This window comes from Neomonachus schauinslandi, chromosome 16, assembly GCF_002201575.2.
Source record: "Neomonachus schauinslandi chromosome 16, ASM220157v2, whole genome shotgun sequence".
Lineage (NCBI taxonomy): Eukaryota > Metazoa > Chordata > Mammalia > Carnivora > Phocidae > Neomonachus > Neomonachus schauinslandi.
The window spans coordinates 8,823,614-8,892,132 of record NC_058418.1 but is presented as its reverse complement, the minus strand read 5'-3'; the positions used below and the strand labels follow the sequence as shown (position 1 = coordinate 8,892,132).

Here is a 68,519-nt window from a genome sequence, read left to right as displayed (position 1 = left end):
GCAGGTCATCTGGAACACCAGGGGCACTGAAGACTCGAGATTTCCATATAAGCGTGACTGCCACGAAGCTGGAGGTCCTTGGATGATGGAACATCCAAGAATATGCTTCTAATGGAGGTGCAGTCTTCACAGAATGGATGATCTTCATCTGCTGTGTGTATTGGCAAGGCGGCTGTGTGGCCTTCATCTGCAGGTGGGGCAAGATCTCAAGTTCTCGCTCAGAATCGTGGAAGATGGGAAGAGTGGACCTGCGGAACCTAACACTTGGGCTTAACCTTGAGACACACTGGTGTGTTCCTTTATTTTTTTAAGTATGATTGAAGGACATGTGCATGGGTGCTTGTTGTAGACTGAACAAGTGTCCATCCCCCCAGAGTCATAGCTGATGCCCTAACCCACAATGTGACTGCATTTGAAGAATGGGCCTTTAAGGAGGTAATTAAGGTTAAATGAGGCCATAAAGGTGGGGCGCTGATCCGATGTGACCCAGGTCTTTATAAAAGGGAAACGGTGTCTCTCTGCACACCACGTGAGCTACAGGGCGAGAGAGCAGCCCTGTGCAAGCCAGAAAGAGGGTTCTCACCAGGAACCACGCCCTGTCCAAAGTGTGATCTTAAACTTTCCAGCCTCTGGAACCGTGAGTTATAAATATGTGTTGTTTAAACCACTTGGCCTGTGGGTATTTTGTTATGGCAGGCCCTGGCACACTGAGGGGCCAAGTCAATAAGGAGTGGACTCTAATGGTCAGCTTATGTGTCAACCCCAGTAATTCAGATGCTAGTGCAGGGTTTGCTGTAAGGGTATTTTGTAGGTGTGATTCAAGTCCACAGTCAGATGACGTGAAGTGAGGGAGAGTATTCTAGTTAATCTGGGTGAGCCCGTTTCAATCAGTTGAAAGGTTAAAAAGCAGAGTTGAGATTTCCCAGATGAAGAAACTGCCCGGAAGTCCAGCCGGCCCTTCCTCATGGGCTGCCCTATGGATTTGAGAGTTGCTTGGCCAGCCCCCACAATCCTGTAAGCTAATTCCTTCCAAATATCCCTTAATATCTACCTCCTACTGGCCGTTTCTCTGGTGATTCCTGTTATAGGCTCCACCTTCCTCCCTGTGCACATTCCCCTTCTCCTCCCCCAAGCTCTGCCCCCTTACCTCTCCCTCGAAGCTCCAAATCAGGCTCCACCTCCGGGGCTGAGCACCGCCCCGGGCCCCACCCACCACTCAAGCCCCTCCCCAGCCCCTCCCCCAAGCTGTGCCTCTGGGCCCTTACCTCTCCCTCCGAGCCACGCCTCCTACCTCTGAGCTCCACCCCCGCCCTACCTTCCTGTCCCCTCCCCACACACTTCTGGGCCCCGCCTCCAGCCCCTCTCCCCTCACCATCACACTTGAGGCCTTGGCGCACTAAGCCGAAGAGCATCTCCCCGCAGTGATCACAGAAGGCCGGCGCTCGGTAGGAGTGCACCGTGAGGGCGTGCGGGCGGATCTGGAAGTCCTCGAAGGTGGCCGAAGCTGCAGGCAGCAGGGAGGGGCGGATGGTTGAGCCGGGGCAGCGAGGGCTGTTGCTGGGTTTCTCACAGTCCTCCCCGCTGCAAGGTTTGATCTTGCCTTCCTTCATTTACTCGCATACTACACTCTACCTGGGTTCAAATCCCAGCGTCACCACTGGGCAAGACACCTATGCCGGGGACTGGGGAGTTTAGTGGGTACAGAGTTTCAGTTCTGCAAGATGAAAATATTCCTGGAGACTGTGGCAGGACAGCGTGAATGTCATTAACCCTACTGAAGAGGAGACTTAAAAATGGTTAAGATGGGGGCGCCTGGGTGGCTCAGTTGGTTAAGCGACTGCCTTCGGCTCAGGTCATGATCCTGGAGTCCCTGGATCGAGTCCCGCATCGGGCTCCCTGCTCGGCAGGGAGTCTGCTTCTCCCTCTGACCCTATCCCTTCTCATGTGTTCTCTCTCATTCTCTCTCTCTCAAAATAAATAAATAAAATCTTTAAAAAAAAAAAATGGTTAAGATGGTAAATTTTATGTTATGTATATTTCACAATTAAACACTTTAAAATAAAATTTAAAAATACAGATACAGATGCCTGGGTCCCACCCTCAGAGTTGCTGATCTAGGATGGAGCTTGAGTATCAAGAGAAAAAACCAAATACCTATGTATCTCCGTTTTCTCATCTTTAAAATGGAAATCCAAAAAACATTTACTGAGCATTGTTCTAGGTGCCAGGGACACCACACAGAACAAACAGACAAATTCCCTGCCTGGCCTCTAGTAAGGGAGGCTGACAACCAAAGAAAATAAATATTCTTTTTTTTTTTTAGAATACTCTGGTCCAAGCCAAGTCCCACTTGGTTTAGTGCCATAGCCTCTTTTTTTTTTTTTTTTTAAAGATTTTATTTATTTATTTGAGAGAGAGAGAATGAGAGACAGAGAGCAGGAGAGGGAGGAGGGTCAGAGGGAGAAGCAGACTCCCTGCTGAGCAGGGAGCCCGATGCGGGACTCAATCCCGGGACTCCAGGATCATGACCTGAGCCGAAGGCAGTCGCTTAACCAACTGAGCCATCCAGGCGCCCGAAAATAAATATTCTTATTTAACAATCACCCAGGGCTGCCTGGGTGGTTCAGTTGGTTGGGCACCTGGTTTCGGCTCAGGTCATGATCCCTGGGGCCTGGGATCCAGCCCCACGTTAGGCTCCCTGCTGGGCAGGGAATTTGCTTCTCCCTCTCCCTCTGTCCCCTCCCCAAGGCTTGTGTGCTCTCTCTCTCTTTCTCTCTCAAATAAATAAAATGTTTTTAAAAAATGGGGCACCTGGGTGGCTCAGTTGGTTAAGAGTCTGCCTTTGGCTCAGGTCATGATCCTCGGGGCCTAGGATCTAGCCCAGGTAGGTCTCCCTGCTCAGTGGGGAGCCTGCTTCTCCCTCTCCCTCTGCCACTCCCCCTGCTGTGCTCTCTTGCTTGCTCTCTCGATCTCTCTCTCAAATAAATAAATAAATCTTTAAAATATATATATATATATATAAAATCTTAAAAAAAAAAAATCACCCAACCTAGCAATTACCTAGTGCCATGCACTGCTCCACGTACTTTAAAATACTGAATAATATTTTCAGTGAAATATTATTAATATTATTAATATTATGAAAATAATAATATTTTCACTGAAAAATAGTGAATTCAGTTCTCTCAAAAGCCCCGGAGGTACACTGTTATTATCCCCATTTTCCAGATGAGAAGATTGTAGCACAGAGAGGTGAAGCAACTTGCCCAAGGTCACACAGCTAGCAAGCCGTAGAACTTGAAATCGAACCTGGGCCAGTGTGGCCAAAGTTCATGCTTTTAGTACCGTATTTATTGCCTCTTGGAAATGTTTACGTAGTAAAGTATACAGCATGTGTCTACTATACTCAAATAATTAAAAAAAAAAAAAAAACCTGTCAAGCAAATCTTTCCTTTCTCAATAACAGGACGAATATTGAGAACCAACATAAACTGGGTACTCTGGAAGACACAGCTCAGCCGAAACATACACTTGCATGCTCTCATTTGATGTTCTTAGTCTGTCTCTATAGGTGTAACTTTGCACTTTTCCCTAGGGTAAAAAAATATATATATATATTTGCACATTATGTATATTTATATATAATGTAAATTATACATATTATTTATTTTAGAGTATATCTTATATATTTATAATACAACATATATCATTATATATTATATAACATGTTATGTTATAGCATGTTATATTATATAATATGTTATATATAATACATTAAATATGTATTATGTATATGTATTGTGTATATTTACATATATAATATACATAAAATATAAAAACATTATGTAAATTATATATATTTGCACATTATGTATATAAGTATATGCAGTATATATATATTCAAGAAATAAATTACAACTCCAAAAAAAACATATATACAGCAGGCTAGAAGTCAATAAGTGCTAAGGAGAAAAATTAAGCAGAGAAGGGAGAGTGGGAAGGTACAAGATGTACAATTTTAAATAGGTGGTTGAGGAAGACCCCCTTCAGATGTCATTAGGGCAAAAACCTGAAGGAAGCAAGGGTATGAGCCATGCAGGTGTCTAGGAAAGAACATGCCCAGTATCACAATAGTATTCTTTATAGCTTTTTTTTTTAAAGATTTTATTTATTTATTTGAGACAGACGGAGAGAGACAGAGCACAAGTGGAGGAGGATCACAGAGAGAGGGAGAAGCAGGCTTCCCGCTGAGCAGAGGGCCCGATGCAGGGCTCGATCCCAGGACCCTGAGATCATGACCTGAGCTGAAGGCAGACGCTTAACGACTGAGCCACCCAGGCACCCTTATAGATTCTTTTTTAAGGGCTAAATGAATTAATATATGGAAAGCTTTTAAAACAGAGTTCTTTATTTTATTGGTTTTTTTAAGATTTTATTTTATTTTATTTTTTTTAAGATTTTATTTATTTGACAGAGAGAGACACAGCGAGAGAGGGAACACAAGCAGGGAGAGGGGGAGAGGGAGAAGCAGGCTTCTTGCCGAGCAGGGAGCCTGATGCGGGGCTCGATCCCAGGACCCTGGAATCATGACCTGAGCCGAAGGCAGATGCTTAACGACTGAGCCACCCAGGTGCCCCTATTTTATTGGGGTTTTTTTTAGATTTTATTTTTAAGTCATCTCTACACCCAACGAAGGGCTGGAACCCACAACCCTGAGATCCAGAGTTGCACACTCTACCGACTGAGCTAGTGAGGTGCCCCTCGCTTTTTTTTTTAAGTTTAAAATTTTATTTATTTATTTATTTATTTATTTTTAAGATTTTTTACCTACTTATTTGTCAAAGAGAGAGAGGGCACAAGCAGGGGGAGCAGCAGAGGCAGAGGGAGAAGCAGACTCCCCGCCGAGCAGGGAGCCTGATGCAGGACTCGATCCCAGGACCCTTGGATCATGACCCGAGCCGAAGGCAGATGCTTAACTGACTGAGCCACCCAGGCGTCCCTAAAAATTAAAAATTTTAAACAGTGCTCTTTAAACAGAGCACACAGAAAGTCCTCAATAAATCTTGACTTTTATTTTTAAAGTTTCATTTTTGCACTAAGTCTCATCCTCTTTCCTACCCTCCCCACCTCACCCCCGAATTTCGGTCTAATCGGGCTATTTTCCTTGTTATGGTGCAACAGAAAGGGGACTCTCTTCTATGTGCCAAGCACAGCTTACACACTCAGGGTAAAGCTATGAACACCCCACTCTCAGGGAGCTGACATTCTTTTGGGGAGACAGGGAACACAAACACACAGAAGGAAATTTCAGACACTGGAGGAAATGGCATTTAAGCTCAGATCCAAACAACACGAAGGAGCTAGCTATGAGAAGATGTGGCAGGAAGACTAGTGCACACACCTGGAGATGGGCGGCAGCTCAGTTTATTCAAGGGACAGAGAACAGACAACCATGGCAGGAACAAAGAAAGTAAGGGGGACAAGTGTAAGAGGTGAATCCAGGGAATTGGCAGGGGCCAGATCAGGACAGCCATAATAAGGCCATATTGAGGAGTTTGCATTTTATTCCAAGGGTAATGGGGAGCCATGGGAGGATTCTGAGCAGTGAAGTGTCAGGATCTGACTTGTGAGCTACGGTAACAGTCTAGGCAGGAGGTGATTGCTGCTTGAACCAGAGGAGGCTGTAAGAAATACATTCAGAATGTATGTTAAAGGTAAGACCAATTGGTTTGATGACGGATAAAGTGAAGGGGTGAGAGAAAAAGAAGGAGTCAAGGATGCCCCCAGGATTTGGGGCATGAGCACCTGAGTGAATGGTGATGCCCTTCACCAAGGTGGAGAACACTGCTGGAAGAAAGGAGGACAAAATGAAGATTTCTGTCTTGGAGAGGCCATCTCTGAGATGCCTAGAGCTGCCAAATAAAAGTATCAGGGGGACAAGCTACATGACAGATTTGGATTTAGCAGAGGGAGATCGGGATGAATAAAAATCCAAGAGTTGCCAGCCTACATGAGGATATTTAAAACCTGAATAAGGTCACCAGGGCCATAACTTCTGCTAATTGTCATCCACTCATTCAACCCATTTTACTGAGCATTGCACTATGCAAGGTTGGGGGAGGAAAGGTTTAAAACTCTGTATCAAAGTACAACATACATCTAGAAAAAGACACATCTCCAGTGCATGGCTCAGGGAACTGTCACACTGTACACACCGTGTCACCAACACCCTGATAGATAAATGGAAGTTTAAATCAGTCCCCAGAAATCTCCCTCACGCCCCCCAGGTGATGGTGGTGCCCTTCACCCACCGGGAGAACACTGGCCCTTTGGCGAAGTCACCCACCTTCCTCGCTCCTAACTGTATCCGTCTCTGCGCTTCATAAAAGTAATTATACAATATGTAGTCTGATGTCTAGCAAATGCCTTTCGGCGTTACGTTTGTGAGATTCATCCATGCTGCTGGACATCGCCTACGTTCGGTGCTGTGCGAATTTCACGGTGTGCACACGCAACATATTTACCCATTCCAGGGCGGCAGTTTGTCAAATCTCCAGGGGTGATTCTAATTTGCGACCAAGGCTTTGAACCGCTGGCCCTGACTTTAAGAAGCATGTTTCTGGGCCCACCCCAGCAGTCCCGCCCCCGCTAGAGGCGACGCCCCCAGGCGGGCCTCCGCCGCTCACCCGACAGGACCACCTCCACCAGGTCGCCCTCCTGGATGTCTCCCACCGAGCGCACCAGCTGCAAGAGGTTGGCCGACGTGGGGTCATGTTTGAAGAGAAGGATCTTGTCGTAAAGACCGTAGAAGCCACACTCGGGGAACTGAGGGGCGGGAGAGAGAGGTGGTGACGGCACGGCTCGGAGCTGCCTTCGGCGGCAGCGGTCTGGAACACTCCCAGGGCAGGGCCTACAGTTTCCCCCGGAAACAGAGACCCCGCAGCCCTGCACTTCCTGCCTGCGCCCTCCCCAGCGCAGCTCGAGCGAGTGGGCAGGGTGCCAGGGCCCCAGGTGTGCTGGGAGAGAGCGCCAATGGAGTTCCCGACTGGGTGGCTGGACTGGGAAACTGGGGTGGGAGGGAGAGTGGCTCTGGGCGCGTGAGCACCTAGAATTTTCCAGGGGGTGAGGGGGTTAAGTGAACACCCCCTCCTTTAAGCCCCCACCCCACCCCAGCTTCCTTCCTGGATCTATTGTCCCTGTTACCTGGCTCCAGGCCCAGCACTGGGGTGGGGCCAGCTGGAAGAAGGGGACTTAGGACTCCTGGGGGGGAGGGGGAGAGGTGGGAAGGCTAAGGCTCAATAGAGCTGGAGGTAGGGAGGGTGCCCCCTACCCAATGTCCAAAGGACCCAGGTGTCCCTAGCTGGGGCTGGGGCAGGGGGCAGGAAATGAAACGAGGTAGAACAGAAAGTGAAACCTCCCAGGTGGAGCGGCTGGAAGGAAGGAAAGGGGCCCTGCCACACCTGGACAGAAGACAGAAAACAAAACTGGGGTGAGGCCTGAGGGAGGAGGCCAAAGATTTGGGCACCGGACAAATTACACCCAGGGGACAGTCTGCCTTCTACCCCATCCCCATCTGTCTTCCCAAAGAGCAGGCTGAGTTGGGTATGACAACCGGACCTGTGGGTTTGGGGTTTTGGTGGAAGGCCAAGGAAGCCCCATATTGTTCTTGTCTGCTGGGAGAGGGTCCACAGCTCACAGGGACTGCCTGGGCCTTGACTGCTTGGGGTGGGGGGAGTCTGTTTCTAAGCTTCAGTTTCTTTGTCTGTAAAATGGGGGAGTTGGCCCAGTTCCCGATGTTTCTCTGAAGCCCAAAGAATTCATTTCTGGGGGTCTGAGAAGATTCTGGAATTTGGACATTTAGGGATTCCAACATGCTCACATGATATATGATATATATATCATGATATATATATATCTTAGGTTCCAACATATTATCATGACACGTTTTGGGATTTCAACAATCTAGATCAGCAGCAGTCTGATATTTTCATGTTCTAGGAATCTAATAAACTAGGATTTATTTGAGTACCTTACCATTAAAGGATTTCAACAACCCAGCATTCCAAAATTCTAACATTTTAACATTCTATGATTCCAACAACCCAGGAATCTAATATTCTACCATTTTCATGTTTTAATATTCCAACAACCTAGGATTCTAATGTTTGTACACTTTTTTTTTTTTTTTTAAAGTAAGCTTTACCCCTAATGTGGGGCTGGAATTCATGACCCTGAGATCAAGAGTCGCATGTTCTACTGACTGAGCCAGCCAGGTGCCCCTGGACACTTTAATATCAAGAGTTCAATTTCCTAGAAGTTGCATATTTGAACAATCTAGAATTCTAATATTCTAACATTTTTACAGTCTAGAATTCCAACAACAGAGAAACCCACTATCCTAACTTTTAACATTCTAGAATTCAGGCATTGAGTTCCACCTGATTTCCTCTTGCCATGATCCCCAGCTTCCCACCATGGTGACCCTGGTGTCCAAAACTAAGAGTAAGGTGGGGTTGGGGAAGGCCCATTTTAATAGGCCAGCATCAGACCTGGGGGGTGGTAACACTGTGATTAGGAGAGGGGACAGAGTCCCCAGAGTCTCTGGGGGTTCCAAAGAGGTGCCTGCCCCTCCACACACATCTCAGGCCTGGGGGAGGGCAGAGATTGGGCTCGGGAGACCTCACTTGCCCCTGGCAGCTGGGGCAGGCACTCACACCCACACATGTCATCCGATAGTCATGGCCAGCACGGCTTCAATTTCTACTGTTTCCACCAAATGGGAGATGGAAGGGGATGGGCTTGAATGGAGAGGTCCCCCATCTGAGGCCCCCACCTACCCCTTCCTCCCCACTTCGACACCTGGCTGGCCCCTCCCTTCCTCCCTGCTGGCTGCAGAAAACAACACCACGCAGGGACACGCAATTTGGGGAGGCCTTTGGAGCACCCCGCCCCTGCCCAGGCCTCCCTCGAATGGGTAGTGAGATGAGGAAGCAACTGGGGGCTAAATGCCCCATCCCCATTCCCCCCAGTCGCCCAAGGCTTAATCCTCCTTTTTCCCCTTCCCCTATGCCAGGCTCCTGGCCACCTCTGCCGGCGCCCCCACCCCCTCCGGACCTCTCCCCAAGCTGGTTGGGAGGAACCCTGCGCTCTTACCTTCTGGTCCACGATGGAGCAAGCCAGCTGCTTCACATGGGCCAGCTCAGAGGCGGTGGGCAGCAGCACAAACTCGCGGGTCAGCCCGATCTGGATGTGGAAGGAGACCCCGGAGCTCGGAGCTGGGACCTGGGCCAGTTGCGGTGGTGGCGACTGCAACTCCAAGCCGCCGGGGGGCGGAGGAGACCCCGGCCCGGGAGAGCCTGGGAGCCCGGCGAGATGGGAAGGGGAGGCGGCCATGGGGGGGGGGGGGGGGGGGGAGTCCCGGGACCCGCCGCCCGGCGCCGGCCGCCCGGCGCCCACCCGGGATGAGGCTGAAGGAGCCCGGGGAACCCGGGTCACTGGATCCGAGGGAGCCCGTAAGATGGTGGTGGTAGCGCGGGAATCCCGGGGATAAGAGAAAAGAAATCTAGCAGGTTGAGGGCACTCGAGGATGGCGGGACCCTGGGAAATTAAAGAAAGGCAATCTAGTGGGTCAAACGCTCGGGAGTCATAAAGGAGAAATCTAATGGTTTGAGGGACCCAGGGCTTGAGAGATTCCAAGAAATCAAGAAAATCTAGTAGGTCGGAATCTCAGGGATCAGGAGAGCCCAGGATCCAAAGCCCCTTGAGGAGAGAAAGGCTTGAGAAGGCAGCAGCGGGGAATCCCAGAATACAGTGGCTCTACGACGAGGATCCAATTAAGGCGGTCCGCGGGATTCATCAGACCTTGGGGGTGGAGGACAGGAGTCTCTGAGTCGGGGATCGAGGGGATCCCAAGGATCTGACGGGCCCGGGGATGGGCAAAGGGATCCCGAGGGCCGGGGTGCTAAGGGGGAATCTCACGGGTCTCAGAAGTTGGAGAAAAGTTCGGTCGGGGGCCGCGGAGAAGGGGGCGTTACCGGCGGCAGTTTGGTGGGGGGAAGGGAGGGTCACCCGGCGCTCGGCGCCGGTGGCTCTTTTTCCCCCTCCAAAGTTTTAACTCTGCGGCTGCGGCCCAGGAGGAAGTGTCCCGAGCGATGGCGCAGTCGGCCAATCCGCGCGGGCCTCGGTGACGTCGCAGAGGGGCGGAGCCTGCTGGGGGCCGGGGGCGGAAGCGGAGGGCGGGCCCGGCACCTCGGGGTTGGGGGCGTCGCCTGCCCCGCCCGGGTCCGGGTGTCTGGGGTGCGAGATGCAGGGCAGGGATCCGGGACTGATTCCTTCCCCCAACACACCCAAGTCTGGAAAGTTAACTATTCCCTGAGCTGGAGAGGAGGGGCGAGCCACCGTCGTGGGGCCGGGGCTGAGGAGGCGCCTGGCCCTTTAAGGAAGGGGGCCGTCTAGTCTAGCCTGGCCTGCATCCGGCGCCCACCGCAGGGGAAAGGGTGGGAAACTGGTGTCAGGTCCAGCCCGCTCTCGGACCTCTGGGCTTGGCCCACCTCTTCTCAAGAGCGTCGTCCTCCCCATCCCCCACCCCTGCCCAGGGGAGGCGGTGCTGTAGAGATCCCCAGCCCATTACACAGGTGGGAAGACAGAGGCCTCCGGATCTGCCAAAGGTCCTTGCCTCCTGTCTGTCTCTGGCAGCCTTGACGAGGTGCATGGAGGCAACTGGAGGGGCCGGGGCTGGGTTATCTGTGCAGGGCCGGTCAGGCACAGGGCGGGTGGAGAAGGGGTGTAGTTTCCCTCCATCAGCTCCCCACTCTGCCCCAGCCCTCAGGAGAGTGAAGAGCCACAGACCTGGGGGTGCCTTAAGGGGCCATAGTAACTAGGGAAGACAGCACACCCACCCCACGTCCTCGATGAACTGATTGTTTTCCGGGGGCAGCGTGCATGTGTCTGTCTCTCTCTGTGACTTTAGGTAGGTGGCTTCCCCCAAGCCTGTTTCTTAGATGGAACAGTAATCGGACTGAGCCCAGAGGGTCTTTGGGGGTATTACTGAGATCGTGGCACAGGGCTGAAGTTCAGTAGGTGGTGGCCGGCACTGAACTTTGCAGAGATAAAGGGGTGGGCACCTCAAGCTCTCAGGTGTTTAGGAGTCCGTTCATTCTGTCAGTCATCCAGCAAGCATTGAATGCCGGCCTACTGTGTGCCAGGCTTGTGCTAAAACAGCTCTTCTAGCCCTTTCAGGAGCAACTCAGACTGGATTTCTCCTCCCCAGCTAATAATAAAGAGTGGCCGCCATTTAGTTTACATTCAGGAAACTGAACCCCCTAGGGGCAAAATGACTTGTCCAAGATCACCACTAGACTTGCTGCCACCCCACCCCCTCCACTGAGGGCTCAAGGCCTGACTTTGAGCTTCAAAGGCATCCCAGTAGATGGGCCACCCGCCCACCTGGGTTCCAGACCAGCAGGGCTGGTTGGGGATGGGGGCCTCAAGAGGAGCCCCCCCTCCCGCTAAAGGGCTGCTGGGGGCAGCTGAGGTCGGTACAGCAGTGACTGCCACCACATCCGGGGGCTGGCTGGGGCTGGGGAAGGAAGTCTGAGGCTGGAGTGAAAACCCAAACCACCACCTGGGGAAGCTGCTCAGAGCCCTGAGGGATGAGGGCAGAGCAAGGCCACGTGGAGCTCGCAGCTAGGCTCCTGTCAGTGTCACCTGATGGCCATCTGGCCACCTGCATCCTTCTTCAAGTGTTCCCGGGGCCCCAAGAGGGGCCAGGTCCTATTCTGCGCACTGGGGCACAGCCCCTGGCAACCCAGGGGGTGGGCATTAGCATCAGGCCCGTTGTACAGAGGATGCCGAGGCCCCGAAAAGTGCAGAGGGAGCCCCATGGGACTGGCTACGAATTATGACCCGCTGGGGGTCCTGAGCGCCTCCCCACCTCATTTTCTGTAACTTGTGCTCACGATCCCCACTTCCTGAGCCTGTTGTGAGGCTCCAGTGAACCAGCATGTGAGGAACTTTGCACGGGGTCTGGCTCCTGCTAAGTACGTAACTGACCTGGTGCAGGGACGGGACTCCTCAGGGCACCTGCAGTGAGGGACCAGGCGCCCCCATCACCTGCACCCTTGCGGCAGCTCCCAGCAGGGCGCAGGCTCTCCCGTCCCCACTCCATGTGGGCTGATGGGCGGCGGCAGCGGCGGTGGCGGCGGGGAGGGGGGGGGGGAGCGCAAGAGGAGGGAGCAGGAGAAGGGGAAGGTAGTGATCTGTCACCTCACATCATCTGCTTGGCAGGGCTCTGCCCCCAGGCTACTGCTGAGGACCCTGGGGAGGGAGTACTTAGGAACAGAAAGGAGGGGCACGGGGAGATTCGGTCCTGTGCCCCCATTTCCGGGCCTCCACCCACACCCTGCCCAAACTCTGGGCCCCTCTCTTCCCGCCCCCCACCCTACCACAAAACCCAACCCATCATATCCCCTCCCTGAGCTCCACCCAGCCCAGGCAGAGCCCAAGACTCATCTCCCGAGGTCCCTGGCTCCCTCAGGCCCCTGACAGTCAGCACCACCACCCATCTTACTCCAAAGGGTTTATTGAGACAAGTTTCACATCCAAGTCCAGGGCAGAGGGGACGGGGGCTTATAAACAGGAACCTGGAAGGGGGCCCGAGGGCTCAGGGTGGAACCCAAAAAAGAGAGTGAAATAAATAGAGGAAGAGAGTGGAGGACCAGGAGAGGAGACACAGACTATCACACAGTGATAACAACATGGGGGGTGGGGGGCGGGGCTCCATTAACATCCCATTTATTTATACAGATATACAGAGAGTTGTGGGGGACCCCCTCAGCCTCCATGCCCTAGGGAGGGGCAAGAGAAGGCCATCTCTCCCCATGGGTGACCCCATGGGGGTTGGGGGGCTGCCCCTGGAGGAGGGCTGGGAGCAGTGGGGGAGGTAGGGGTGGGCGCCTCCCCCGAGGGCATCACCTGCTCCCCAGGCAGTTACTGGCCCTGGAGACGCTGGGTAGTGTCTGGAAAGCTGTGTTGAGGGAACTGGAGGGGAGGGTGGGGGACTGGGCGTGCTTGTGGGGTGGGCCAGGCCGGGCACTCCCCCTGAGGGCAGCCCAGGGTCCAGCTGGTTCCATGGTTTCCCAGGGGACCCAGAGCAGGGGCGCCTGGGGCTCCTCCCAGCACAGCTCCCACTCAGGTCTGGGAAGATGGGGAAGGGGGGGTCAGGGGTTCAAGGAGAGAACCTGGCACCTTCTGGCGTCTTGGAAAAGCTGATCCCCAAGGACACCCAGCCCCGGCTGTGCTGCACCCGAGAAGGTGGCTCCGATACCAGGACTGGGTGGCAGGGCACAGAGAGGAAACTCCCCGAGGCCATCCCAGAGGGTGATTCCTGAAGGAGGCTGTTCCCCAGGCTGGATGCTTGGGGAAGGACAGGCCGTGGGGTCGGCCTCCTGGGGAAAGGGCCGTTAGCACCACCAGGCTCCCAGGCAGGCGGGAAGAGGCCAGGCCTCCAGGCCTCCAGACTGAGGCTGGGAGTCACCTGAGGTAGACAGAAGGGAAGGGAGACCGGAGCATGACACCCCAGGTCCAAGAGCTCAGGCCGCCTCAGCCCCCTCTCTCAATGCCCAGGGGCTGCTACCTCGATGATTCTCACGAGGTGCCTCGACTACCACCTTGGGACATGGCACCCTCTAGAAGGGCCGAGCAAAGGGACGCGTTTGAAGTCCCGTTCGGGGTGAGGAGGCAGGGGGTTTCTGCCCTCCCAGACCAAGCCTCCCTCCAGTCCAGCCTCTCACCTCAGTGCCACCTGCCCGGCCCCGCTCCCCAGCCGGCACGGCAGCCAGGGCGGGGCCAGGTGGGCATCATACGAAGACCTTGGCCAGGGCGTCGGCGCCAGCGCTGGCAATGAGGGCCTTGCTGGGGTGGCACGCGACAGCGTGGATAGCCTCCTCGTGCTTCTTGCGGTGGGCTGTGATCTCCTGCACGCACGTTTTGTTGTCCAGGCTCCACAGACGCAGGGAACAGTCGTGGCCTGCGCAGGTGTGGGAGCAGAAAGGGCTGTCCCCCAGCACGCACCCCGGCCCCTCTGAACCTCAGCCTCTGGAGGAGCTGGACTCGGCACTGGGTGAGGGCTCCGGCCTGTTCACCCACCTCGGCCCAGCCTGCCATCCGTCCACCGAGCTGCCGAGTGTGTACTGGGCCCTGGGGGCACAGTGAACACGCTAGGCCAGCCCCCCCGCCCCGGGGCCGTTGACATTCCAGTGTGGTAGAGAGTAAACAAGAAAGCAGAATGAATCATGCCAGGGGGGTCAGCAGCACTGTGAGCACTGGTCAGTGTGAGGACAGAACGGCCAAGGGGGTATCAGGAGGAAGAGTCCGGCAGGCAGCAGGGTGGGCCAAGGGAAGGTTCTGAGGACTGGCAGGAGGTGGGTGTGGCTGAGCAGCCTGAGCAGGGACATGGGGGCGGGGAGAGATCAGAGAGAGGGGAGCAGACAGGGCGGGGGCTTGAGGCACGAGCCACCCATGGAGGCGGCCTGACTTAAGCGTTAGAAGGATCAGGCTGGCTGTGGTGGAGGCCGGCTCTGTAGGTCCCTCACAGGGGGGACCTGGGCCCTGTCCCAAAGCCTCTCTGCCCCAGGCTCGATCTCACTGACCAGCCCCTCTACCACCATCCCTGGAGACAGCTGCTACTGTCACAGGGCAGATGGAGAACAGGCCACAATGGGTCCCCATCCCGTGTGCTCGCTCGCTCGTCACCTCCCACAAGCTCTGACGGCGAGCAGAGGGGAGTGGAAGGAGGCCCCTTGCCCGTGGCCTCCCTGAGGAGCCGTGCACCGCCCTCACCTCCCTGGGCAGCTACCGCCCTTCTCCATCGGCCCACACCCCACCCCATCCTTTGGAGGCACAGCTGCGCAGGAGCTGGGCTTCAGTGCCCTCATCCACAGAGAGCACGTGCTCCCGAATGCTAAGATCCCGTGGGGACGGAGACTCAAGATGGACCCCAACTTCTTTCCTGCAACCAGCCCACTTCGCTGAGACAAAGTACGTCGCTTCTCTGAGCCTGTTTCCACATGTGCACGGTGAGTACAACACGCCCACCCGAGAGGTTTATCTGGATGAACTGAGATGTAGGCAAATGTCCCCAGGGGGCTCTGCTCCCCCACCTCAGGGAGCCCGGGAGGAGTCCCTCGTGACCAGTGCCCACGTCTCCTCCTCTTCCGCTCCCACACACCCTTGCTCCTTAGAAGCCTGGGAGGGTCCCGACTTACTTCCCGACATCAGGAACACGCCGTTGGGGTCCACGGCGAGGCAGGTGACCGCGTCCAGGTGGGCTACCATGGAGTGCACAGATTTCCCTGAGGGAAGAGAGGGTGAGTGGCAGGTTACTTTCCCTCGCTGCCTTGCCTGGGGAGGCGAAGGCCCAGACGGGACGCCGAGAGCCCGCAACGTGGGCACCAGGAGCTCTGTCATCTGGGCAGCCCCCCACGAGCACAAGTGAGCGGGCGCCGGGAAGGTGGGGCCTCACCTGTCCGGCTGTCCAGGAAGCGGATGCCTCTGTCGTCGTGGGCGGTGATGGTGAGGGGCTGGTTCGGGTGACTCACCACCTGGTTGATCTGGGTTGGGCCTGGAAGGCAAGGAGGAGAGAAGGACATGGGGGAAATCAGGGAGACCAGGACAAAGACAAGAGGAGAACCACGGTCCCACAGCCCTGCCCCCTGCCTGGCTCTCTCCTGCTTGGGTCCACTGTTCATCTGTAAGACAAGCACCGTGCCCTGCCGGGGGTGGCCCAAGACGGGGTACAGCCACCCACAGGGGCCGTCCACTCTGCCAAGAGGCCTGACGGGCGAGTCCCTATGATCTCTCTTCCCTCAGCCTTCCCAGGAGCCCCGTGCTAGCCACAGGGGTGGCAGCTGGGACTCTTATCTCCTTCCCACCCAGAGCCCCTGGTGGGGGAGGGTAGGGAAGCCGTCTTCTGCTCACTGGATGTCGGGTCACCAAAGCCACAGGAGGGACTGGGGCCTTGGAGGCACTCAGATACCGGCCCGGGGCCCCAGGGCCCCCTCTTACCGCTGCTCCCCCGGGATTCCAGCGAGAGGAGAGCGCTGCCAGCCTCCAGGTCATACAAGACAGTGTCGCCGGAGCAGAAGGAGGCCACAATGTGGGCAGGCTCGGTGCTGGTGAAGGCCACTGAGGTGGGGATCCCATGATCTGAGGACAGAGGGGAGGGAAGGCTGCTTAACAGGCCTGGTCCTGCCTGGGGGCTGCGGGAGGGGACTTGGGAAGCCTGGGTCCTCATCAGGAGTCATGCTCCTGTTGGGGCCTCCAGCTCTACCCAAGTCCTCTGTGAGGTGTCGGCGTCCCTCCCAGGCCTGATCCCTCCACTCACCGCTGGCTGTGAGGAAGGTACAGAGGCAGGCTGGGCTGCTGCTGGGATCCCAGATACGGATGGTGCCGTCGGCAGAGCAGGAGGCCAGGCGCTGGGAGGCGGGACTGAAGGCCAGGCCCCATACAGCGTCCCCATGGCCCTCCAGGACATGGCTCAGCACGCTCGGGTCTGGACACACCAACGGGAAGAAACGGGCTACGTCAGGGCCACCAGCCCCAACCTGGCCAGCTCGAGAGCACCAACTCTGCTGGGAGCCAGGCAGCCGGGCTGGGGCCACCCATTCACCCAGCTTCCTCAGGGCCTCAGAGCTGTCACCACTGGAACGTGCCCCAGCTAGCTGCTCACACTCTGACCACTGGCGCTTCTGGGAAGATTTTAGGACTCCGAAGGCAACCCAGAATGGAAGCTCAGAGGGCAGGGAGTCCCACCGGTTCACTGCCAACCCCACAGCACCCACAATAGTACCTGGCACAAAGCAGGCAGTTGGTACACGATTTTTAGGACTTAGTTAGGGGGAGAAGGAACAGTGGTGGCCCTGTGGCCCCAAGACCCTTTGCAGCCTGGGCCCTGTGGGTCGGCCCGGCCCGGCCCGTGCTCCTTGCAGCCCTTTCTGCCCCGGGGCACAAGCCCTGCTTCCCTGGTCACTCAAGTCCACAGAGGCCACTCGGTCAGGCTCTGCTGACCCCAGTGTGGGGCAGCCTGCATGGCCCAGAGCACATACTACCTGGGACTGACCCTTGCCCTTTCACAGGGTCGGACTGTTCTTGGGGAAACAGCGTGTGTTCGAGGGAAGACAGACCTCTAAACTCCGCCATGACAAAATGCTGCACAGGACCGTGCAGGTCATCAAGAGAGTTACTGAAAGAGGCGTCACGAGGCAGGGGACAGACACTGGACAGAAGTCACAGTGTGATCACTTCTCCACTTAACTATTAAAGGTGCGCCAAGACCAAGCGCAGACTCCCTACAACCTGGCCCAACGAACGTCTCCCCTCTTCCCTGCTTGACTTCTGCTCACCGCCTCCCTGCGCTCAGCGCTGGAAGGCACTGCCAGGGCCCGCCACGCCTCTGCATGGGCTGATCCCTGGCCCCAGTGGTGATTTTGAGTCAGCTCACCCACCAGCTCCTCTGGGGGGCAGTCCCCCCACACCACCTCTTTCCTGCCTCAGCCTGTCCGACCCCTGTTCACATGCTGAACACGCTGCTCCATGCTCCCCCCCACGAGGGGGGGTGAGCTGTCCTCACCATAACCGTCGTAGGGGTCCATGTTGAGGTCTGGAATCTTCCAGCTGTGGATGCGGGCGTCAGCCCCGCCGCTGTAACAGCATTCACTGTTGCTGCCCACGGCTACTGCCAACACGGGGCCCCTGCAGGGCACACAGGTGGTGAGGGGGAGATGAAAACCTCAGTCTCACCCCTCCCCAGGCCCCCCCTGAAGTCCCTGCTAGATTTTTCAAGGATGGCCAAAAGGAATTCAGCATCTGGGGCTCTGGTTGGGCCACCCAGACCTGCCTTCCCCCAACTCCCCACACCCGTTTCCTCCTCCGAAGGCTGGGCTGAGAACCAGCTACGGAGGCACATGGCCTGGGGAGCACCGGCAGGAAGGGTGTGCGTGTGCAGAGGGCCGTCGGCCCCCTGGTGCAGCAGTAAGCAGGCCAGCGACCACACTCCCCTCGGGAGCACTTCCCTACCTGTGAGCCCGGAAGGCGTGGATAGGTTCCACATCTAGCGCAGCATTCCTGGGGGGAGGCAAAGGAGCCGCATGTCACCGGGAGCCCCTCATCACCCTGAACCCACATGCCCCCTCCTCCTCCCCTCCCCCCTGGGGTGTCCGCCCTCACTTCTTGGCTGTGACAGCCTTCTGCAGGTTCCAGAGCTTGAGCGTGCCGTCCTCAGAGGCGGTGAGCAAGGCAGACTGGCTGTGGTGGAAAGCCAGGGAGCGCACGCCGTCGTAGTGTGAGCGGAGGGTGAATTTGGGGTTCCACGTCTTCTTAAAGGCATCTTTGCTGTCAGAGAGCTGGGGTGGGGGGAGCTGCCTCAGTGTCCCCGCAGTCCCATGGACGCTGACCGGCATCCAGGATGTCAAGTCACCCAGACCCACGTGGAGCCCCCCCCCCCGCCACTGGCCTCCAGCCCCAGGCACCCTACCCACAGCACGCCTCGCTCACTCAGTGAGTCCTACAGTGTGCGGGGACTAGCTGCAATCTGGGCACATAGTCAGGTCAGAGGGGGCCTGGGGGAGACCGTCAGATCACCCCACAGTGCACAGGCCTGTGAACTCTGAGCAGCGCTAGGAATTAAAAATGGACCGGGGAGAGGTACCCAAGCAGCCTGGCCACCTCTGTGGCGGTCAGTCAGGCTTTCCTGAGGAGCCGCCAGAGGAGCAGGACTTAACCAGGTCAGGGGAGGGGACTGAAGAAGGACACTGCATGTGCGAAGTCCCTGCAGCTGCCGGAGCAGATCCGGAGCCTGACAGGAGGCCCAGGTTACAGAAAGCAAGGGACAGAATGGCAGGAGCCGAGGGTGGAGCCACATTCGGGAACCTGCATCTCACCCTGAGTGAAACAGGGAACCCTGGAAGGGTTTAGAGCAGGGAACTGACATGGACCGGGGAAGATGGGCGTGGCTGCAGAGAGGCTAAGGGGTCAGGAGAGAAGCCTCTCAGGGAAAGAGGAGGGCACAGAGAGCACATGCTGGGGAGCGAAAATGGGGACAGGTACACACAGTAGGGAGAGACTGGGGAGCAGAATCAGCAGGTCGCTGCGGGGGGGGTTCCCAGAGACACTGCCCATGCCTTGGTAGACGTTGGTGGTGCTCTCTGTGGGGGACCCAGAGGCAGCCAGCTGTCAAAGATGAGCAGACCATCAGGCAAAACTCAGTGTCCTGCCCCAACATGGGGTTCACACCTGACCAGCCCCTTCATGTGGGCTGCATCCCCCACGGTCCCCACGTCTGCCATCACCACTGCCCTAGCTCTTTAGGGCCAGAGGCTCTGCCACTGTGTGGTGGCACCCTCACGGGCACGCACCCCTGCTCAAAGCCTCCACCCTGGCCCCCCCTCCCAGCATCCCACAGCAGTGCCCCCAACCTCGCTGGCGTCACCAACCACGTGAGATCCGGCTAAAAGCTGTGGTGGCTGTTCTGCCACAGGGAAATGCACACATGCACCTGATTCAGAAACTACCAGATGGCCAGACGCCACTCTGGGGGTACTGGGTTCTGAACACTTGGCCCTGACCTCTCCTTCCACCCTGGCCCATCGGCCCACCAGCCCCACTCATGCCTGCTTTTTCAGTTTCTGTCTGCAAAGATCAGCTCAATGCCTATCTCCCGCATAGGCTATCTTCCCTGCACTGTGCCAACCCAGAGCCCCCTTCCTCAGATGCTGTGCCCCCTTGCCCTGCCCCCAGACCGTGGGGGGCCTAGACTCAAGATGAACGTAAGCTGGGGTGCAAGGGAGCGTCACCTGCAGGAGCTGGGCACTGGCTACACTGCAGTGTCTTCCAGGCCCTGCACCTCAGTAACCCCCTCAAGCCCCACCCCCGGCCATGTCCATACCCCTCTGTAAACCAGAGTGAGGGGCTGAATGACCTCACAGCATCCTCCTGCTAGGGGACCAAGCGCAGGCAGAGCTCAGCAAGAGCAGGCTCGGTGTGGGATGCCCAATGAGGGCCCGCAGGGGGTGGGGCACCCCAAGAACTTACATCACAGCTGAGGTCGTTGTCGTTGGTGACGGTGAGATCTGCCAAGTCCCCCAGGCTCACCTCCCCGCCCCCGATAGTGTCCATGATGAAAACGTCTGAGGAGAAGCCAAAGGAACCTGGTAGGGGTAGGGGAGGGAGGGGGCAGAGAGGGGCAGGGAGAGAGAGAGAGAAAGACAGAGAGAGGCAGAGAGGGAGATAAGCAAGGAGTCAGAGAGAGAGACAGGGAGAGGACAAGATCAAGAATCACAGCTGGAAAGAAAGAGACAGGGAGAGACAGACAGACAAGGCAGGACAGACAAGAAGAGAGGGAGACAGACAGACAGACGAACTTTTGCGACAGGGAGGCTGCAGACTAGAGGCCAGGCTCTGACCCTGAGGACACAGAAGCCCTGGGCTTAGCTCTGCAGGCCCCCCCAACCCTGCCATGGGCCCCAGGGGACTAGGCCAGGGTGGAGGGGCCTCTTACCTTCGTGTGGCCGGGGCTGGGGTGTGCCAGGAGGGGGACCAGTCACTTTAGGGGGCAGCCCGTCCACATCCCGGAGGTCGGCCAAAATGCCCTGGAGTTTGACCCGCCGGCTTTCTGGGGGGACAAAAGCACAGGGCTGGAGTTGCCCACCAGTTCCAGTCACTAGCAGCCCCTCCTGCAAACGTGGGGCAGCCAGGAAGTGCTGGCCCCAGAGCGCAGGGCTCAAGGTGGGAGTCGGGGACGGGGCGGAGGAGACAGACCGAGCTGGGACCCTCTGTGGTCCCAGCCAGGCACGGGCCTCAGTTCCTAGCCGTCCTACGTGACAGCTGAGGGCCTCTCGGCTCGGAGTCCCGGAACGAGACGAAGACGCAGCACTGCCCTGTCTGCCTCTCCCCACCAGCTCCTCATCCTGTTCCTCCCTGGGGGCCGCCGAGAATCAGCTGCTCTCATGGAGGGCTGGAGGCCCTGCTCCAGGAAGAGCTGGGCCTGCTGCGTGGCCGCAGGGATTTCCCAAGGGAGGGGTGAGGGCCTGGCCACCAGGGTGCGGGCCTCGTGCTCTCCTGGGCCACCCCCCCTCAGGAAGCGTATCCGTCCGGCGGAGCCTCAGGGGCAGGAAGCAGCTGCTGGCGGCTGTGTGTCCCCCTAGCTCACCCGGGAGGAAGGCTGGCCAGGAAACCCTCCGCTTACCCAGCTCGTGGTGGGTCCCCTCTCCAGTGCATCGTCGAGGGTCCGGGGAGCCCTCCCCCTCCTCTCCTGAGCCCAAGAAATCGAACTCATTGATGGCATCCTCAGAGTCATCCTCCTCGTCCTCATCCTCCATCTCGGGCACCAGGGCCTTGGGGGGCAGCTGGCCGTGGAGAAAGCCAGACAGGTCAGGAGGCTCTGAGCCTCTGCCTGACAACAACCCCCCGCCCCGCCCCCCGCCCCGAAGGCTCCCCTTAACACACTTCGGAGGCTGTGCTCCCCCTGCTGGGAGCTTTCAGAGGTCGCTCCTTACTAGGCCCAGGGTGCTGCCAGCCCCCCCAACCCCCCAGCGGGGCTTTGCACACCTCTTCCCCTCACTGCCACCTCCACCTGCACGTGTGATCCCCTCCCAGGACCCTCCTCCCGGCTTTTGCCCGGCTCTTCCTGCTCCCTCCTCTGCCGCCACCCCCACCCCTTCAGCACCGGTATTTCTCAGGGACAAAAAGGCAATACAGCCTGTTTTGGGGCAGAGGAGAAACACAGGTGTGCGAGTGTGTGTACGGAGGCGCACAATTCAAGTGGGAACGTCTAGGTGCCCGGGGAGACCGGTGGCGCTAGCCGCTGTGCGTCATTCAGCGCGCCAGGCAAGCGTCCCACGTGACCTGACCACCTCGCGAACACTGATCATTACAGCATTTATCACGAGCAAACAGGCTGAGCAGTGAAGCCCCTCCCCTCAGGTCCCCGGTCCGAGCCGTCCAGGAAACACTAAGACAGCTCTGGACCGCGAGCCTACCAAGGGTTCTCCGAGTCTTCCTTAGAACTTTCTTGGCTGGCTCAAGCTTTGTTTTCTTACATGACCAGCGCGCGCTACTTTTGGAACAAGAGAAAACAGCACGGGTCCCCCATCCTGAGAAGCAGGACGCTGGGGCAGGTGAGCGCTGGTGGTCCTCACCGTCAGTCTTAAAGCAGCGCTAGGAACCAATCCTCTCGTGTTCCTCGAGGCGTGCACCTGGACCTCATACCAGACTTCCCAGACTTGGGGTTTCGGGGCAGCACGGCACCTGCATTTCCCCACGTGGATGCCTTTCACACACAGCCTTCTACAATGACATCTTACACGTGACGTCACTACATTGTACCCCAAGTGCCATCTAGGGGATGTGTGCTTGGAACCTCAAAGACCGCAGAAAATGGCTTAAGGGAGCCCCAGAATTCTCACTAACAGTTTTGAACACTTCTGCTTTAAATGCTGGCTTAAGAACATACCCCACCCCAGCACTGGCGCTCTGACCACCACCACCTCGAACACTACCTCTTCCGAGGACGCCTCTGCCTCCTAAGTGTTCCCTGACTAGACCAAGTCCTGGGCACCCCCAGGGCCAGCCTCAGTCAGACCACAAGCTCCTCGAGGGTGCGGCTGACCCTCCCACAGGCTCAGCACTCCAAGCGGGGGCTGGAGTCAAAACCGCTCAGGCATCTGGGAGGGGCCAGCCTCTGGCCTGTGTGGGAGGACCATGAGGGACAGGACATGGTAACGTCCCCTTCCTTCCCTGTGGAAGCCCCGGGGTCCAGGTTTAGCCAGCATGCCCAGAGAGGCAATGGGGGCGCCGGAGCTCTAGAGGAGCGTGGCAGCCTAACAGGCGTCCTCCAGGGTCCGCAAGAGAGGGTTCCCGAGTAATTCTGTTCTGCCCGCCGAGCCCGAGCACTCGATGCGGCCAGCCCCAGTGTAGCCAAGGGCTTTCTGTGCATGAGCTCATGTTAATTAAATCCTCAACAACCCAGAGGCAGGGGTTCTGAAACTGCAGCTCAGACAGAATCACGTGCCCAAAGGCACACAGCCAGGCCAGCAGCCACTCCGGGAGTCTCGGAGGTCTTTGGAATCAGCCTGGTCACTGCAGGTCTGCAAGGTGAGAGAGTGGCCCTGGGGGCTCAAGACCCCTGCACAATGAGCCACCCCACAGGGCCCACAGGACAAGCGCAGTGACAGACACACAAAGGCCTAAGGAAGTATGGAAAGTCAGCAATGATCTCCGCTGGGAGGAGCAGGGAGGAGCAGAGCGGAGCGGGCAGGCTTCCCAGAGGAGAATGAGGTAAGAGCTGAGAAAGGAGTGAAAATCCCAACAGGGGCGGGAGGGAGCAGGAACAGGGGTAGAGGCCCCAGACCCAGCACCATCCTGACTTTCCCATAAACCAGCTCTAGTGTGCTGGCTCTGTCCGTTCCTTGAGCACCCACGCCAGGCGAGACCCTGTACTGAGCCACACTGGGGACTCTGGAGACAGAGCTGGTCTCGCACAGCCATGGGTACACCAGGCAGGGAGGACCAGTTCGAGTCCAGATGGCTCCAACCCTGCCGAGGGAAGGGGAGGAAGGGCAGGTGAGAGGTCAGAGAGGGCTGCCTGGAGGAGGGGTGCTAAGGTGAGGCTGAAGGCGGCAGGGAGGGGTTCTGATGGGAAGGCCACACATAGGCACCCCTGCATGGGCATGCCGCCAGTCCAAGCTCCCCCAAGCCAGGGACTGGACCTCTGTCTCCATGTTGTTACTGCTGGCGCAGGGCTAGGCTCATGGAGGCCCAAACTGACATTTACCAGCCAAGGGAGCCCAGCCGTGCCTGAGGTTAGTACCGCTGAAACAGTAGGAGCACGGTGGCTTGGGAAGTTGAGGAGCAGGGGTGAAGTGGGGTGGGAGCCATTACCGTGAAGCCAAGCTGAGATCTGGACTCTACCCTGCAGGCGGTGCCCCTGGGCTTAGGTCCTGACACAAGAGCAGACTGGACACTTGCGCCTACAAAGTCCCCCGTGGGACCCCCAACCTGGCCCTGGCCCGGCCCAGGGCCCCGCCACATCCATTCTGGGTGCTGGGGAGAGAAGAGCAAGGAAACCCCCACAGTCCCTGCCTGGCAGAGCTCACAGCCTGTGGAGGGAAAAGACAGAGAGGCACAGCCACCAAAAATAGCTCAGCGCAACGGTGACGAGGCTAGCCCGAGAGAGAGTGCGCTGCGAGAGGGCAGTGCATGGCTGGCCCAGTCTGGAGAGCTCAGGCCTCTCAGGAACCGAAGGGAGGATGGGAGAAGATAGGGGTGGGGCTGAAGAAGCAGGCCCTGACACAGCACCGAGGCAGGGGCTTGGCTGGAGAGGGGACGCGGACGCTGGGAAGGGACAGGGTCAGGCCGCACACAGACCGGGCCGGGAAGGGAGCCCCGAGAGCACCCACAGGGGCACTCTGCTGCCGGTCTGCAAAGTGGGCGGGCCCCCCAGGGGGTGGGGGAGGCGAGGGGAGCGCACCTTCACGCGCTGCTTCTTGTGCTGCACGCTGTCCAGCTCATCATCCTCGTCGCTGTCCTCGTCCTCACAGTTCTGCAGGAAGGGGATCTGCTCCAGCACCGAGCCGCTCAGGCGCTCTTTGCTGTCTTTGCCTGCCGCGTTCCTGCCCACGAGAGGGGGGCAGAGGGAGCATTAGTCCCGCCAGGTGACGAAGCTGATGGGAGGGCGCCGAGGTGCCGTGGCCAGAGCCTGGACCCCGCTCTCAAGAGGGCTGAGCCCACTGTGACCCCACAGGAGCCTGGACCCCAATCACATAGGGGGCTCCAGTCCCAGCCTCCGCCTGACACACACTCTCCACGAAACGACCACCCTCACTCAGACCGCACCCTGGGCCCCTCCTCCCTGAGCTCTGAGCCCCCGAGCACGAGCCCCCACCCCCGGCCCCAACCACACATCTGCCCGCACGTGCGGAGCCAGAAGAGCTGGCCGAGAAAGCAGCCCCCTTGCCCACGGGCCGGAAGAACCCCGGGCGCAGGTCAGGCGAGTGGCAAACACGGCCGGCAGGAAGGAGGAAGCAGTCCTTCTGCCAATGCTGGTGTCCCTGCTGCCAGCCTTGCCAGCAGTGAGCCTGTCCCCTCCTGTTTCCACTCCGGCCCGACTGTCTAATGCCTCCGACTGGATGACAAGCTTTAACAAAGGACGTATCTGCCAAACCTGAGTCCAGGATAGAAAAGCAGGTGGAATTCAAAGTTCAGATAAATGCAAGCATTCTCCTTTCCTGCCACTAGGCCGATGCTCTAGAGGGTCCTTGCCAACCCCCAGGTATGTGGTTAGCGCTCCAAGGATAGATCTCTCCTCCGGGTTGCCAAGTCCAGCGCTCCCTCCCCGGCCACCGGGTGCACAGCCTCCCAGTGGAGCACATCTGCGCTCGGCTGCCGGCCACCACTCGGGTCTCCCCCTGCAACCCTGGCCGCACCCACTTGGCCTCCTGTGCCGCCGCCTCCAGGTTGTAAATCCCCCCCCTGCGCGCTGGTGAGCCAGAGGGCAGTCCGGAGTGCAGCGCCCCCCAGCCGAGCCCCAGGCTGGCTACTCATCACTGGTCCTGGGGGGGCGACCCAGCCCCGTGAACTCCACCCGCCCTCGACGGCCCCCTTGCCATCCCTTCCACTGCTCGTCCTCCCCACTAGTCAACTAGTCAACGCTGCTCCCGTTGCTGGACCAAACCCCACAGCCACCCCCTAGTTTCCTTCCTCTCCCCCACATCCATTTCTTTAAAAAGCAAACCTGCAGAGAGGCTGGCCAGCTCACCCCCTCCACCACCCGCATCCACCACCTCTCGCCTGGATGGCCCAGGAGGCTCCGCTCCCGCCCTACGGCCCCTCCTTCGCGAAGGAGGCCAGCACATGGGATTGTGTCACGCCCTGCTCAAAACGAAACCACAGGCTTCCCACAACTCGGAGACTCCAAACTCCCTATTGTGGCTGCTCTGGCCCCATTTGATCTGACTCCCGAGATTTCAACCTCACCACAGACCACAAGCCCATGTGCTCACTCGCTGCAGCCACGCTGGCCTTACTGTGGGTTCCTGAACGCACCAAGTGGAACTCTGACCTGACAATCACCATTCCCTCTGCCTAGAACATTCTCCTTCTAGTACTTGTGTGGCTTACTCTCCCACTTCCTGCGGTTCTCTGCCCAGATGTCACCTCCGTGAATAACCACCCCCATCGCACACTTCCCCATCTTTCTTTCTTCCGACCTTTCTCTGCAACACCAAACATCAGCGAATGTTAAATTACTTATGTTGATGAGTGACGACTACAGAGAAGAGAAGGAACCAGGAGGAAGTCCCCAGGCGGCGGCCGTGTGTTTCGCTCCCTGCTGGGCCCCAGCACGCCACCCAGGGTCGGCCTCCAGCAGGTGCTCTGTGTGCTGAGCAGCATAAGGCCTGAGCCTCAGGAGAGGGGCCGGGCTGGGCGTGAGCTGTGGCACGAATTGGCACAAACACGATGCCATGGGAGAGGACGCACAGGGGGACCCAGGACAGTGAAGGGACCAAGGGCTCTGGAACAAACCAGCCCACAACATGCTCCAGGAAGGAAGTGGCCACCAGAGCACCCAGGAGCACTGCTGACTTTTGTGACACTGGCCTTCACCGGGAGGAGGGGCCGCAGAGGACCAGACCTATGAGGGCTCACCTCTTGATCTGCTCTTCGATCTGTTTCACCAGCAGCGACTCACTGCCGCTGAGCCCCCCAGGGCCTGGCGTGGCCCTGGGGCCCCCTTCGCTGGGCTCCACGGCCCCGTTGAGCTCCAGCGAGCGGCCCAGGAGGGAGCGCACGCGTTTGGACCGCATGTCCAGGATGGTGTCCGTGTAGCCCACCTCTTCCAGGTATCTGCAGGGAGACAGAACCAGTGCGGCTCAGGCATCTCCTGGCTTCTTTAGATCTGATGAGGCTGATGCAAACGGGGACAGGCTTTTTCGAGAAGCAGCTTAAGACTACACGCCTGTATTTTAAATAAGCACACCCGGGGCCCCACTGCGTCACTTTCGAGTCTATTTCCAGGGGAAGCCTTTACATACAGGCACAGTGCGGTCACTGAGATGCTCACGGAGATGCCGAACGGAAGAGCCAAAATGCAGGGGCCACGCTACATGCCTACTGCAGACGACTATAGCCACAAATGACTGATGGGGACACGAGGCAGAAAATAAAGGAGGCAGAGGGCCAAGACAGACACAGTAAGCGGCTTAACGAAAATCACAAGTTACGTGAGCCACACAATTCATGAGTTTGTTTAAAAAAAAAAGCAAGCATTAACATGTGTACAAATACAGGCCACACACAAACATGTCTGAAACGTGCCCCCACGAGGCCCGGAAAGACACATACTCAGTGCACTAGCAGCGACCTCGGACCTTCGGAATAAGGGGTTAGGGACGTAAGAGCAACCTTTACAAATCACTCTACTCGCTTCCACAAATGAGTGTTTACTTCCGCAATTAAAAAAATGGAAGCTAGCTGGGACTGGTCTAAAAGTTACAAATAGAGGAAAAAAATCAATTGCGGCTATCTGTGGATATCTGGTCCTCTGGAGGCTCCTTCAGAAGCCTTTTATGTTTACCACGACCTGGTGCCTTCGGGACCCCTGAGCCCGCCCCTCACACGCCGAAGCGAAGCACACCTGCCTTCACCTGCTGTCTCATCCCGCACGCCCACCCGAGGGGAGGCAGGGGAGCACGGTGATGAAGAGGTTGGGCTCTGGGGTCACATCTCAGACCCCCTACTTACTTACCAGCTATGTCATCTTCCGCCAATACACGCCCTCCCTGCCTTTCTGTGTTAGGGGAGTACTGGTAGTTTATTTACCGCATAGAATTTACAGCCGGCATCAATGTGGGTACAGGGGCACGTAACAGGCACCTGCAAAGTGCTGCCTACAAGAACCGTTTTGTCATTACTGCTGGCAAAGCCCATAAGCAAGCAAGCTTCCTGACGTCCGGCTTAAGGAAATCGGGGACAGGGACAAATATCTTCCTGATGCTTGTCACACTACAGACCCATCTTCAACGAAATGTGCAAGAAGTGCCTGGCTATGGAAAGTGATGGTTATCTGTGTGACAGACGAGCATACGGCTCTTAAGATGATGCAACCTAACTAATTTATATGGAAGGATGTCCACAACACAAAAACAATGCAGTAGAAAACACGGGGGAAGGGGAGCGCCTGCTTTTATAAAACACACACACAGAGCCCCACCAGAGTCGCCAAAATGTTTACAGGAGCATGAGATTCCTTGGGTGGTGGAATTCTAAGTGATTTTATTTGTGTGTGTGTGTGTGTGTGTGCTTCCCTATATTTTGTGAGTTTTCTAAAAACACACTAATCTCTTTAATAGTAAAACATAACATTACCCTTTCTTTTTTTTTTTTTTTTAAGTGAGCGATATCTGGGGTCACATCCCAAGAGGAGGCCCCCCCCCCCTGCCTCCTGCAGCAAGTCTTCCCTCCCTCCCAGGCTTGGCTCCACCCACAGCGTGACCAGCAGGGATCCTGACAGTCCAGTGTCCCGCCCCCAGGGGGGACAGGAAGGACTGTGGAGTCTTCGGGCTTATCTCCCGAGCCAAACGTGTCCCTCTCCCCACCCCAGCCCGGCACCCCTGTCCTGCACACTCACTGCCGGAGAAGCTGCCGCCCCTCCTTCCACACCAGTGGGCTGTTCTCCAGGGTGACCGACTCCACAGGGCCATTGGAGACTGGAGAGTGGAGACAAAGGAGGCAGACTGTCTTAGGGCAGTGCCACGTACCCATCACCTCCTCCACCTTCCTCACCCTCAAACCCTCCTCAGTCACTACTGGTCACTGTCACATGTCCTGCCGAGTCCCTGCCTGAGGGCATCTGAAACCTACCCTCACCCCTCCACGCCCTCTACTCTCCTGGGGTCATTCCCCAAACCACCCCCCAGACGACCTACAGACTCCCATCCACTTATGTTACTTTGCCACACAGGAAGCTGGCCCCGCTGTGAGACAGCAGGCAGAACCAGACTCTATACTTCAAGTCCGGCTCTGCCACTCACCAGCTGTGTGACCTCGAGCAGGTTGGTTTACCTCTCTGAGCCTCAGCTTCCTCTTCCGATAAAATCAGTTAATAATAGTAGCACCTAGCTCTCGGGATTCTTGAAAGGATTAAATGAGATCGTCTTTTTTACTCATCAACTACTTACTGGGCATCTACCAGGCACCTGGCTAGGTGCCTGGACTACAAAGACCCCTGACCTCTAGGACTCCAGTCCTGGTGGGAGGGGTCTGATGTAAACAACAACATTACTGTTAACCCAGCCCTGAAGGCCTTGATGGGTCGCCCGGCCCCTCACCTCCACTGTCCCACACCACCTGTTCCAGTCACACCCAGTAACTCCTCGTCCCCTCTCTCACATCGCCAAACTTCCATACACGTGTCCCTCTACCTGGAACACCTGCCCTACCTACTTGTTGGTGAACAAGGAGCTTAGAATATTAGGGACAGTGTCCGTCTGTGTCACAGAGGGACAGAAGGCAGGACTGGCCTTCTTCACCGCAATCCAGCCCCCTCCCCACTCGGGGGCCCTGCAGAGCAGCCTGCGAAGGGCGTGAGTGAAGTTCAAGCCCTCCCCAGCCCCCCGGGCAAGTCTGCTTTCTGTGGAGCGAAGAAAGAAAGAGGTGGCCCAACTCTGCGCAACTCCACCACACTGAGCTCCATTTTGCGGGATGGGCAAGTCAGGCGGATCTGCAGGTGGGTACCTTGTTCTGCTGGTTCTGATTTCTTCTCCCCTGGGTTCAGGTCCGTCCCAAACTTCAATTTATGGTATTTGGCCCTAGAAGAGCAAATGATCAACGGATGACAGATGCAGAGGAGTAGACAGGGCCAGCACTCACCTCAGGGATCCCAGATCCCAGGGCCTTCCAGAGTCCACTCCCTGACCACTGAAGCTGAGCCCCCTCCCCACTCCCACCTCACTCCACCTTTAGGAAGCCGCCCTGGTGGAAGAGGCCACACATGGCATTATGAAGAACCCACTCTTTGGAGTCAGGCAGACTGTGGTGCTACCCAGCTCCAGGAGTCCCTGAAGAAGTCCTTCCCCTCTGGAAGCCTCACCTGTACCCATGAGGTGACTGGAAGGGGTCAATGAGGCAATGAGCATACAGCGGGGGCCACCATCATTACGAATATTGTTACTAGCGCTGATCCTGAACTCCACCTACCGTGTCTTGTTCTGTCTCCCTGCGCTAGAATCACACAGTATTGGGTGATGGGGAAGAAAACGCCGGATTCCAAACCTCCCTGGGCACCCAGACAGCAGGGCTCACCTTTCCTGCTTCAGCGCATATTCCAACATCTTGATCCGCCGCACCAGGTCTGTCTTGAGATTCTCTTGCCCTTTCCTTTCTCCCTGGAGGAAAGCCACCTGAGCCTGGGGGGATAGAAGGGAACAGGAAGACAGCAGGGCTCAGGCTCACTGATGTGTGTCCCTCACTCACGCAAGGACAATCAGCTCCAGCCCCCACCCCCACCCCCACAACGACATGCAGCAGCCACGTCTTCAGGCGTGAAGACCCTGAGCCAGGGTTCAATGGAGCAGTGACAGGGCATGCTGGATCTGTTTCCAGAGTCCCCTGCCATGTGACCCACCATGAAAGAGCTGAGGAGGAGTCCTTAACCCTTAAAATTAAAATGGGTAACTTGGCCCCTGCCTTTTGGGGAGAAGTCAGATCGGGGATGAAGGTGGGGGAGGTAGGCACGAAGAGCCCCGGGCTCCTTCTCCCCCACCCTAAGGCAGGTGCTGTCCCCTAGGTTGCTGGTGGAGGTGGTGTCTCACTATTTCTACCAGAGCATCTGTCTCTGGGAGGCGTAGGAAGCTACTTCGGGAGCTTAGGGACAAGAGTGGGTGGCTCAGCTCAGCTCCCGCTCCAATGCAAAAGCTTTACCACCCAACCCCCACCGCGGGGACCAAGCGTCCCACTGGAGTCTGCCCAGGGTGAGCGAGACATGCCACAGACATTACCCAGGGCCCCTGCCAACCACTTCACACCGTCTGCTGGCATGGCTACCCCAGTCTGCTCTGGTCTGTCAACAGGTCTTTTGGAGACACTGGGCCAACGGCCTTCGAGGCAGGATCCTGGCCCCTGACCATGTTCCAGAAGTCCTGTGCCAAAGCCCTGAGAGCAGGGCTCAACCCTGGCTTCTCCCCAAGTGCTCCACTGTTACAGGCTGGGACAGCCTGAGCTCCAGGCCGGGCTCGGCCACTTACTTGCTGCATGATCTTAGGCAGGTCATCGGCCTTCTCTGAGCCTCCATTTCCCCTTCTAGAAAATGGGGCTCACGAGAGTGCCTGCCCCTCATGTGTTAAGTTCTTCTCAGTCCGAGGCCTAGCACAGAAGAAGGGCTAATAAATGCCGGCTCCTACCTCTTATTATTTTTATTCTCCCTGTCCGTTCTTCCGCAACGCTGAAATGGGCCCAGTTCTTTAAGACCCAAGCCCCATCAAGCAAGAGATGTCCGTGGTTTACAGGCCTCCTGCCCCCACAGGCAGCTGCATCTTCCTGGAGCCAATCCCCAAACATCATGTGCTTGTTGGAGAACTTCAATGACTCTAAGAAGCCCCGGGGTCTGGCCACAGACACCTTTTCCAGGCCGTGCCCATTCTCAAAGCCCGGCTCTAGGACTCTAGGTTCTTGGCAGCCTCTCAGATGCCCACCCACACTCTCTCCCTCTCCTTAAGGCTCGAAGGGCCCAGAGGACCTACCTGCCCAGGCACTTCGGAGTGTGGCACAGCTCTGTGCCCGCAAGCCTACTATGGCCTCGGTCCTGCTCCAGGGACCAGGTCTCTCCCTCAGGTTAGCTGAGAACTGAGCATGTGCTAATTAATGCCTGGCTCTGGCCGGGAACGGGCACTCATATACCTCTGGTGGGGTCATACATCGATGCACACTTCCTGGAGGGCAATTCGGCCATATCTATAAAAATGTTAAATGCACACTCCCTTTGTCCTGACAGGTCCACTTCTGGGGACGCAGCCTACAGGCATAACTGCAATGTAGGCTTCCTTCGAGAAAATAAAAAGGAATATACGTGCATTGATGTAAGACGAAAGTATCATGCATTCGTTCATTTACGACACCAATATTTACTGAGCCCCAACTGTGTATCAGGTACAGGAGCAGATAGAGGACACAGCACTGAACAAGATGGAGCGCACATTCCAGAAGGGGGTGTGGGAAAAATAATGAACAGATCGCTATATGTCACCAGGTATGCTGTGGGGGGAAAAAAAAACCCCATCTATCCATTGAGGGAATGGACTTTGCCCCCCTTCTGAACACTTTTCTCTCTCTACACTTTAAATCAACACATACGCGCATAAATACCTAAGGCCAGACAGGCAGACTCACATGTGGTCACCATCTTAGCAGTCTGAATTTCTGTCCTTTTTCACCCAAATCCACCCTGTCCAGTCACTTTAGAAGGCGGAGAAGAAAAGCTCAATCACCAAACATAAGCCCCCAATTACTACCTCCTCACTGTCCTCCCTACCCTCTGGGGCTTCCGTAGTGAGCCTTCTACTTCCCAGTGCCGGGACAGCCTGCTGAACACCTACATCCATTCGACATCCAGCACTGGTGACTGCCTGGACAACCAGGTCCTACGTGAGGCACTGGCCAGTAATGGAGAAGATGAGTGGTTCCTGGCCCCACAGAGCTCTCAGTGTGGTGCAGGAGACAAGCAGGAGCATGGACAACCAACATATGGCGTGACTAGGCACGGTGAGGAAGCAAAGGGTGTTATGGGAGGAGGGACACCCAACCCGCTCCTGGAGGTTAAGCAGCACAGTTCAGTCAAGACCTGAAGGCTGTTAGAAGGTGGCCAGGGGAGTGGCAGGTGCTGCTGGCAGAGGACAGAGACAAGAGCTGCATGGCAGGCTTATGGAACGCTAAAAAGGCCAGTACGGCCGCATGATAATGTGTAACAGGGTTAGTGAGGAAAGGCAGAGAGGCTTGTAGGCCCGAGAAAGAACTGCACACCAAGTTGGAGTTTGAATGTTGTCCTAAGAGCACAGGGGAAGCCACGGAAGGGTTTTAAGTAAAGGAGAGATGTAATCAGTGCATGTTACAAAGACAATTCCAGCTATATTGCAGAGAACTGATGGCTGGGGGGTTGGGGGGGTGGGATGCCCACGAAGCTAAAGGCCAGTCACAGGAGGCAGTCCCAGAAATCCCAGGGAGAAATGACAAGTGGCCCAGATGAGGAAGGGGGGCTGGGTTAGTGGATTTGTGGTAATAAGGAGGCGGGACTGATAACACAGGTGACTCAGTCTGTGGGGAGAAAGGGAAGAGCAGACAAGGCCCTCACACTTGCTGGGCTGGGCCCCTTTATCTCCTTGCTTTCACCACAGCAAGCCCCGATCTCTCTTCTCCTCATTATGGTGCGAGAACCTGACTCAGCCCACTCTGCTCTGTTGTCCCCTTCCCAGCTCCCCTGGCAAAGAAGGGAGAAGAAAGAACCAGAAACATGTGGTTGAAGTGAACCAACTCAGTGGAATCCCACTGAAAGGGGAAGTGTTGGCAGCCGGTCCCTCCGACCGCCGAAAATGCCAGCAGCCAGCGCCGCCTGATCTGTGAGTGCCCTGGTGGTCTGGCAGGTAAGCCTAGGATCTGTAAGTTCTCTACCCACCATATTCACCCACCGCCACTCCCCCTGGCCAGACTGTTAGAACACACCCCCCCCCCCCCCAAGAACTGTGCCCAGACGCCGCTGCCGCCTCTCCCTCAGCTGCTCCCTCTCTCCAGCCAGGCGGCACTGGAAGGGCTTCCCGAGGAGCCTGAGCAACCTCGGTCCTCCCCGGGGCTGATGGATGCTTCTCCGTATCCTGTGCTGACCTTTCTGTCCCAGCCACCAGTCCTGTCTGTTTCCCTTCTGGCCCCACCTAGCCCTGTATCCTTGCCCAGCACCAGGGGCTCCTGGCAGGGATGCCTCCCCACTGGATGCTTCCGAGCCCCTAGTGAGGCTGGCAGTGGGGAGGGGCCAGTTCCATACCTTCTCTGCTGCCACCACGCTCCCCACATCTCCCTATCGCTGCTCCTCCGTGAACATCCATCTGAGACTCCCCCGAGAGGTTCCTCCTGTCCTCGGCGAGCTCCCCTCCCCAGAAGTGCCAGAGTTCTATAAACTATACAGGGTTTGTACATGACCTTTTGTGTTTATCCTGTGTTGATTTACCTTAAATGCACAACATACGTATCTACAAAATCACAAATACTTATGACCGTAACTTCCGTTTTCATTTAAATATTTTATGCTTTCTTACATTCAAAAGATCACGGTGCTTCGAGCAGAGCCACACAATCAAGTAACTCCACTTGTGTGTGTGTGCACAGTTCTCTGCAGTCTCTTGTGCAAACTAGGCTCCTCTGGCAGCCTGGAAGTTTCTAAAGGGCAGAAACCACACTGCCTGCTTCTCGGAATCCCCCATCTGACAAAGTCCTGCTTATTGTCAGATGGCATCTACGCCACCTCCCTGCCCTGATCTCTGGGTACCGGCAGGACCTCACGAGCGGCTGCCTGTTCTACCATCCCCCACACGCCCTCACTGAGCACAGCGACATCACAGCGGGTCCTGTGCCCAGAGCAGCTGTACTCTGCGATTTGGAGAAAAGGTACGCAGGGTTCCTCACAGAAGTCAGACATGGGCCAGGCCTTCACGGATCTCACAAGAGAAGTCACACGGTTAAGAGAAGTTAAGCGTAAGTGTTCGAGCAAAGGTGTGTAAACTGAGGTGCCGCTGAAGGGGGGGTGTGGAACCGTGGGGGCAACCTGAACCAATCGCCGTTTCATAAACATAGCTGTTCTTCCATTGCCCCCACCTATTCCGCCTTATACTCACAAGGAATGTAAAGATAATCACTGCAGCCATTCCTGACCGGGGGTGGGGGAGGTTCTAGGAAAGAAGCTAAAAGTCTGTCAACGAGGGTCAACTAAAGGAGCTACAGTATAAACATCCAGTGGAATGTAGTTATCAAAAATAATACGAAAGTTCTCTGTCCGGACAGGAAAAGAACACCAAGGCACGGGTGTGAAAGTCGCAAAACGATTCGTATGTGACCTCACGTTTTACACACACAGAGCTGAACTACTTTTCTCGCAGGAACAGTTGCAGAGAAGAGCAGGAAAGGGATGGGGGGGTTCCCTTTTCACTCACACACACACATACACACACACACTTCTGACACCTCTGCGTTTTTACTAATGTGCCAGAACAAGAGAAAACAAAAGTTCACAGTAAGTGATGCCGCAGCCTGGACACGGGAGAGCCTACCCAGGGGCTCTCCACGAGTTCTTCTCCAACTCCAAGGGCCACTAGGTGAGGGCATAAACACACAACTTTTCTCCCGTCTGTCTCAAGGACGAGAAGGTGGCACGGTGGGTGCTGCAGGGTGCACTGGCGTGTGAAGTCCCAGAGACCAAGATTCAATCCCAGGTCTGCTTACAACTGCTTGGCCGATCCTGAGGAGGCCACTGGGCTTTGGTGGAACATTTTCCTCGTCTGTACTGGGCAGCAGAGAGGTACAGAGCATGGGCTTTTAAAAGCCCACAGACCAGCCCTGCCACCCACAGGCTGTGATCCTAGATCAATCACGGACTGACTCTCCCTCAGGGCCTCCCTTTGCTCTTCGGATTCTTTTCTCAAAAAGCAAGGGTGGGGGAATAGAATCACTCGCCCTCCCAGAATGTTGCAAGGATAAATGATACCGTGTATCTAAAGTGCTACATACAGTGCTTAGCCCCTCATATGTGCTCAATAAACAGCAGCTGCCTCCTTGCTGCTGAGAGGGCCAGGGTACACCTGCCGGGTCTCCATAATGGGGTATTGAGATCTAGCCAGATGTATGCTGGGAAAGAGCTCCCGAAACAGAGTTGAACACAAAAGTGAGGAGTGCTTATATAAGGATTCCTCTCCCACCTCAATGCCAAGCCTCAGCTACCACACAGCTAAGATCCCTAGTGGCAGAGGGTGGGGGTTGTAGAATGCTCTCTTCATTCACCCTCTGGACAAAATTCTAATCGGTTATTTATTTGGGGTCCCCATATCAACTAGACAGGAAACCGGGAACCAGAAGGGGAAAATTGGGCTGCTAGAAGTAGATACCGGCTTCTGCTAATTATACCCCAGCCCAGGAACCCTCAGAGTCCTCGTCGCCCATCCCTGGATCCCTTCAAATCCTCACAACTCTGATGCCCCATCCTCCAGACACTCCGCAAACAGACCTATACTTCTCAAGGTCACGAAACCCAGCCCAACTCCTCAGGCTCTAACAAACATCATCCCAAAGCACACTCCTCTCCCAAGCCACTCCACAAACCATGGGGTCCTTTCTCAGACACTTCCACAAACACATCTCCTCCCAGAGTCCTTCTGAGATGCTTCTTCAACGCTGTCTGCCTGCTCTGCCAAATCCTCCCCCTGCCACCCTCCAGGTAGCCCCCCCCCCCCAAAAGTCCTCCTGTCTCCATCCCAGGTCCCCTTATCTCCACGCTGGACGCCAGCGCACTCCAGTCCAGGGTTCTCCACCTGACATCCTATACACACCTCCCATCTCAAGGCCATTGCCCGCCGCACTCCTCCACATCCCCCAAACTGGAGTTTCCGCTCTGCAGCTCTTACATACAGGCTCCTAGACCAAGTCCCGGCCCTGTCCATGCTTCCACTCCCGGCACCCCACCCTACAGTCGACAGCCACACATGCCGGGCTCCCCAAAGTTTCGTCCTTAGAGGGGAGGGCACACATTTTCCTCCTGGGACCCCCCGAGGCCCTCTTCTCCTCCCGAGTCCTCCTCATACAGGCACCTTTCATTCCCCCCGCCCCCCCGCCCAGTCCAAATGCTCTGAAAACACACCCGGTCCCAGGCTCCCTGACTTCCTCTCCCCACGCAGGCCAGATCCCCGTTCGACTCACTCTCGCCCTCGGCGGCTCCCAAGTTCCCCCGACGCCCCCTCTCTCCCACCCGAAGCCCATCAAGTTCCACCTCCAACCCTCACCTAGTCGGGGACGGGGGTGGGAGCCCAGCGGCACCTTTCGGGCTTTTGCTCACTCCCAACGAGACCCCCCCAACTCCTCCCACCACTCTCCGCTGAGTTCTCCTGGGCTCCCCTCAGGGCCCGAGGTCGCTCTCCAGGGAACCCGTCTGCCGGTCCGCTCACTCCCACTCCAGCTTCCAGCCGGTTCCGGTCCCCTGCGCCCCTCCTCTCGGCCGGCCCCTGTCGGACCCTCCCGCCCCGGGGCCCCCCTCCCGCCTCGAGCCGCCGGGTGCCCTCAGGACCCCCCTCGGACGGCCCCTCACTCCGTCTCCGGGCCGGTCGCGGTCCCCTCCCGCCCCCCCCCGGCCGTCCCGGCGGCCATTGCTCCAAGATGGCGGCGACGGCGGCGGCGGGTGAGGCCGGGCCGGGCCGGGCGGGGGGTCGGGGGTCCCGGGGCGGCGCTCACCTGCAGCTCGGCGCGCTCGGCCTCCCAGCGGGCCTTCTCCGCTTCGAAGCGCGCCCACTCGTGCTGGATAAAGTGCAGGATCCCGGGCAGGCTCAGGGGCTCGGGCCCCGCCGTAGGCCCGGGGCTGCCTCCGCCGCCGCCTCCCTTACCAGACGGGCCGGGCCCCGGGGCAGGGGCAGAGGGCGGGGCTGCCCCCGTCGGGCCGGGGCCCGCACCGGAGCCCAGCGGGCGGCAGGAGGAGGCGGCGGCGGCGACCGCGGCGGCCGCTCGCTCCTCCATCATGGAGGCGCCGGGGCCGGCCCGCGCGCCCGCTGTGCCTCGCGCGCCTGCGCGGCCGTACCACCGCCACCCCCCCCACCCCGGCCGCGCGCGCGCTCGGCGGGGGCCGGAGGGGGGGGGCTGTGATGGGAACGAGGACGGGCGCGCGCCTCGCCCACCCGGGTCGACCCCGAAAGCGCGCGCGCGCGTACGGTTGGGAGGGAAGAGGCGGGGCGCGCGCCCCGAGGAGCGCTGAGACCCAGGCCCAGCACGAGGGTCGCGCCTGGGAAGAGCTGGACTTTGGGAGGAACCGCTTTCTGCCCCTCTCCTCTTGCTTCGCCCCAAAGAAAAATTCTAACCCCCTCCAGACCCAAATGTCACTCTCCTCGACACTGTCCCTCTGAGAGAAAGGGTGACCACCAGGGGTGGTTTCAGCAGTGGCCCCATCCTCTCTGATTCCTGGTCCAGGTCGGTAGTCATGGTAACCCTTCCCCAGCCTGGAATCGTCCCCCTTTGTGGTTATGGAACCCCAAACCTCACCTGTCCCTGCACCAGGAGGAGGTTGCTAAGGTAACCTAAGTCCCTGGTGGTCCTTCTGCCCCTACCTTCATTTGGTTACTATGGCAACCTCACCTAGCACTCAGGTAGAAAGGACCCCAGCCCCAAGGACACTGATTGCTGAGAGAACACCTCTTTCCCAACCCCTCCCCCTAGCCACCCAGTTGGCATTACCATGGTAACCTGTTCCCCCCACCTTTCTCATCGTGGGAGGTCCATGGACCAAACCAACCAGGTGTGTTTATTTAGAGAAGATGCTCTGCTGAGGAGTCGTTGCTATGGTTACAGGGCCTGGACCAGGAGGTGGAAACAGGCAAGGCCAACCCCTGGTTACTATGGTAACAAGGACAGTCCCCCCTTCCCGTGACCCTAAGAACCAGGCCCACCAAGGTAGGAGACAGTTTTAAGATTGTGTCTCGGGATGGAGTAGGTCTAGGGAAGAGGTTGTCATGGTAACAGCTTTGGTCATCTCTAGCCCCACCTTTCTGGACACATTCATTCATAAGAAAGGGATGGTTATAGGTTGCTATCATAACTGATATCCTTCCCACCCATTCCTGAGATACCCCAGGTGGTGCCTGAGCTTATGGAACTTCAAAGAGTAAAGGATTCTCTGACCTTCTCACTGCCACTTTTGTAGGTAAGGTGAAATCATACTCTACTGTGCAAAATTGGCTGATTTGGGGTTTTCTGGTTCTTGTTCCCTCAGCAGTGCAGCTGAGCTGGGCTGGAACCGCCCACCCGGAGGTCCTGCAGCAACCTAGGAGGTAAGAAGTTCCTCAGTGTCACCAGCACTCCTGTGGAAACTGCCCTTCCCCCGTATTGTTCATTTTCTTTGCCTGTCACGTTCCCATTCCACAGATGCAGCAGCTGAGGCCCCAGTCCACAGCAGAGCTCAGGCTGGGTGAACCTAGGCCTAACGTGAATCTGGATCCACTTACATTGTTTTGTGAGGAATGGAGAGACAAAGTCTCAGCCTAACTGTCCTCTCCTCCCCTGACCACCTTTTCTCTATCACACCCCCCGCTTGTTTCCTGACCTATCTGTAAGTTCTGTGTGTGGTTTTTGTCTTCCTACCTCTGGAGGGCCTGCCCAGTGACCGCTTCGATCTTTCCCTGTCCCTAGAACACAGGGTCTGGCACAGAGGATACTCAGTAAATATCTGTCTGTTGAGTTAATGGGTTGAATTCATTAAGTGATGTGCCGTATTCAGCTTTGAAAAGCACCCGTCAGATTAGGGCCGCAGAATGCTCACTGAAGGTGGACAGCGAGCTGGGCTGTCTGAGTGGACCCAAGAGAGACAGCAGAGCTTCTTGGTTGAAAACATGACTCTAGAGCCAGTGTTGTGGGTCAAATCCTGGGTCCACCATTTCCCAGCTGTGTGGCCTTGAATGAGTGACCTCACTTCTCTGTACTGCTTTTTCCTCATCTTAAAATGTTATCAGAACATGAAAATTAAACAAGGTAATTTAAGCAAAGTGCTTAGGCAGGAATCTGGCATATCATGAGCAGCTAGAATTATTGATATTATCATCGTATTGTGATTCAGAGAAACAGAACATTCAGACCTTCAGAATCATCGCTTCATACCCTTTGCCTCGATAAAGGAGTTTTGAGACCTTATAGTTGGGGAAGTCAAGACCAACCGTGTCAGGGTACTGGATGATTCCTTTCTCTTTCTTTTCTGGTCCCCTCACCTGCTGGTCTGGCTATCGTAGCCACTGGTCTCTGAGGACCCGATTTTTGTCCTCTCTCCTGCTGGGCACCTCGTAGCCCAGAGTCAGCCAGACAGAGCATGCCGAGAGCCAGGGCCTGGGAGGTTCTCCCTGCGTCCTTTATGTCTCTGAGCCACAGTTTCCCCATCTGAACAACTGGAGTCAGTCATTTGGGCCGCACACATTTATTGAGCACGTGCTATGTGCCAGGCACTGAGCTGCACTCTGAGCACACAGCAAGGAACAAAATAATAAGTAAAATCTACGTGATCATGACTAGAGGAGAAAAACGCAGGGATGGGGCACAGGAAATATGTGGGTCATAGGGAGATACATTTTGAAAAAAGAGTGTCCAAAGAAAGGGCTCGCTGGACAGGTGACATCTGAGCAGAGACCCAAGGGCCATGAGGGAGGAGCCATGCAGAGGGAATAGCCAGTACTTTGGCTGAAGTCCCCTGGGCGTATTTGATGGCCAGTGTGGCTGGAGCTGACAGAGTCAGTGGGAGAGGCTGGGGGATCACATGGGGCCTTATGGACCCCAGTGAAGACTTTGGCTTTTCCTTTGAGTGAGTTGTAAGCCACAGAAGGGTTTGAGCAGATGCAGGACAGGATCTAATTTGAGTTTTAACAGGATCCCTCTGGGCTCCAAGTGGGGAATGAGGGCAGAGCAGGAAGATGGTCTCTATAGAATCTTTAGGAGATTCTAGAACTGTCAGTGGTCTCTCCTGTGCTTCTGTGTACATAAGCTCTGAGAGTCTAAGATTTTTAAGACCCCAAAGATTCTATGGTTCCAAAGGTTCCTCCCCCACCCACAGTAATGTGAGGTCAGAGTTGTTTGTCGCTGTGTGCTGTGTGTCCGCTATTGGGTCCCCAGTGCCTAGAACAGTGCCTGGCATATTGTAGGAGTTCCACAGAGAGGGAAGAACTGAAGGAAGGAAGAATCAATCTAAGGTCCAGAAGGCGATTCCAAGGTTTTAAAGATTAAGAAGTTGCTCTTAAAGTGCAACTCAGATTCTTAAATGCCCACCCCGAGCTGGGTCAGAGAAGGGTAAGCAGGCCTGGGATGGATGAAGAGGGGGAGGAGGGCATTCCTGGTAGGAGAGAGAAAGAGAGCGAGGAGGCAGGACCCAGGGCCCTGAGCCACAGTACAGAGTTTGACTTCAGGAACCTGAGGCCTTATAGATTCGGAGAGCCCTGGCTTTGGGCATCAGTTTTCCACCAAGTGCACTTTCAGTACCCACCTGTGTGCCAGGGACACGGAGGTGATCGAGGAAGCCCTGGCTTTACCCTCCCGGGTCTCACAGTCTCGTAGGGGAGACAGACCCATCCCTGGATGATGCCCAACCAGAACAGGCAGGGCTGGGATGGGGAGCCCAGGGGCTTCAAGAGCCCACAGAGGACTTCTGACCCAGCCTGGGGTTCAGGGAGGGCTTCCTGGGGGGAGGAGGCATCAGAGCTGAGGCCTAAAGCATAAGTAGGAGTTCTCGAGGAGAAAAGAGGCATGGGGAGAAGGGGTGTTCGGGAAGAGAATCTTCTAAGCAGAAAGAACAGAATGTACAAAGGCCTAGAAATAACGTCTGTTGGAGGAAAAGTCCAAGGTGGCTTAGACAGAGTTTGACACATGGCAGGAGATGGAGCTGGACTGGTGGGCCAGCAAGAGACCCAAGGTCACCCAAGGTCTTATGGGAGGTTGTAAGAAACTTAAACTTTTTCCTCACTGTACTGGGTAGCCATGGCAGGTTCTGAGCAGGGAGGGAGAGGTCAGATTTGTGCTTTATGAAGACCCTTCTGGCTGCCATGAGGAGCAGACTTGCTCAGGAGACCAGGGGAGGCTGAGCGAGCGGGGATCTGGGTGGACCAGGATTGAAGGGGGAGCTGTGGTCAGAAGTATTTAGGAGGTAGGAAGATTAGCTGGGTCTCTGATATCCCCCTTTCTGGGAGGAGTAGAAACCTATGGAAATCCTTCCTGGGGAAACTTTTTTTTGAGTATTTGCTCAGAGCCCGGAGAGTGAGTTAGCATATTGTAGGAGTTCTGGAGACCAGCCGAGCCTCCCGTTGTGATGGGGACAGTGAGACAGCGCCATCTGGGGGTTGCGTAGGAGTGCGGGGGATGAGTGAAGGGTGGGTGTGTCCTATGGCCCACAGCTGCTTATCCAAAGAGGCTACCCACTCCCCTTTTATTTATTTTATTTATTTATTTATTTTTAAGATTTTATTTATTTGACAGAGAGAGACACAGCAAAAGAGGGAACACAAGCAGGGTGAGTGGGAGAGAGGAGCAGGCTTCCCGCGGAGCAGGGAGCCAGAAATGGGGCTTGATCCCAGGACCCTGGGATCATGACCTGAGCCGAAGGCAGACGCTTAACGACTGAGCCACCCAGGTGCCCCTCCATTCCCCTTAAAAAAAAAAAAATTATTTTATTTTTGTCCTTTTATTTATTATTTGATAGGACTTAGCATTCAAAGTATTTTTATTTTTATTTTTTAATTTCATGCTTTTATTTAAATTCTAGTTAGTTAATACATATGGTAAAATTGCTTTGTTTTTTGTTTTTCAAGTAGTGGTCAGTATTAAAAATTGGGATAGTTGTGATTTAAGAAAACACTTCTAGCTTCTCTTGCAAAACCAAAGCGATCTGGCAGACCATCGGGAAAGAGATGGCCAGATGGCACAGGATTGAGGAAGTGAGAAGGGGACAGTGGGGGAGGGGCTTGGCGGGCCAATGCTGAGGCAGCAGCCTCACCCTGGAGCCAGAGCCAGAGTGTGAGAGGGACAGAAGAGACAGATCCGGGGCAGGAGCTTCCTGGAGGAGGGAATGGTGGAGCAGAACGTGCAAGCTGGGCCTGGGAATGGAGTGGGACATTTATAACTGCACCCAAACCTGAATGAGAAGTTGCCAAAGAAAAGGATAAAGATTAATTGCGACTGAACAAGGAAGAAGGGAAGGTGAATCGTTTGATAAAACCTTGCTAAGCACCAGGCTCTGTGCTGGGTGGAACTAGGGACCCAGCAGTGATTGAAACAAGCTCAGAACCTGCCCAGTGGGAGGATACAGACCTGTCCCCACGCAGAAATGCCCTGGAGTGGTGGGCTAGGGTGGGAGAGCTGAAACCAAATAGAGAAAGGGCTGGGAGAGGAGGGCAGCGCTGAGCATGGAAGGGGGGTGGGGGGTAGGAGGCTTCTGACAACCAGCTCCAGCCTCGCCTTTGGTTCTCCCTTCCCCAGGATGCCCTGGAAGCCCAGCTAGGGCCCGACTTTGGCCCCATGCGTCTCACCCGCTGCCAGGCTGCCCTGGCAGCTGCCATCACGCTCAACCTCCTGGTCCTCTTCTATGTCTCATGGCTGCAGCACCAGCCCAGGAACTCCCGGGCCCGGGGTCCCCGCCGTGGAGCTGCTGCCGGCCCCCGCGTCACCGTCCTGGTGCGGGAGTTCGAGGCCTTTGACAACGCGGTGCCTGAGCTGGTGGACTCCTTCTTGCAACAGGACGCAGCCCAGCCCGTGGTGGTGGCCGCCGACACGCTCCCCTACCCGCCCCTGGCCCTGCCCCGCGTTCCCAACGTTCGCCTGGCGCTGCTCCAGCCCGCCCTGGACCGGCCCGCCGCGGCCTCGCGCCCCGAGACCTATGTGGCCACCGAGTTCGTGGCCCTGGTGCCCGACGGGGCGAGGGCCGAGGCACCGGGCCAGCTGGAGCGCATGGTGGAGGTGCTCCGGGCGGGAAGGGCACGCCTGGTGGCCGCCCCCGTCGCCTCGGCCAACCCTGCCCGGTGCCTGGCCCTGAACGTCAGCCTGCGGGAGTGGACGGCCCGCTACGGCCCCGCGCCCTCCGCGCCCCGCTGCGACGCCCTGGACGGAGACGCCGTGGTGCTCCTGCGCGCCCGCGACCTCTTCAACCTGTCGGCGCCGCTGGCCCGGCCGGTGGGCACCGGCCTCTTCCTGCAGACGGCCCTGCGCGGCTGGGCCGTGCAGCTGCTGGACCTGCCGTTCGGCGCGGCGCGCCAGCCCCCCCTGGCCACGGCCCACGCGCGCTGGAAGGCGGAGCGCGAGGGGCGCGCGCGGCGGGCGGCGCTGCTGCGCTCGCTGGGCATCCGCCTGGTGAGCGGGGAGGGCGGGCGCCTCGAGTGGTTCGGTTGCAGCAAGGAGACCCCGCGCTGCTTCGGGACGGTGGTGGGCGACACGCCGGCCTACCTCTACGAGGAGCGCTGGACGCCCCCGTGCTGCCTGCGCGCGCTGCGCGAGACCGCCCGCTACGTGGTGGGCGTGCTGGAGGCGGCGGGCGTGCGCTACTGGCTGGAGGGCGGCTCGCTGCTCGGCGCCGCCCGCCACGGGGACATCATCCCGTGGGACTACGACGTGGACCTGGGCATCTACCTGGAGGACGTGGGCAACTGCGAGCAGCTGCGGGGGGCCGAGGCGGGCTCGGTGGTGGACGAGCGCGGCTTCGTGTGGGAGAAGGCCGTAGAGGGCGACTTCTTCCGCGTGCAGTACAGCGAGAGCAACCACCTGCACGTGGACCTGTGGCCTTTCTACCCCCGCAACGGAGTCATGACCAAGGACACGTGGCTGGACCACCGGCAGGATGTCGAATTCCCCGAACACTTCCTGCAGCCTCTCGTGCCCCTGTCCTTCGCTGGCTTCGTGGCGCAGGCGCCTAACAACTACCGTCGCTTCCTGGAGCTCAAGTTCGGCCCCGGGGTCATCGAGAACCCCGAGTACCCCAACCCTGCACTCCTGAGTTTGGCGGGAAGCGGCTGAAGCTCCAGCGCCCGCTCCTGGGGTCTGAAGAACACTCATGCGCGGGGAGCTGCCCTTTGCTTTGGCGCCGTTGGCATTTGGGGGGCGGGCCGGGGACGGGCCTGGACCTCGAAGACCTGCCCTGTGCAAGATTTCCAAGAGCTTGGGTTTTATTTAGAGCACGGACAGTCTTATAAAGAGGAAAAAGTGTACGTTCTGCGGCTGGACTGCCGCGATTAAAACCCCAGCTCTACCACTTACTAGTTGGGCGGGCCTGGGCGAGTGTCCCAGTTTCTGGGTGCGCATCACTTTCCTCCAGGATTCAGTGGGTGCCCTCGCAGCGTCTCGCTCGCGAAGAGCCCCGCAGGACTCTTGGTTGCTGGGGTTGCTTCCGCCACTAGAGGGCGCCTTTGTCCTGCTCTGGGGCCAAGGCCCGAGTAAGCCCAGGACCTCCCCGTTCCCGTAGCTTTCCTAACTCTTGAGCCTTTGGTCTCTCTAATCCCCCCGTACCTGGAGGGACAGGATGACTATCTCCCTTCTTCCAGAATGCGACCTCCTTGCCTCCTGGGAGAGCCCTGTGAGATGCATGCTGCTCTTAACCCCATCTTACAGAGGAGGAAACAGGCTCAGCCCTGAGCTGCAGCCGTGGTTAAGAACCGAGTTCTGGATGCCAGACCCACTCCATATTAACTGCGTTACCTCATTGTTGTAGAGCTCTGCACCTGTTAGCCCACTTGCAAGGCGGGATAAACAGCAATCCTAGCTCACATAACTCAGCACGTGTGATGTGCCAGGCATCCTTCTCGGTGTTGGACACGGATTAACTGATCAATCTCTCACCTCAACCCTCTGAGGCGGGAGGGAGCTGCTATTATTTCCGTTTTACAGGTGAGCACACTGAGGCCAGAATGGTAAAGTCACTTGCCCAAGGTCAGACAGCTTAGGAAGTGACAGAGCAGGGACTCGAACCCAGTCAGGCTGGAGCCCACACTGAAGTGGGATATTCTGCCCCTCTCTAGTAACTACATGAGACGGGGGGTCCCGGGAGCCCGCACCACTTAGCAAGTGAAGCCATGGCGGCCTTCCTTTTGTGATCATGCACCCAAGAATAAGTGCTGTTTGGGCAAGTATCCCAAATGTGTGTATTTATTTATAAATTATATACAGGTACTACTATTGTTCTGTATATTAGTAATGAGGCTTAAATTATCCCATTTTAAAATTTAAAATAAACTTAGAGGTTTATTTTAACTGGCTCATCTCAGTGACTTGTCCCGCACACCCCCTGGGTGTGTGCACCCAGCTTTTGGGACCATGGATTCTGAGGCGGGAGAGGCCTGGGGTCAAAACCCAGCGCTGCCACACCCCCTTTCTCCCGTTGGGAATTTGGGCCATGGTCACTCTCCCTCTCTGAACCTCTGCTTTGCACCTGGGAAATGCGGGTCATGAACGCTCACCCCCCAGGGGTGCTGTGAGCCACTTGAGTAGAACGGGCTCAGGAATCAAGGCTGGGTTTGGCTCCTGGCACGGCCACTTATTTTCTTTGTGATCTTAGGCAAGTCACTGCCTCCCCAAACCTATAGGTTGGGTGTGGGGAAGGGGTGATACTGCAGAAGCGGGAAGCCCTTGGAGGAGGAGGCGTCACAGACCAGCCTCAGCATTGGCCGGCCAAGCCCCTCCCCCACTGTCCCCTTCTCACTTCCTCAAATCCTCTGCCATCTGGCCATCTCTTTCCCGATGGTCTGGCAGATCGCTTTGGTTTTGCAAGAGAAGCTAGAAATGTTTTCTTAAATCGCAACAGAAGATAAATGCAAATCTGGCCCACTCTCAAACGTGGCTCCCACATCCAAAGTCCGATTTCTTAGAACACAGCCTCTGTTTTTAGCCACTGAACCCGCAAATGGCTCCCAGAGACTGTTAGGTTTCCATGGAGCATTCTGGAAACATATGGGGATGATTTGGGTTATCACTGTGATCGGGTGGTGCTTTTGGCTCTTGGGAGGCATAGCCCAGGGATGGAGATGTCATAATATGCAGGGCATCTTCACATAATAAAGCATTGGCCCTTGTCACATACGGTTTTGAAATGTCCCGTTGGACATTCATGAAGGAAGTGTGATGTTCAAAATCGTTTGCAACTGGTACAGTGATATAAATTAATATATACGTCAATATATGCATCAAAATGTTTAAATATTTCTTTTTTCTTCTCTGAAGAATGGGAACGATCTCTCTATATATACATATTTCTTTAAATTGTTTGCCAAGAACATAAGCTGAAGCTCAAATCATTCTTAAATCATGCAATGATTTTGTTTTATTTAGAAACTTACTTAGAAATTGTTGGTGCAATTTCTTGATTGACACGCTAAATATATATATACACATATATATTCACTTATTTAACTACTTTATTTATTATATTAAATATATATAAAATAACCCTGGCTTAGCTGTGATTTGATAAGAAAACCACATCAAGTGCTTCTGGCAACTTCCCATTAAACTGAATGCCATTAGGTGGCTTGGGGTCTCAACAGATAAAGAATTTCTCTTAGCACCATCCATAGGGTTTTGGTGTTTTCTCCTCTCTTCATTGTTCCTGAACTAATAACAATTACACTAAAAACTTTTGTAGCCTTTATAAAACTGCCTGACAGCTTTGTGTATTCAGTACCTTTATTATCGACTAGGTAGTAATAGGACCGAAAACCTATCGCAGCAATTAACTTGAATTAATGAGTTTATATTAGGATATGTTATTACTGAATTTTAGTACTTTCTCAATTCCTTTTGCATGATTAGCCAGCCAGAACAGAAGTATTTCGATATTGTAAAAACCAGCACATCCATACTAGTGCATATTAACCAAATTTTAGCCTCACGTGGAAAAACTTGGTTAAGAATTATCTGAGCCCCAGGGGCACCTGGCTGGCTCAGTCGGAAAGAGCATGCGACTCTTGACCTCAGGGCCGTGAGTTCAAGCCCCACGTTGGGGGTAGAGATGACTAAAAAAATAAAATAAATAAACTTTAAAAAATAAATAACATAAAATCATGTGCAGGTAGGTTATAGGATCTATGACCTTCATTTCAGCAGAGCCCAGAGGATTTTCCCAGAGCTGACAAGCCAACACGTGGCCGTGATGTGGTTAAAGCATGAAAATATTACATTATAGATTACTGATCTGTTGGTAAACGGTCATCGCCATGGATCCCCTGTTATTACCTCCCTGGCTTTCCATGGGGACTCCCTGGACTTCTCTCCCCCCACCCTACCCCCAGCAACCAAGGGGTTAACACTGGGCACAGCCAGAGGGAAGGAGGTTCAAGTCTCTACCGCTATTGGATGCTCTGCTCCCTTTACCAAGCAGTAAATATTTGTGTATCCTCCCTGGGCATTACAAAAGATTCACTATGGAAAGTCAATGGCTGGCAAACCACCTGTGGACATACGCACCTTTATATACGATAGCCCCAAACCAGAAACCACCCAGTGTCCCTGTCAGGTGGGTGGATACACAAACCTGCACCCAAACAGTGGAATACTCGTCAGTGATTAAAAACAAAAAGGAAGGGACGCCTGGGTGGCTCAGTCGGTTAAGTGTCTGCCTTCGGCTCAGATCATGATCCCGGGGTCCTGGGATCGAGTCCCACATCGGGTTCCCTGCTCCGCGGGGAACCTGCTTCTCCCTCTGCCTCTGCCTCTCTCTCTCTATCTCTCATGAATAAATAAATAAAATCTTTAAAAAAAAAAAGAATAAACCGATATGTACACAAACATGACTAAATCTCAAAGGCATTATGCTAAGTAAAAGAAACAGGATGCGAAAAGCTACCTGCTACAGGATTCCACTAATGTGAAATTCTAGGAGAGGCAAACTAATCTTCAGTGACCCAAAGCAGATCAGTGGTTGCCTGGGCCTGGGGGCGGAGGGAGGGACAGAATGCAAAGGAGCACCAGGATATTTGGGCGTGCTGGGAATATCATGTATCTTGATTGTGGTGGTTTTCACTATCTATGCATCTGTCAATTTTTTTAAGATTTTATTTATTTATTTATTTATTTGAGAGAGAGAGAATGAGTGAGCGAGAGCGCACACGAGAGGGGGGAGGGTCAGAGGGAGAAGCAGACTCCCAGCTGAGCAGGGAGCCCGATGCAGGACTCGATCCCGGGACTCCAGGATCATGACCTGAGCCGAAGGCAGTCACCTAACCAACTGAGCCACCCAGGTGTCCCTGCATCTGTCAATTTTATCCAAACACTTCCTTTCATGGATACACTTTATTGTATGCAAATTATACCTTAATAAGGTTGACATCCTCCCCCCCCAAAAAAAGATTGGGAGAGGGAGTCCAACAGGCCTAGTAACACTGTCGCAAGGAAAGACAAAGGTGTGGGGTGCCTGGGTGGCTCAGTCAGTTAAGCGGCTGCCTTCAGCCCAGGTCATGATCTCAGGGTCCTGGGATCGAGTCCCACGTCGGGCTCCCTGCTGAGCGGGGAGCCTGCTTCTCCCTCTCCCTCTACCTGCCGATCCCCCTGCTTGTACTTTCTCTAATAAAAAATTTAAAAATCTTAAAAAAAAAAAGACAAAGGTGTGATTACCCTGTGCCTGCCAGCCCCCCATCCTGGCCCAATGCAGGGCTAGTGTGAGGACTCCCTCCCAAGCTAGACTCCTTCGAAGGAGCAAGAGGGGTGTCCCCAAAAAAGGGGTGGGTGGAGCCATGGAGAAAGGGAGAGGGAGGCGGGAGCCGGGCCCCAGAGGATGTCTGTCCAGGTGCTTTTCCTTCTTTTCTTCTTTTTTTTTTTTTTTTAAAGATTTTATTTATTAATTTGACAGACAGCGAGAGAGGGAACACAAGCAGGGGGAGTGGGAGAGGGAGAAGCAGGCTTCCCGCGGAGCAGGGAGCCCGATGCGGGGCTCGATCCCAGGACCCTGAGATCATGACCTGAGCTGAAGGCAGACACTTAACCGACTGAGCCACCCAGGCACCCCTTTTCCTTCTTTTCTTATGTAACCTTCACCAGTGGCCTTGGGGTGAAGCATAACAGAGCCATAGTCACCAGAGGGCGAGACTCCACCGTGCTTAGGTAAGGCGACAGGGCTGGGGGGCAGCAGAAACAGGATCTCAACCAGATAACAGCCTCTTCTAGGCAGGTGGCTCTGTAGCTGGAGCCCGATTCATTCATTCCGCAAATATTTATTGAGTGCCTACTAAGTGCAAGGCCCCATGCTGTGCTCTGAGCAGACAGTGGTGAACAGGACAGAGGTGGCTCCCTCGTGGAGTGCACATCCGAGTGGGGACCGGGTCTGCGAGCCCCTGTCCACACTCAGGAGGCTTGAAATAGTTCCAGATTTTTGATTCTTTATTTTTAAAGATTTTATTTATTTGTTTGCCAGAGAGAGAGACAGCGAGAGAGGGAACACAAGCAGGGGGAGTGGGAGAGGGAGAAGCAGGCTTCCCGCGGAGCAGGGAGCCCAATGCGGGGCTCGAACCCAGGACCCTGAGATCATGACCTGAGCTGAAGGCAGACGCCTAACGACTGAGGCACCCAGGCGCCCAGTTCCAGACTTTTTTAAATGACCCAGATCAGTGTCTTAGGCAAATTAGTGGCATGTGCCCAGTAAGTCTTGAAAATGGAATCGAGGGCGCCTGGGCGGCTCAGATGGTTAAGCGTCTGCCTTCGGCTCAGGTCATGGTCCCAGGGTCCTGGGATCGAGTCCCGCATCGGGCTCCCTGCTCCTTGGGAGCCTGCTTCTCCCTCTGCCTCTCTCTCTCTCTCTGTCTCTCATGAATAAGTGAATAAAATCTTTAAAAAAAAAAAAAAAAAGAAAATGGAATCGAAAAACAGGGAAATTGGAACTTGGCCTAGTTATGGATTCCTTATATGTATACATATTGTACATATAGGATATGGGATATATTACACATGTGTGTATCTCTGTAGACAGGCATCCTTCATAATCTGATCCATTCCCCAAAAGCATTAAATAGAAAATTTGAAGATAGGGCGCCTGGGTGGCTCAGTCGTTAAGCGTCTGCCTTCGGCTCAGGTCGTGATCCCAGGATCCTGGGATCGAGTCCCGCATCAGGCTCCCTGCTCGGCAGGAAGCCTGCTTCTCCCTCTCTCGCTTCCCCTGCTTGTGTTCCTGCTCTCTCTCTCTCTCTCTCTCTCTCTGTCAAATAAATAAAATAAAATATTTTTTAAAAAAGAAAAAGAAAATTTAAAGATAAACAACTATTTTAAGTGGGGAAAGTAATGCACTCCCAGCTCCTTCCAACAATCCCAACTAATTTCCCCAAATACCATTAAAACTCAAAACACTTTTATAACCACCCACCAAGGATTTTGGCGTAATAGAAAGCATTGAAAACGTCAATTACTTCATTATTCAACACTTAATGAACTCATTAGTGGTTATGTTTGTGTGCAATACACAATTTTGCACCGAATCAGATATGAATTATATTTTCCTTCCACACTGCAAGGATCAGGAGATGTAACTAAATATCCCCCCCCCCCAAAAATGCTGAAGATACTCAAGATACCATCTGTAATTGAACTCAGATTGGGGGTGCCTCCAGGTACCTGGCAGGAGCCTACATAGGGCTCTGGGAGGGGAAGATAATGATCAGTAATGTGTAACATGTTTCAGCAATGTACAAGGCAGGATTGTTAGAGCGGGTGAGGCGCGATTGGTGTCATCCACATCCTGGACTCAAACGGGACTTAAAAACAGTTGCACAGGGCGCCTGGGTGGCTCAGATGGTTAAGCATCTGCCTTCAGCTTGGGTCATGATCCCGGGGGTCCTGGGACCGAGCCCCACGTCTGGCTCCTGGCTCAGCGGGGAGCCTGCTTCTCCCTCTGCCGCTCCCCCGCTCATGCTCTCTCTGTATCTCTGTGTCTCGAATTAATAAATAAAATCTTTAAAAAAAAATAAAAATAAAAACAGTTGCACAGCAGGGTTTTTTATTCAAACGGCAAATTCAGGGTTTTAAAAAAGGGAGGGGACAAGTCCTTACTGGCACTGTTTGGATAGTGAGAGTTTCAAGTATCAAGGGACACCCGCATTCCTATGTGGGTGGTTACACTGGAAAATCAATTTCTTCCCTGGAGTCGTACAAAGTTTCTCAACTGGGAGATGGTATACATAGGCTAAAATGCAGATCTTCGGGGCGCCTGGGTAGCTCAGTCGTTAAGCGTCTGCCTTTGGCTCAGGTCATGATCCCAGGGTCCTGGGATCCAGCCCCGCATTGGGCTCCCTGCTCAGTGGAGAGGCTGCTTCTCCCTCTCCCACTCCCCCTGCTCGTGTTCCCTCTCTCACTGTGTCTGTCAAATAAATAAAATCTTTTTAAAAAATAAAAATAAAAATAAAAAATAAAATGCAGATCTTCAGTGTACAGGCGAATTTTTCCAAACGTATAGGTCTGTGTAAGCAACACCCGCCTCAAGATACGGGTTTGCTACATCGTGAAGTTTCCCTGGGCCCCTTCCCAGTCACGAAGTCACCCTCATAGGTCATCACTGTTTGGATTTCTCTCACAATAGACCAGTTTAGCCCGTTCCACACCTTCATAGAAACGGAACTAGGTAGCATACACTGTTTCCAGCTTTCACTCAAAATGTTATCCATGGGATGCATATCCAAATGGAATAGATCTTTTTTTTTTTTGCTGAGTGGCCATCCATCATAATATTTGTACTCCTCTATCAATTGATGCATTTCCAAATTTTGGCAATTATGGGGAGAGCAGCCATAGACATTTGTGTACTGGGCTTTGGGTGGACCGAAGTTTTTTCTTCTCTTTGGTAAGTGGGACTCCTGAGCTGTTAGTAAGTGTATTATGTTGACTTGGTAAGAAACTGCCCAGCAACTTTTCCCAAGTGTCTGGACTGTTGTGCATTCCCGCCCGCAGAGTGTGGGGCTCTATTCAGTCGCTCTACTTCCTCAGCCACACTCGGCACTTGCTTTCTGCCTTTCCAACAGGTGTGCAGTGGCAGCTCATCGTGGTTTCTCCAGTGGGGTTTTTTGATGAACAGCTATTTTATGTCAACGAAGCCCGATTTTTCGTGTTTGTTTTTTCTGTGTGGCTCGTGCTTTTAGTCTTAAAAACATCTGATGAGATACGCTTCACAACTTTATTGCTCAAAAAGGTCCTTTGGAGTGACAGCAGTCTTTGTCCTTGGTGTCCCCCACCCCGGCAGGGTCCCCTGGAGTGTTTGTTACTATGGAGGGAACAGAGGGCCTGGGGACAGGATGGGATGTACCGTAGAGTCACAACACACACACACACACACACACACACACACACACAGTTACAGCCACCAAAATAGCCAGCAAACCCATTGGAACATCCTTCCTCGCAGAGGGCAGAAGCCCACATTTACACTATTTCTCCATCTTGTTTCCTAGCTTTGGGTGGGAACAGGAATTGAGGACTGGGGGAGATCTGGGGAGAGACACACACATACACATCTACCCCAGCATTGAGGTCTCCCAGATCTGATGTCGTGGGGCGGGGCATCAGCTGAGGCCCCTGGGTCCCCCGAGTGTGCAGGCAGGGCCTCCAGAGCCCCACTTCATGATCCCAATGTCCACAGTGGCCCCATCAGGGCAGGGAACGTCCCTATGGGGTTTACATAACTGATTCCTTCTCGCAGTGGCCCGCATCCCCCGCAGGTCCGGGACAGCGTTTGAGGAGGGGGTTCCCCTCCTCTGTAGGGACGTGCAGGGGAGACAGGGGCATCTCGCTCTTCACTTGGATCAACTCTGGCACCGAGCTCTGCAACTCTGAGCGATCCACGTAATTTTGGAGGAGTCCCGCCCCAAAGGCATCACCTTCCACGTTGAGAACGGTACAGGACCGGTCCCTGAAGAGGCAGGAGTGACAGGGAAGTGAGTGGGAGGGGAGAGGGTAGCACTCAACCCTCCCGCTTCTCCCCGCAAAGCCTGGAGTCCCCATGGCACCCTCCTTCATGGAACCCTGATCCTAGACCCAGCTCATCCCTCCATCTTCCCAGGATCTCCAATATCCCTTCCTCCTAGAACCTCAAAGATCTTTTCATCCAGAATCCAAAAAGCTCCCTACCTCTCACCTCTCTTCTTTCCTGTGGAATCCCAAAGTATCCCACATTTTCTCTGCCTCAGAACCCCAAAGATCCCCTCCTCCATCCTCCCTGGAGCCCAAACGATTCTTCTTCCAATAAAACACAAGATTTGCTCCTCCTGGAACCTCAAAAAGTCACCCCTCCCTTCTCTTGGGGCCTCAGAAGACCCATCCAACCTCTCCTCTTCCCCCTGAAATACTACTTTCTCACTCAGGCCTTTCTTTTTTTTTTTTTTAATTTTTTAAAAATTTAAAAAAATTTTTTAAATTTTATTATGTTATGTTAGTCACCATCATTAGTTTTTGATGTGGTGATCCAAGATCCATTGCATTCATATAACACCCAGTGCTCCATGCAGTACGTGCCCTCCTTAATACACATCACCAATACCCATCACCGGGCTAACCAATCCCCCCTCCCCCTCACTCAGGCCTTTCTAAAGAGCTCTTTTCCCTTCCTCTTTATACTTTGTGTGTGTGCCATTTTAGAAAATTGAGGTATAATTCACATACCATAAAATTTACCCTTTAAAAAAAAAAGATTTTATTTATTTGAGAGAAAGAGTGAGAGAGAGAGAGAGCACGAGCAGAGGGAGGGGTAGAGGGAGAGGGAGAAGCAGACCCCCCACCAAGCAGGGAGCCCAACACGGACTCAATCCCAAGACCGTGAGATCATGACCTGAGCTGAAGGCAGACGCTTAACCGACTGAGCCACCCAGGCGCCCCAAATTCACCCTTCAAAAGTATACAATCCAGGGACACCTGGGTGGCTCAGTTGGTTGGATGTCCGACTCTATTTCGGCTCAGGTCATGATCTTAGGGTTATGAGATCGAGCCCTTCGTCGGGCTCCACACTAAGTGCAGAGCCTGCTTAAGATTCTCCCTCCCTCTGCCCCTCCCCCGTGTCCCCTCCCTCACACATGCGCATGCTCTCTCTCTCTCAAAAAAAGAAAAAGGTATACAACCCAGTGGTTTTTAGTATATTCAGAGTGGTACGACCATCACTGCTACTTAATTCCAGGACATTGTCATTGCTCTAAAAGGACACCCCACACCCACCAAGCAGTTATCCCCCGTTCCCTCCTTCCCCGGCCCCTGGCAACTGCTAACCTAGGGTCTACAGATTTGCCTATCCTGGACATCACATAGAAATGGAATCATGATATGTGGTCCTTTGTGTTCTGCCTTCTTTCACTTAGCATGAGGTTTTCAAGGGTCCACCACGTGGTAGCGTGTACATATGTCCATGCTTCATTCAATTTTATTGCTGAATGATATTTCATTGTTATGGATATATGACATTTTATGTATCCATTCATCAGTTGATGGACATTGGGTTGTTTCCACCTGTTTGCCATTATAAATAATGCCACTACGAACGTTCATGTACAAGTTTTTGTGAACATGTTTCCAATTCTCTTGGCATTATACCTAGGAGTGATGTGGCTGAGAAGTAGTAACTCTGACCAGGGGCTCTTATAAGGGAGTTACATGTTTCCGTCATCTGATCCTCAAGGAGAGACCATTCCATTCTCTCCATTTTACGGATGGAGAAACTGAGACCAGCGATGAAGGACTCAACCTGGGTCACATTAGCTAGCAGAGGTGGCCCTGGGATTTGAACACAAGCAGCCTGGCCTAAGAATCCACTCAATATATTAACCACTGGGGCACACTACCTCTCTGGGGTTCTTCTTAGAACCCAAGATCCCTTCGTTCCCTCTGATTAGAACATTCAAGACACCATCCCCTTTCTTGCTCTCCTCTCCTGTCCACAGGCTCTCAATGACCCTCCTGTTCACCCCCTTTCCCTGGGGGGTGTACCCGTTAGGCCCCGGAAGCCCCAAACCCACACTTACACCAGCCAGTCCACAGCCAGGATCAAGGAGATGTCCCGAACTGGCAGGTTGACTGCCTCCAGGATGATGGCCAGGGTGAGGACGCCTCCAGCGGGAATGCCCGCGGCACCCACACTGGACGCCGTGGCGGTGACCCTGGGGGAAGAGAGCGGAGGTCAGGGAGAGGGGCCTCGGCGGCATGGGAAGCTGGCTCCCTCCAGCCCGCATCCACGCTGGGGGGAGGTGTCAGAGGGGCCGAGGGGGGGGTCCTGGCCACAGCCACCCCACACTCACAGGATGGTGATGATCTTCACAAAGTCCAGGGATCGCTGGTTGAGCTGTGCAATGAACACCGCGGCCACACACTGGAAGAGCGCCGCACCATCCATGTTGACCGTGGCACCGATGGGTAGGATGAAGCGGCTGATGTGCTTGGTGACGCCATTCCTCTCCTCCACGCACTTCATCATTAGGGGCAGCGTAGCGGAGCTGAGGGGCGGCCCTGTCAGTCAGCGCGTGACCCGCCCCCTGCCGAGGCCCCGCCCAGTCGACTAACCCACTGGCCAATCAGCGCACTACAGGCTCCGCCCACCAGCCTAGACCCCACCCCCACCACGCCCAGCCTTCCCCAGCTCTCCATGCCCATGCCCTTCTCTTCCCAGAGCCAGAGGCCCCTGGGATCCTGCAGAATGCCAGGATTCCAAAATATAGGAGTCCTGGACCCCCTGGAAGAGTACAGGCTGCTATCCTTCAAAATACACATAAAAATTCAAACCGAAATTCTATAATGCCTTGGAGCTCGCTGACCCACACTCCCTCCCTGCTCCACCAATAATAGATCTTGGCTAAGAATTGCTATTCTCTGAGGAACCCTGCTGTGGGGAGGGCCGGGTTCTGAGGGCACAGGTGGACAAAATACCTAGAAGAGGGTGGAAAGGGCTCCTAAATGATTAGATCCAGAGTGGAGCGCTAGACCACTGCCCCCAGGGCCAGGCCTTGTGGAGGAGGAGGGGTTCCCAGGAAGGAAAGAAGAAGAAATCTCTCTCTAAGACAGTGGTTTTCTAATGGGGGAGAATAGAACCTTATGAGAAACTCACAAAAGTATGGCCCCTATATCCAGATCCAGTGTCCCCAGATGATAAAATGTCAAGGGTCTCCAGATACTGATACCCACTCCAGGCCTCTTAAGCTTAAAAATCCTGCACTAGTCGGCCCCAAAGCCATACCTAGAAGAGGTCCCGAAGGCAGTGGCCAGCGCTGTCATGATGCCCCACAAGAAGCGGTAGGGGTTTTTGCGGGTGAAGAGGAAATAGATGAGAGGCAGCACCAGGAGCCCATGGATGGCATGGCCCAGCAGACAACACAGGATGTATTTGCCGAGACTGGCGAAGAGCATCCCCACGTCCTCCATCTCCACGATCTTGCCAGCCACCAGGAACAAGATGCCCACAGGGGCATACCTAAGTGCCCAGGAGACAGATTGCGGCCTCTGACTGTGTGTCCACGCAGGACCAGGCTTGGTGCTCAGTACACAGCCTGACCACAGGCTCCCTTGTGGGCAGGAAACATGATGTGTGCTGAGGTTTGGGCACCTTCCCTGCCATCCTCCAAGCTCTTTCCCCTTGAAAACAGCAGGGAGATAAAGAAGCCTGGGGGTTCCTATCGCTCGCTTGGAGTTGAATCACTAACCAGATTTGGACGGAACACATGGCCCCCATGAGTGAGTCATTTACATGTTCTGGTTCGTTTGTTACAGCAGCGAGGATGATTTAAACCGATACAATCGGGGCGCCTGGGTGGCTTAGTCGTTGAGTGTCTGCCTTCGGCTCAGGTCCTGATCACGGGGTCCTGGGATCGAGCCCCACATCGGGCTCGCTGCTCGCAGGAAGCCTGCTTCTCCCTCTCCCACTCCCCCTGCTTGTGTTCCCCTCTCGCTGTGTATCTCTCTGTCAAATAAATAAAATCTTTAAAAGAAAAAAAAAACTGATACAATCTCTCACCACATCATGAAAACTAAAAAGTCCGTCACTCGGGTCTTAATAACAACCCGCAGATACGAAGCATTTATGATGGGCTGAGCCCTGGAACACAATTGAACCTTTACCACAATCCCACACAAGCTCCTATTTTAGTCCTCTGTAGCTACAGTTGAATTGAAATCTAATAGGTCTATAAAACAGGGACATTTGGGCGCCTGGGTGGCTCAGTTGGTTAAGCGACTGCCTTCGGCTCAGGTCATGATCCCGGGGTCCTGGGATCGAGTCCCACATCGGGCTCCCGGCTCAGCGGGAGGCCTGCTTCTCCCTCTCCCACTCCCCCTGCTTGTGTTCCTGCTCTCGCTGTCTCTGTCAAATAAATAAATAAAATCTTTAAAAAAAAAAAAAAAAAATTTAAATCTTTAAAAAAAAAAAAAAAACAGGGACATTTAGGCTACCAGCCTCATAGGAATGTTGGAGGAAAAGGGGTGCCAGGGGAAGTGCCTTGAAAGCTCTTTGTACACAATAAGTGATCTATAAACTTCTGCTGGAATTATTATCACCCCCTCCTGCAGTGATGATCCCAGGGGTGCTCCTGCCTCCCAGCCAGGAGGCCTCCCAAGACTGCCTTCCCGGTTTGATCACTATGGCTAGTTGTCGCCCAAACCCCTTCTGCTCTTTGGTAGCAGAAGAAAGGCCCCGTTGGCCAGCCACCTGTGCAGCTACGTTTGGCCAACTGCCCAAGCTCCGGCCCGTGGGATGAGCCCAGAAGTTATACAAGTGACTATCTGATAAATATTAGCCAATACTGTTTACTGTCGACATGCTATAGGCCAGGTGGTATCCCAAGAACTTCACACTCATTTGTGCCTGGTACTGTCAGTCCCATTTTCCAGATGGGGAAACCGAGGCAGAGCGAGCTAAGTCACTTGTTATAGGGCTTCCAGGTGGGAAGTCATAATGATAGTGATCATAGCTAACAGTAAGTAAATGCTCAGGAGGCGCTAGACATTTAAAACACTTTACAAGTGCTTTACCTAGACCACCTATTACTCATTTCATCTTCATGGTAACTCGGACATTTGATCCCATTCAAATCTCTGCAGTGGAGATGCATTCGCTAAGTTGTGGCCACAGCTTGGCTGGCTTTTTGTCACCTTCCAGGAGGATCCAGAAGGTGCTGGCGTCAGTCTCAGCTCCCATGGAATACTACATAGTCCTCATCTTATAATGAAGACACTGAGGCACAGACAGGGTAGGATCACTTGCCCAAAGTCACATAGCCAGGGGATGGTCAATGCTGGGTGTGAATCCAGGCCATCTGGCTGGATGGAGGGTTGCCCCATCCCACATCGCCCCCCCCACCACCACCTACCACATGATCCAGGAGACCAGCACCATGGTGGCGTCATTAAAGGAGTTGAAGAAGCGGATGAGCAGCTCTCCCTCAGGCCCCAGCTTCCGCAGGGCCACACCAAAGACAATGGCAAATACCACCAGGCCCAGGATGTTCATACTCTCCACCTCATCGCCAATGGGCACCTTTGAGCAAGGAACAGATTGGGATGGGAGGAGGACGCTCGGTCAACCTGAACAGTCACTAAGGGCCTGTCCTGGGCCCTGCTGGGACCCAACGCGGACCAAACAGCTCCTGGAGCTCATTTGTCCCTTCCTCCCAAGGCTCACAGTCCAAGTCCAGGAGAAATAGACCTGTCACCAGGGACCACTCAGAGTGATTGGAATAGGGAAACCCAAGGGAGTGTCGGAACTGAGGGGGGATGCCAGCTTGGTAGGTGGTGTGGGGGGGGAATCAGGGAGGGCTTCGTGGAGGAAGGGGCTGAGAGCTGGAGAACAGGAGGATTAACCAGGTCAAGAGGGGTGGTAGAAGGTTCTGGAGAGGGGAAACAATGTGCAACCGTCTGGAAATGAGAGCACCTTGGGCATTCAAAGAGCAGAAAGAAACCCACTGTGGCTGGAATAGGCCGGCCAGAGTCAAAACATGAGGCTGGGTGGGCGGCTGGGCAGAAGCCTGACTTCGCAGGGTCCCATGGAATGTGGCAAGGAGCCTGGGCTTGCTTCCGAGGGCACTAGGGAGCATAAAGGGGCTCTGGGTAGGGGAGAGACAGGGTCAGGTTTGTGCTTTGGAAGGACTACTTTGTACCAGGCTGAGGGTAGGTGGGAGAAGGGGAGCCAGGGGCAGAAAAGAAGCCTGCACCGGGGAGGGAGAAGAAAGGGGCAAAAATGGAGAGACTAGAAAAGATAGAAATTGGGCAGCGGCTGCAGAGAGTATAAAACAAATACCACCGAATGTCAGAAGACCCCCGGTGTGGGGGGGGGGCAAACAAAGGCTGGGGTGGGAACAAAATGGAAAAACCCCCGCAATGGGCCGAGGGATGGGGCCCCACCCCCCTTCCCCTGCTCTCACCTTCACCTTGGTTCCATTGATCCATCTGTTTTCATAGGAGGTACTGTACTGCAGGTGAGGGTGGGCAAGAGTCAGCATCAACTGCCACAGAGGCTTCCCCACCCCTTCCTGGCGCTAACAGTGCTCTAAGCCAGCCCTAAGCACCCCTAAACACCATCTCCTTGCATCCTGCCAGTAACCCCACTGAGGAGGGATTTTCATACCATGTGCCCATTTTCCAGAGGCGGAAACCGAGGCTCAGAGAGGCAAAGGCACTTGCCCAGGGTGACACAGCTAGAATTAGAACCCAGAAGGGGCTCAGAACTCATATTCTCCTGTCTTGGTGAGGGGCATGGAGGGGTTTCAGAGACCACCCAAAAGCAGGCACCCAGGGGCTGCAACTGGCTGTCTCCCTCCCAGCCCGCCCCCCACCCCTCGGGACATACCCCCAAGGACTCACTGAGCGGAAGGCCGCGGACACCAGGTTGGAGGGGAAGATATTTCTGCGAAGACAGACACGGAGGGGGGCACGTTATTAAATACCCCGGGGAGGGAGGGGAGGTTGGGAGGGGAATGTGTATGAGAGGCTGCGTTGGCCTCTTGGGATGGGAAGAATCTTGGAGGCCCCGTTGGCACCCAAGTGTGGTCGCCACCTAGGCCTCAGGCTGGCTGTGGCCTGGCAGAGTTGGGCCCTGGCCCGCACACTTTTCCAGGGGGTGGGGAGTCTGAGCTGGCCTCCTAGGGCCCCACAGGCTGGCCTGCTAGCCCCGGCCAGCCCCGAGGGATTGTGGACTGGAGGAGGTGAGGAACACTGGCTTCCCAAGGCAGGCAGGGGCAGGGTCACCCAGGCCTCAGCTCCACCCCACGCAGCAAACTTAATACCCTGGGCATCTTGCATCAGCCACTTCCTCCTGGACGGCTGAGAAACGCTCGGGCCTTGGGGCCCGGGCTGAGTGGGTCACAGGGTATGGGGAAGATCTGGGTGTGTTGGAAAGAGGTGGCAAGACAGAGTGACAAGGGATGGCTGTGTGTCATGAATGTGTATCTGTGCAGCAGCGTGTGGTAAACCCCAGCGAGCATGTCTCGGAGTGGGACGAAAATTACAGCAAATGTGGGGGCGACAGTCCTTGCAGTGCTTGACATAAATCCACTCATTTATTTATTTTATTTTTTGTTTTTTTAAGTAGGCTCCCCGCAGGGCGCCTGGGTGGCTCAGTCGTTAAGCATCTGCCTTCAGCTCAGGTCATGATCTCAGGGTCCTGGGATCGAGCCCCGCGTCGGGCTCCCTGCTCAGCAGGGAGTCTGCTTCTCCCTCTGCCCCTCACCCCGCTTGTGCTCTCTTTCTCTCACTCTGTCTCTCTCTCTAATAAATAAAATCTTTAAAAATAAATAAATAAGTAGGCTCCCCACCGAACACGGAGCCCAACGCGGGGGTTGAACTCACCACCCTGGGATTGAGACCCGAGCTGAGATCAAGAGTCCGACGCTTCACCGACTGAGCCGCCCGGGCACCCCTAAATCCACTCATTTGATCCTCACGACAGCCCTCTGGTCCCCATTTTATAGAAGAGGGAACCAAGGCACAGAGAGGGAAAGAAACTTGCCTTGGCTAGTAAGTGGCCGAGCTGGGATTTGAACCCAGCCAGCCGGCTGCGTAGTTCTAACCACCCGGCAATCTGGTGTCCTCCCTCCACCAATGATGTTGCTCAAATGTTGGTATCCGGTGGGGGGTGCGGGTTAGTGTTCAGATACGTGGGATGGTGTTGGTGTGTATGGGGTCTTGAGCATGGATGTTTGAGCAACGCTCGATGTACTGGTGTGGTCCTTGGCATCCGTGAGTGGCTGTGCAAAGGGATGCTTAGTATCCTGTGTGTGTGTGTGTGTGTGTGTGTGTGTGTGTGTGTGTGAGTGCACGTGACAACTGGTGTAAGGCTATGTGTCAGTGTGAGAGGCCGCGGCTGTGGCTGAGTGTCTGTGTCCAGCTGTGGCCCAACTGCCTATAAAGTTGTGCGGTTCTGGGCGCCTGGGTGGCTCAGTCGGTTAGGCGACTGCCTTCGGCTCAGGTCATGATCCCGGGGTCCTGGGATCGAGCCCCGCATCGGGCTCCCTGCTCCGCGTGAAGCCTGCTTCTCCCTCTCCCACTCCCCCTGCTTGTGTTCCCTCTCTCGCTGGGTCTCTGTCTGTCAAATAAATAAATAAAATCTTTAAAAAAAAAAAAAAAGCTGTGCGGTTCTGAGGTGTTCCAGCTAAGTCTCTGAGGAGCTGGCCAAGTGCCAGTTCCTTCTATTTCGGCACACAGGGGAGGCCTGTGCACATCAACAGCCTCCGAGTGGGTGTGCCCATTGGCCAGAAGGCCTGTACCCATCCAGGCCCGGCAGGGCTGGGTCAGGACCCTGCTAATCTCCCCCAGCCAGGAGGCGCCCACCCACTGCGACTTCTAGACACCAAACCCGCCCCCAGGTCTCTCATCTCAGCCGTCATGGATCCCCCAACCGGCTGGGAGAACCCGCTTCCGTGACTCATCATTTCCTCCCGCCACTTCCAGGAAGTCCCCAACCAGCCTGGAGACACTGAATCAGCAGGCCCCAAAGGCAACCCAGGGGTCTGCCCTCCTCTAAGCTGGGAGAGCTTTGGGTGGGGAGCAGCGATCAGAAGGAAAAGAGTCCGCTCTCTTTCTAACTGGCCCCCTTCTGTGCAGCCTCATGTGGGTTTGGGGGGGTGGAGGGAAAGCCCAGACAGCCTCCCCAGACAGGAGGAAATAGAACTGAAAGTCTCGGAGGTGGCACGGTTTAGCAGGAACATATAAAAGGGAAGCTGCCAGGGCCCAGCTGAACTGGGCCAGGAAGGGAGGCTGAGAAAAAAACCTGGTCATGTCCCGGTGACACGTAGCGTGGGGAGCCCTGGGGCTGGAGGTCAGTCAGATCTCCTCTTGATCCCCCTCGGACTCCTCACCCAGGGGTTACAAGCCGTCTGACCCTGGACTCAAATCTTGATCCAGAAGCCCCATCCTGAGGCCTTTAGCAGCCCCCAAATCCCCTTCCAAGCCCCCCCTCACCCCCAGGATCCTCTCCCCTCCCAGGAGCCCCTCCTATGTCCCCTCCCTCCCCAAACTCCCCCAAGCATTACTCCTTCTTCCCTCTATAAGACTTCCTCGCCAATCACCTTCTTGTAGGGTCCCCGCTAATGTCCCCGGGCGCCCACATGAGAAGCCTCCTTTCCCAGGGCTCTGTCCTCACCCGCTGTACTCTGACCCTCAGAGGGCCACGATCACCATCCCTCACCACCCTGTCCTGTCTTCCTCAGGCCCCGGGGATGCCCTCTCCGATGCACGTGGCCACTCCCGCCATCCCTAACACGCGTCCCCTCCCCACGTGGCTGAGGCACCCCTTCCCCACCCCCACCCCCACCGACTCCACCGGGCGGGCGGGGTCTGACCTCACAAGATCCAGGAACGAATCCAGGACTTCCTTGCTGGGGGCCTCTTCCGCGGCGCCCGAGGTCCCGACCGAGGCGTTGATGGCGGCGAAGGCGGCGCCCGGCTGCAGGGCCAGCGCCAAGCCCACGCCGAGCGCGGACGCCAGCAGCGTGGTGACCAGGAAAAAGAGCAGCGCCCAGGCGCCCAGGCGGCCGAGCGCGCTCGAGTCCAGGCTGGCGGCGCCGCCGATCAGGCTGCACACCACCAGCGGCAAGATGATCATCTTCAGCAGGCGCAGCAGCAGCTCGCCGGGGAAGGCGAAGGCAGCCAGGCGCGCGGGGCCCAGAGCTAGCGCGCCGCCGGCCCCCGAGACCCCCAGACCCAGCGCCACGCCTGCCACGACGGCCACCACGGTCAGCAGCACCAGCAGGTTGGCGCGAAGGCAGCGGCGCACCCGGTCCCGGGAACCGCCGCATCCGCCTCCTGTTGCGCCGGGGTCCTCCATAGGGACCAACGTCGGGGCACCGTTCGCGGTGGGCTCAGCCTTGGGGTCTCCCCGAGGCGGATCGGCCACCATGATGAACGCCCCGGAGTTCCTTAGCGCCTGGAAGCTGGGCGCGCTTGGGTCTCCTTCCCGGGACGCCGACGTTCCTTAGAACGGAGAGTTTTGTAACACAGCCTGGAGGCTGGAACTTTGGAAGGTTCCCCGGAGTTGGGAATTCACAGCGCCTTGGTTCCTGGGGTGTCTGAGATCCCCAAGCTGGGCGCTGAGGCTCTTCTGCTCTCCCAGGTGGTGTCCGGCGCCCGAAATCTGGGAGCACTTGGGTTTCTCGGCCCCAGGGATGGGAATACAAGAGTTTATCAGGCTGGGACCTGAGGTCCTTGGCTCTGGAAGGCTGAAGGCGTCCAAGCGGCAGAGGTCCTCAAGAGGTCAGGTCCTGGTAGCGCAGATCCGGGAGGCAGGGATCCGGAGTGCCGGGGTCCTGGAAACCGAGGCTGGGGAGCCTGAATCCAGGGGGCGGGAGACAGAGATCCGGGAAGAGGGGAGCCAGGCTTTTGAGTCCAGGAGAGGAGATCCAGGCCCCTAGGAAGCGGAAGGCGGGGGTCCGGGACCCTGGGAGGTAACTGCGGCGGGTCCGGGAGGAAAGCTCGCGGGCGCGCCGCGTGGCTCTGAGCCCACCCGGCGGAAGCTTCCAGGATTAACGGCAGGGGCGAGGCTTGAGAAGGCGGGGAGCGAACCGCGGGCGCCGATTGGCTGAGGCGCGTTCGGAGCCCTCCTGCGAGCGAGAGGTGGGGCCGAGGCCAGAGTCTGGCCAAGTCACCCATAGAAGGCCGACTAACCAAGTCTAGCAATATCGAGGGGCGGGGGCACCGGAGGGCGGGGGCGGGGCCCGGTTGGGGGCGGGACGTCGAAGGGAAACCTTTTTTCCCGCCAAAGGCATCCGGACGTGGGTGGGGGCCGGTAACCCACAACTGTTCTCCCGCTTGAGGGTCTCTAGAAAGAGCAAGTGAGCCGCAGGTGGCTCAACCCAGCCTGCAGTGCCTCCGCCCTGAGTTCGGTATTTTGTCGCCTCTCGGAATTCACATTCCTTGAATGTAAAATACAGATTATTAAAACTCATCCCACACATGATTGGTGTAAGATTTAAATTAGATGGAGTTATTTATTTAATAATGTTAATAGTTTAAAAAATAAATGTTCCAGGGGCGCCTGGCTGGCTCAGTCCGGGGAACATGCGACTCTTGATCTCGGGGTTGTAGGTTGGAGCCCCACGTTGAGTGTAGAAATTACTTAAAAATAAAATAAAATAAAAAGTTTTTAAATAAATGTTCCCAGTTCAGAACCCGACACATCAATAACAGCAGTTCTTAGTTTAGGATTATAATCCACTTTCCCCTGGGTATGTAATTCACAATTCACCCCTTAAAAATTAGAATTCAGTCTAACAACTGTGCTAATGATTTTACACATGCTTTCACCAAATATTTCCATATATATATATATATTTAAGTAGGCTCCATGCTGGGCATGACCCAACGTGGGACTTGAACTCAGGACTCTGATATCAAGAGTTGGTCGCCTAACCAACTGAGCTACCCAAGAGCCCCCTTTTTTTCCTTTTAAGGTAAAATACACATACAATGAAATGCAGATTGTAAGCGCCATTTGTTGATTTTGACAAATGCATAGGCCTGATTTCACTGGAAGCTTCATAACTGCTTGGTGAGGTGGGTCCCCCTATTATACCCATTCTTTGGATGCCCAAAACTGGGGCTTAGGGCCAGAGGAAGTCACGTGCCTTGAGGCCACACCTGAGGAGGCTGGGAGTTGCATGCCTGCCTCCCAAGTTCCTAACCCTACCTATTGGGTTGCCTCCCTAAATTCCTTCTTGGTCATTTGAGTCGTTTCCAGTGAATCAGTCACCATTCACGATTCCCTACTCCTCCTGGCAGTGCTGAAATCCTAATTCCTTCCGGTGCCTGGGTGGCACAGTCAGTTGAGCATCTGACTCTTGGTTTCTGCTCAGGTCATGATCTCGGGGTTGTGAGATTGAGCCCCACATGGGGCTCGGCACTCAGTGCTGAGTCGGCTTGAGATTCTCTCTCCCTCTGGCCCTCCCGCTCGTGCTCGCTCTCCCTCTCTCTCTCAAATAAATAAATAAATCTTTTTTTTTAAGATTTTATTTATTTATTTGAGAGAGAGAATGAGATAGAGAGCATGAGAGGGGGGAGGGTCAGAGAGAGAGGCAGACTCCCTGCCGAGCAGGGAGCCCGACGCGGGACTCGATTCCGGGACTCCAGGATCACGACCTGAGCCGAAGGCAGTCGCTTAACCAACTGAGCCACCCAGGCGCCCTAAATAAATAAATCTTACAAAAGAAAAAAAAAGAAATCCTAATTCCTTCCCCAGCTGTCCTGTTCTCTGAGGACATTTCACGCACTGGCATTTGCTCAAAGACTGTAGACAGTGATAACCTCAGAAGCGTCCTCCCGAGGCAGCTGTTGGAGCCTCAGGCAAGTCACAACCTCTGTGAGTCTCAGTCTCTACACCTATAAAATGGGAAGAAGAAGAATAGATCACACCTCCTTGAGTGCTGTGAGGATCAAAGCAGATCATATGTTTAAAGCATTTAGACAGGGTGCAGGTCAGCCCTTTAAAAAGTTAACTGGTACTATTCCTGTAATTGCTGTTATTGTTATTGGAGAACATGGTTTGGGCTCAGACCAGCTCTGGGGGCTGCTGGGCCCTGGTGGTAAGCTCTCCGTCCTGGTCACTGCAGCCCCAGCCCCAGACCCACTTGGGAAGGAGCTTCGAGAACTTTTGGTGACATCCTGGAGGATCTCAGGCATTGGTGCCAGGCGAGCTGAGATCTGCCCAGGCTCTGAAGACGTGTCACCCAGGCACACTGGAATGTGATGTGGACCTCCTTTCGGTGTCTCTCCCCTCCCAAGTCCTCCCATCCTCAACTACTTCAGGAAGCCCCCTACCCTCATAGGCTGAAGTCGTATTCATTTAACAAACTCCCGCCCAGCTCCCGTGTGCTTGGTTGTGTGCTTGGTTGTGTGCTAGAGAGTGTGGGCACTAAATCTACACGGACATGGGTTCGAATCCTGACTCCACCACTTACCAGCTGAGTACCGGTGTCCTCATTTGTCCTGGAGCCAATGTGAGCATAAATTCGAGTGCTCCCATAGTGACCCTCGATACAAAACGTGAGGGGCCAGTCCCTGAGCACTTTATTATTTTTTTTTAAGATTTTATTTATTTATTTGACAGAGAGAGACACAGTGAGAGAGGGAACACGAACAGGGGGAGTGGGAGAGGGAGAAGCAGGCTCCCCACTGAGCACGGAGCCCGATGCGGGGCTCGATCCCAGGACCCTGAGATCATGACCCGAGCCGAAGGCAGATGCTTAACGACTGAGCCACCCAGGCGCCCCCCCTGAGCACTTTATTTGTTCTACAAATATTCCTTGAGCCCTTCCTAAGGGCCAAGTGCTGTTCAGTGTGTGGCAATTCAGCAGTGAGGAAAAAAGAAAGAAAGAAAGAACGAAAGAAAGACAAAACTCCTTGCCAGCATTCTAGTGAGGGGAGACAGGGAAATAACCTTAGCCTACCAGAGGGTAAGTTCTGGAGAAAGCTGAAGTGTTGTATGGCAAAGAGTGGGGTGGTCAGGATGGGCCACTCTGAGGCAGTGACATTTGCAACGGGACCTGCATGACAAGAAGGAGCCTTCAATACGGAAAGAACATTTTAGGGTAAAGGAAGAGCAGGTGTAAAGCCTTGAGGCGGCAGGAGGAGAGGCGTCCACCTTGTCTGAAATGCTGTTATTGAAAAGATGTTATCTCGGGGCACCTGGGTGGCTAAGTCCTTAAGCGTCTGCCTTCGGCTCGGGTCATGATCCCAGGGTCCTGGGATCGAGCCCCGCATCGGGCTCCCTGCTCAGCGGGGAGTCAGCTCCTCCCTCTCCCACTCCCACTGCTTGTGTTCCCTCTCTCGCTGTGTCTCTCTGTGTCAAATAAATAAATAAAATCTAAAAAAAAAAAAGAGAGAGAGAGAGACATTATCTTATCTCCACTAATCCTTGAGACCTTACACTCTACTTTTTTATTGATTTGGAAGCAGCTGGGGACATGAGGTCCCTACCTAGGCAGGGAATTTGAACTCAGGTGTCTCCGACCCCAGCCTGTGCCCTCCACCCCTATGGGACACCATGGCTACCCCTGCGGTTGGCTCCTCCCCAAGCAGAGGCATTTCTTTCAAGGGACCATCATCTATTCTGAGCTCAATGTTTGGCCTGTGATGGGTGGTGCCGGTGACCAATACATTCTTGGCTCTGTCCTCTGGGGACTCACGGTAAAATAAGGGAGACCACCCACCCCCAGAAGGTGATGACACAGAGTGACCAGGGCAGGGATGGGGAGGCCAGAAAGGATGCTTGACCCAACCTGGGGGTCAGGGAGGGCTTCCTGGGGGAGGGGACATCCCAG

General features: G+C 55.2%; 4 protein-coding genes and 1 long non-coding RNA gene across 9 annotated transcripts in view; 2 read left to right on the top strand and 3 right to left on the bottom strand.

The window, feature by feature from the left end:
• PRKD2 (protein kinase D2) overlaps nt 1-9,972 on the bottom strand; it is a 33,988-nt gene extending 24,016 nt beyond the window's left edge. Inside the window, exons 1-4 of one of the 2 annotated variants that reach the window (XM_044922277.1) lie at nt 9,862-9,972; nt 9,154-9,243; nt 6,687-6,825; nt 1,373-1,504 (exon numbers count right to left, since the gene is read on the bottom strand). In XM_044922277.1, coding sequence (XP_044778212.1) covers nt 1,373-1,412 — 40 coding nt within the window. In that variant the 5' untranslated portion in view covers nt 1,413-1,504; nt 6,687-6,825; nt 9,154-9,243; nt 9,862-9,972. Of the gene's footprint in view, nt 1-1,372; nt 1,505-6,686; nt 6,826-9,153; nt 9,510-9,861 lie in introns of those variants that run through there. The other variant, XM_021681349.2, reaches the window with a different exon arrangement.
• A 2,592-nt stretch (nt 9,973-12,564) lies between these two features.
• STRN4 (striatin 4) lies at nt 12,565-37,829 on the bottom strand. Of its 4 annotated transcripts, none has more exons than XM_021681348.1 (19): nt 37,786-37,822; nt 37,522-37,659; nt 30,352-30,455; nt 29,785-29,858; nt 28,679-28,757; nt 26,698-26,895; nt 24,521-24,662; nt 21,239-21,398; nt 20,552-20,665; nt 20,086-20,201; nt 18,223-18,398; nt 18,073-18,120; nt 17,627-17,748; nt 16,382-16,549; nt 16,063-16,203; nt 15,521-15,619; nt 15,264-15,350; nt 13,791-14,026; nt 12,565-13,534 (listed from the first exon to the last, which is right to left on the bottom strand). In XM_021681348.1, the coding sequence occupies exons 1-18, from the start codon at nt 37,801-37,803 to the stop codon at nt 13,857-13,859; spliced, it is 2,154 nt and encodes a 717-aa protein (XP_021537023.1). In that variant the 5' UTR covers nt 37,804-37,822; the 3' UTR covers nt 12,565-13,534; nt 13,791-13,856. The 4 variants fall into 4 exon arrangements, with proteins under 4 accessions (XP_021537023.1, XP_044778213.1, XP_021537021.1 ...); XM_044922278.1 differs by lacking the exon at nt 37,786-37,822 and adding an exon at nt 31,293-31,410 and having other exon boundaries at nt 37,522-37,536; XM_021681346.1 differs by having other exon boundaries at nt 37,522-37,829.
• LOC110572923 lies at nt 37,454-43,323 on the top strand. The gene is made up of 3 exons (XR_002479886.1): nt 37,454-37,468; nt 39,047-39,104; nt 43,279-43,323. It is a non-coding gene; the product is annotated as an uncharacterized LOC110572923 (long non-coding RNA).
• LOC110572922 (fukutin related protein) lies at nt 43,318-46,128 on the top strand. The gene has a single exon (XM_021681350.1). It carries the CDS (start codon nt 43,318-43,320, stop codon nt 44,803-44,805), a length of 1,488 nt encoding a protein of 495 aa, XP_021537025.1. The 3' UTR covers nt 44,806-46,128.
• A 6,326-nt stretch (nt 46,129-52,454) lies between these two features.
• On the bottom strand, nt 52,455-64,246 carry SLC1A5 (solute carrier family 1 member 5). Its single transcript, XM_021681182.2, has 8 exons — nt 63,549-64,246; nt 60,574-60,616; nt 60,135-60,182; nt 59,085-59,251; nt 56,960-57,193; nt 56,028-56,222; nt 55,755-55,889; nt 52,455-53,659 (listed from the first exon to the last, which is right to left on the bottom strand). Exons 1-8 carry the CDS (start codon nt 64,103-64,105, stop codon nt 53,425-53,427), a joined length of 1,614 nt encoding a protein of 537 aa, XP_021536857.1. The 5' UTR covers nt 64,106-64,246; the 3' UTR covers nt 52,455-53,424.
• Between the last annotated feature and the right edge of the window lie 4,273 nt (nt 64,247-68,519).

Bases quoted from the DNA above. Each gene is read 5' to 3' on its own strand.
- STRN4 (XM_021681346.1), bottom strand. From the start codon at position 37,803: ATGATGGAGGAGCGAGCGGCCGCCGCGGTCGCCGCCGCCGCCTCCTCC. The intron at 29,859-30,351 runs GTGAGCCCTGCT...TTGCTCTTCTAG, and splicing joins TATGCGCTGAAGCAGGAAAG to GGCCAAATACCATAAATTGA. The intron at 15,620-16,062 runs GTAAGAGGGGGC...CTTGCCTTCCAG, and splicing joins GGAATCCCGGGGGAGCAGCG to GCCCAACCCAGATCAACCAG.
- LOC110572922 (XM_021681350.1), top strand. From the start codon at position 43,318: ATGCGTCTCACCCGCTGCCAGGCTGCCCTGGCAGCTGCCATCACGCTC.
- SLC1A5 (XM_021681182.2), bottom strand. From the start codon at position 64,105: ATGGTGGCCGATCCGCCTCGGGGAGACCCCAAGGCTGAGCCCACCGCG. The intron at 57,194-59,084 runs GTAGGTGGTGGT...CTGGGCACTTAG, and splicing joins CTGGTCTCCTGGATCATGTG to GTATGCCCCTGTGGGCATCT. The intron at 56,223-56,959 runs GTATGGCTTTGG...GCCGCCCCTCAG, and splicing joins GCCTTCGGGACCTCTTCTAG to CTCCGCTACGCTGCCCCTAA.